General features: G+C 39.7%; 3 protein-coding genes across 3 annotated transcripts; 1 reads left to right on the top strand and 2 right to left on the bottom strand.

The window, feature by feature from the left end:
- Positions 1-9,041: 9,041 nt before the first annotated feature.
- Positions 9,042-10,200, bottom strand: LOC131685127 (S-formylglutathione hydrolase). The gene is made up of 2 exons (XM_058968590.1): positions 10,049-10,200; positions 9,042-9,996 (listed from the first exon to the last, which is right to left on the bottom strand). The coding sequence occupies exon 2, from the start codon at positions 9,992-9,994 to the stop codon at positions 9,143-9,145; it is 852 nt and encodes a 283-aa protein (XP_058824573.1). The 5' UTR covers positions 9,995-9,996; positions 10,049-10,200; the 3' UTR covers positions 9,042-9,142.
- Positions 10,201-13,821: 3,621 nt separating this feature from the next.
- LOC131685129 (presenilins-associated rhomboid-like protein, mitochondrial) lies at positions 13,822-15,320 on the bottom strand. Its single transcript, XM_058968593.1, has 4 exons — positions 15,132-15,320; positions 14,557-15,074; positions 14,177-14,499; positions 13,822-14,121 (listed from the first exon to the last, which is right to left on the bottom strand). Exons 1-4 carry the CDS (start codon positions 15,179-15,181, stop codon positions 13,930-13,932), a joined length of 1,083 nt encoding a protein of 360 aa, XP_058824576.1. The 5' UTR covers positions 15,182-15,320; the 3' UTR covers positions 13,822-13,929.
- A 7,190-nt stretch (positions 15,321-22,510) lies between these two features.
- LOC131685130 (uncharacterized) lies at positions 22,511-58,922 on the top strand. Its single transcript, XM_058968594.1, is given in 6 exon segments — positions 22,511-23,556; positions 34,312-34,421; positions 34,492-34,624; positions 34,685-35,165; positions 36,197-38,636; positions 58,235-58,922. Coding segments are annotated over 5 exon segments (3,651 nt in total). The 5' UTR covers positions 22,511-23,053; the 3' UTR covers positions 38,621-38,636; positions 58,235-58,922.
- Positions 58,923-60,948: the final 2,026 nt, after the last annotated feature.

Below are 60,948 nucleotides of genomic sequence, written 5' to 3' on the forward strand. Positions count from 1 at the left end.
GGTTTTGTTCCGTACCGAAGACTTAATCTGGGCGGACCTTAAGGTTTTCCATATTACCCTCTTTCCAGTCTGTATTTAGTGAATCACTGACATATACCTTTTCTGATTCGCCTTTCTTGATTGTGTACCAACGTTTTAAGTTTCTTCTGGCGGTTGTATATTAGCCGTAAATGACGAAATCTAATTCTACACTAAGTAACAGAATATATTAATATACCGGCACTTCCACGCCAAGGTTTAACTTCCAAAGCTTTGGCTTAAAAACCGTTTTTAAAAAATGGAAACTTTCATGCAGGAAATTTATTGAATTGGCCTAAGATGGAGCTGTCGAATTTCACAAAAAGCTTTTTATGTTGCAAGTGATCTGTAGTTGTGTTAAATTAGATATTTTTCTATTATATTTGGAACCGTCTACCGACAAATCTACATTTACGAATTCCTCCAAAAGTGACTTCTTGAGGTCTCATGAAGGCCTGACACTAGCTTTATGATACTTTTGCTTTTCTAAACAGTAATAAAAATCTCAACATTCAAGAACTTCACTTTGTCAGAAAATGTAGGGCCATCGGAAGCTAAAACTTCGTAAAATCGCACTCCTGGTCCTTTTTTCAGTGCAGTACTCTACGTCACTCGTTCAAATTTGCACCGCTCTTATGGTAGTCGGTATTTGCTAGTATTACTGTTCTCCCATCCATTCTGGTAGTCAAACGGTGGGATAGCAAAATTCTTACAAGTTTCCTATCTCATGCCTCCACGCGATTCTAAGTCTATTGATGACATTTGGTCCTTAGACCGCAGAATGAGAGGGTACGAACAGAATGAGAGGGTGCGAACAGATCTAGTCGAGAAAACATTGCCGTAAAAATGAATAGTTGATCGGAAATTAGCCCCAATACGACTAATCTGACTAGTATCTATGAACACGGCTCAATACGTATTGAAAATTCGCCGCGTCTGTTTTTATGAACCTAATTTAAAGCTCCGTTATTGCTAACAAGCCCGTGCATCAGATTAACAATCCTTTATATTTCCCTTCAGTGTTCGGTATTATCGCTCGTATACTTGTATTCCACAAACAATCCGATATGGAAAATAAGAAATACTTTCCTTGATTTATAACATCTCGCGCTATTTTTCCCAGTATAATATGCTGTCACTTGGTAGTTTTCAAGCCAATAAATATATCGTAGAGAAGAAGTAGCGAGTTCTGTCCAAATACTGTTGCAATAAATAGTGATCCGGCCTATTACGCAGATAAGATTAGCTTTTCCAGGCAATACTCCCACGATCGGCTGTGTGGAGTTCAAATTGTTTTTGTTTAGGGAACATAGTATACTCTCGGTAGCCGGCTGCCCAGAGTTTAAAAATAACCAAAAACTAAACAAGATCATCTCTTTTTCGAGTGATCGTGCACTCGAAGACTAACTAAACAACTACCTAATAAAATATGCTTTACAGGTCGCATCGTTTGCTTGGAGCGAATCCTAGACCTGATACCCTTCCAAACCACCAACTCCGCGACACCTATGGAAGAGTCTGATGAATCGTCGTCCTTCCGTTAAGTAGGTGGAGCATCAACACTTCCTGTCTACCTTATCCTTTATCCTTCCCCGTGAACGATGGAGATGGGGGCGGCCGGCAATGATGGCTATCATGCTGTTGAGGTTTTAATATGGGTCGGATTGGTATGAATTCCTACTTACCACTTCCTAAGCAACTCTTATTAGATAATCAGCAGTCAAACATGATGAAGTCAGTGTGCAATCCGCCAAAATCATCGTCACAACGCAACGCAACGCAACGCAACGCGCGGTAAATGCGGTAAAATTCATATATTTTTAAAAAATAGTGTTGGAAAATTGTTCATTTGTGTAACAGTATATAATAAAATGTTATTTTTATTCACACGAAATTTAACTTTAAGAGACTCCTCAGAATGTAATGTTTATGAAAAAATCAACTTTAGCATTTTCTATAAATAAAAGGGGAATAAAAATGTAATAAGAAATGAAGTTGCATATTTTTTTCTTTAAATTTTCATATTTTCAATGCTTTTGACATATGAAAATAAAATGTATGATTTTTGCATTTACGTAGTAAAACCACCTTTCATTTTTAAAGAAACTTCACCAACAAAATTTAAAGTCGAAATACCAGTACTTCTATATAGTAGCGCGTATATTCCAATACAGTGAAATAAAAACATATTGTATTTCATCAATAAGAGCGACGCCATATTTGACGAAAAAATTGCTCTATACATTACATCTAATCAGGTGTCCGGTCTCAACCGGTACAGAATTATTGAACATTAGAAAAACTGCAAAAATGTATGATTTGTAGCAAACAGCAGAAATGATTAGGGGGAGGGGGGGGGGGGGGTTACGGACAAAATATCTCAAAACTCTAACTTCTGCATTCTTCAAAAAACAGATGTATTCTCATTCAAAAACTAAGATTGCTCTCTTTAAAAATGTATGAAGTGTAATTTTCCTAAGGCTAGTTCGAAAGTTCTAGCATTTAATGTATTTTCCTCTAATATTTTCGCAATAAGCCAATGGCAAAAACTTCAATTGCAGTGAACGGGAGTCAAACTATGTGGTATTTGGCAAAAAAAAGCTTCAAAAAAGCTACAAAATAGTCTTAATTGAAAAATATTAGGACTTAATTTGGTAGAAAATTATAGTAAATTTGAATGGAAGTACGCGAAAAAAAGTTATGTAGCATACTTTTTGAGAAAGAGTCCATTAAAATTGACTGTAGAAAAAAATCACATTGAATTTACACAGCAATCAAAGAAGATAGAAATACGATGTTGATGAACGAATGATAGAATAATCATCCTAATTTGGACCCCTCCTTATTTTGGACGCTTTCATACATTTGTATCCTTTACTGCCAATTATTGCAAATTCATTTGGTTTGATGAAGATAATTATATTATTTGGGTTGTGTTGTGTTCCAGCATAATTAGTTCATCTCTAATTCCTTTAAATTAGTCAAAATTTGCAATTGAAAAATTGATATCGAAAACGATTTATTATTCCACGATTTCCAACAGGAATCGGGAGAAGTGATGCACTTTTAAATTGGATTTAAGAGTACAAATTTATTGTTTTTAAATGATCTAATAATTTTGTCTCTATTTGTATCTTGCATTTTATGTATTTGAAATGGTTAGTTTGTGAATTTTTACTTAGAAGTATCAAATAACTAGTCCAAAATATGTCGTAAAAATAATAGCGTCAAAATATTTCGGACACAGCTAGATTTTCTTTCGTAATAGCAGTCTGTTTATCAATTTAGAATAATCAAAATTATCACTTTATCAATTATTTTTTTGCGGTGCGGTTGCGGTAAAACCGCGCGGTAAAAGCTCTTTCCCGCACCGCATCTGCGGGAAAAAGTGTCTCACCGCACCGCAGATTTTGCGGTGCGGGTGCGGTAAATACCGCGCGGTTGCGGTAATTACCGCAACCGCGACGAACCCTAGTCTCCGGTAGTTCGCAACTTCCAGGACTGCCAAATTATGGTAAATACCAAAAGGCCCTGTGGTGAAGTGAAGGCAATTCCTTAATTGGAGCTTAGTAGCGATGGTTCACTTCGGCACCAAGAAGGCCTCTCAATGTAGTTACCTGAATGTCTGGTACACTTTTACTTCACCTTTCTATTTTATAAAACTGTATATAATCTTCCGACACGATAGCGAATTTCAGATGGCGGCTCTTGCCTAGTTTCCGAGGATTCGACCTGGGTATGGCCACTGACGATCCCCTTTCCAATCGGGCCCTTTTAACAGCTAGTCCCACTGGTGTTGTTTTGTGTATTTGAGCTGTACTTTGTTTTGAATATGTTTTGAGTATATCTTAAGCAGCTTGAATGCTTCTTTTCATTGAATGTAAATCGCTACAAAAATGTAGTTTGATTCCTGTAACGTTCGGTTACAACCAGTTAAACAGTTCGAAACAAAACTGTTCGATATGATAAATCAAAAAGCTCTGCCCAACAAACATTTCGTGGTTTTATAAACGTTTTAACAGTTGCTTTATTCAGCTGAACATTGGAAGTATACGTGTAATCATATATCGTTTGTTCCACCCTTAAACATCCGGGATTTGGAGAAAGAGAACAATTCTTCAGCACGTATACAGCCTGAAGAAAACCACAGCTCAGCTTTATCAATAAACCTTTTCGTTACGGCTATTCAGCTGAGAGAATTATCATAGGAAAATTGTTAAAAAGACATTTATTAGAAGTTACACACGCCATCAATCTCTTTGGAAGCCAAATTCTTTTATTAGTATTACGTTACAGTTAGAGAAAAATTGTATTACCTTGTTTGGATATCATATCACGTACCTGGATCCGAACCAGCAACCTGTTGAATACTAAGCACTTACCTTACTGTCTGCACCAATCTTGCATACATCGAATGCTTAAGATTTCACCGATGTACCGACAAGTCTAGGCTACTGAATAGAGTCTGTACAAAGGCTACAGTAGCCTTCCATAGATTTGAGTGAACCTAGTTGGCTTGGGTTCGAATCCCAACCTACGATAATTTTTTTATTTCAATTTTTTTTAATTAATAATTTTTAGAACATTCGGGAATTTTAAAATAGATAATTTATTTATTTCAAAAATGTGGATTATAGTCGTTTTTGTTTCCATAGTGAGGATTTATGGTTGTCACAAAACATTTAGATAAGTAAAAATGGGTGTTATATGAAAGTGGTGGTAACTGAATGATGGGTTGAAGTCATTTATAATTCTAAGGTGGCAATCTCAATTACCACTCCCTGCCAAATGATTTTCTTTCCATTGTGATTTTTTTTGGTAAGCGGAAGTCGCTGTTCGAATTCAATAGTTTATTTATTTATATCAACTAAGTTCGCCAGCGTGAATAATCATTTCATTATACCTTTGTTTGCATGTCGATGGATAGAAAAAAATCATGGTAACAATGCTGGTGTCAAAAATTTATAGCGACGTTGGAACAAAAAGTTTCTCTTGTGTTCAATATGAGAATATTCATGTTTCACAAGTAAACAGGCCGTTTCGAATTAAAAGGTACATTTAATAAAACGAGGGCGCGTGTAATTTGGTAAGCTTGTACATTGAAAAACTGTAAATCGTGTATTTCCCGTGGTGAGAACTCAGTAGATATAAAAAAACTAAATAAACTTTCTTTATTTCTTTATTCATTTATTGATCTATTGCTCCTTAACTGTAATATATGCAAAACATCTCAATTGGAATATACCGAAATAATAAAAAAAAATCCTTCACTTAATAGTAAAAAAAATATTGTGTGTGTATTGGGACTCGAACCCAGGTCGGTTGCCATTCCTCATGATTTGCTAATCGCGCCAATTTTTGTAGTAGTTACAATTACCTTTGTTAAACACATAATTCAGCTAAAAGTCGAAGGAGGTATAACGGCAAATGTAAAGGTAGAAACAACCTTTTGAAGACTTGTAGTGCAGCTTGATGATTAAAGGTAATACTATTGGTAACAGCATCGTTTATTCAACTCGTAATTCAGTCTAATTAAGATGGTTGAATAAAAGCTTTAATATTGTCGCTATTACATTTATTAGCAGTATAGTTCAGCCTAGTTGGAACTGGCGAATACTGGATTTTAAATAGGCTGAATAAACTGTTAATGTTTAAATAGTTCAGCGAAAGTTTTATTCAGCTTACATAACCTTTAATCTGCTTTAAATCAACACGTAGTCTTATAGTTCAGCTCCTAATGTTTGTTGGGTGCTGGGAATGTGATTTTGGGTATGTAATGCATTTTTGGTCGGATTTGCAATGTTTGGCTCTGCAAAAAGCTGTGCAATGTTTGGCTCTGCAAAAAGCCATATAAATCGGAAAGCAGCTTTATTGAAGCGAGTCGGTGCCGCTTCCGCTAAGATTTTAGCGTAAAGCACCCTAACTCAACTAGAGTTCCAACCGGCACATTAGGATCGATACCAGTGTGACCCTAATTATGACATACTGGTAGAACCTTGTGCGAATAAGAGTTTCATCGAAATTGAACCACGGACCGACAGCTACGCCATTCCACCACCCTAGTACGGGTGACACTTACCCGAAACGGTGAGTGTGCTCATGGTGCTGGCTACCCCCCGTGCCGTTGAATCTTTGGTAGGTCTGTAAGTACGTTCGAAAAACCGGCACCTAGGCCAGTGGAAGTAAGCTCAGTTGAACGTTCCAGACCTCACTGCTTGCAAGGGTAACCAGAGATAGAGGCGACTATTTACTACGCGCGTAGATAGCGGCTTGGAGTTATGACGCAAACAGCATGGAAGAAGACAAAAACAACAAAAATAAAAACAATTCTAACGGAGCAAGTGTGGTGAACCCGTTCGCCAAAGGTGAGCTAGCGAGGTCGTCGACCCAGCAAAACCACCAAGTGCAACCGCAACTACAGCATCAGCGAGAGCAGCCCAAGGAGGTCATACCGAGCAAGAGCGGCGATAAACCAATAGGACACCAAGGAAAGCTAGGGTTTTGGGTGTGCACGCCAAAATTAAGCATTACCCAAGAGGACCAGCAGCCTGGGTTGCCCAAAACGTCAAAGCTGAGACAACATGTCGAAGAGTTCTACGAATTCGTGAAAAGTAAGGGCAACGTGTACGGGCAGAACAAGGATCTCTTGATTAGCATCAAATCTGCCGTAGCACAAGCCGAATGCGAATAGATGGCGTTACTGAAGAGGGCTGATAACGCCGAAAGACACTGAAGACCACAGGGATAGCGAAAGCAGAAGCCTATGAGACACCGAACTGATTCCGGTATTCCCGTTCCGTGAAAAGAGTAAGGGAAACACGATGAGAGGAGGAGAATCCGAACAAGTTCAAGAAGATCGATGAAGAAGAACGAAACAAATGGAGAGTGCAAGGCGAACCGTAGAAGAGAGGAGAAAAAACAGAAAGAAGAGGAAGAAGAAAGAACACCTTCGGCCGCGTTAGTAATAGTATAAGGGAGACGCTCAAAGCAAACGACGGCGTGACGCTGCAATCCCAAAAGGATGAGAGAGGATCCCAAGCTGAAGGAGCTGTTGGAGGAGAACGTAGTTCGAACCAGACGCCCCCAGCAAGGCGAGATGCTGTTCGAGCTGAAGAAGTATCCATGGATCAAGAGCTCGACCCATCGTGGCAGAAGTGATATGAAGAGAAGCGATCGTAAGAGCTTCAGTTAAGGAAGCACTGATCGAGTGTAGAAATCTGGACGACATCACAACGCTAATAGGGCAATGTAACCTGGAGGAAAAGCAGATGTAAATCAGGTTGAGGAAGGCGTATAGTGGCGCTCAGACATCAGCGATACGCTTATCGCCAGCCGCAACCGAACAGTAAGGTATTTCAGGTGCCTGGGTTTCGGCCATCAGATAAGAAACTGTAGATGCTCGGACAGATCTGATCTGTGCGGAAAATGAAAAGTTACGAAGAGACCTACAAATTAGCGCTGTCTACTAGAATACCGCCGAGAAACCACAAACCGAGTTTCGGGAGAAATTCCGCCGCCGGCGGACTCTCCGCCGGTGTAGATCAGGAGGCCAGTTCAGTAGTACACAACGTAGCATCGGGTTCGGGACGCCAGTGAACCGGAACCGAGAATTAGAGCGAGTAGATCGTGTCGAATAGCTAGCAGTGAGTCGGGGCGCCAGTGAACTAGAAGCTACGCTCCACCCAGACCCCAGCACCTACTGGCTGACCCGTTAAGCAGGCTAGGTTCACCGCCAAGGACTAGATCGAGTAGATTGAGACGAAGCGGGAAGCTAAATGGTTAACAGAAACTAACATCGGTATCAGGAGAAATCTTCCGCCCGGGAATTCATAGTAGGATAGATTCACCGCTGTGGGCTATTCTACTATATTGCAACAAAATTGGGAGCTGATTCGGCCACAAAACAAACATCGGTACCGAGAGAAATGCCGCAACGAACTCTCAGTCGAAGTAATGTAGTTCACCACCGGATAATATTTAAGTAGATCTCCATAAAGCTGAAAGCTAAATGGCTCAAGGAAGCGGGTATCGGTGTCGAGAGAAATTCGTCCGTCGGGGAACTCTCAGTCAAAGTAAGGTGAGTTCACCACCGAGAACTATGCAGTAGGTACTGATAAGGTTCGACATCATCCTAGGGGAAGATAACGAATGCTATAAGCTGACGGGGACCAGGAGAAAACGGAAAACACTAAGAGCTGAATCGATGGCCAAATGGCAGCAAGGTTGGGATTCGTTAGAAAAAGGAAGGTGCCTTAGGTGCCACTTCTGCACTCCTTTCCTGAAAGGGCCTCATACCCAAGGTCGACAGAGTTGACGACTAGCAGGATCCACATATACCCCCATCCAAGTGAATTGATCTATCCACTTGTGAGTAACATAAAGGCATCGGAACCAATGTGAATGGACCAAGCCAGTCGAAGACCATAGGCCTAGTGCCATCTAAGTGCAGTGGATATATACAATATATTAGATATATGTGTTAGTGCTACTTACAGATTTCAGTTCAGTGGTAGAAAGTGTATCATTCCCTCTTTTAAAACTCGAGCTGATACCTACAAAATTGCAGCTTACCACTACTCATATATGCCGGCATTTTGACACCGTTGGTCGATCCGCTCATAGAATCGAAAGCTCTGTCATCGAATCTACCATTTCCTTCGAAACTCGTATTGTCGCGCTTATAATAAAATCTCACATTGCGGGCGTCTGAAAGGCGCATCAAATATAGCCGCAGTTGCTCCGCAAGCAGATTTCAGTGGAGCTTTATTTTTCTGCCAGCTGTGTGCTTTTCGAAAGCTTCAAGGAAAAAGCTGCCTATAAGTTTATATAGGCGGCTGGCATGCGCCTATCTCAATTGAGCTTTCATATAATCGCATATCGAGCGATTATCCTGCAAAGCACAATATATGAGACACTCAAGGAGCTTTACTAGTGCGAATAGCAACTATCTGCAGCAAAAAAGACTTTATATATCAATATATTCCTTTATAGCAAATTTCGGAATGCAGTAAAACAAAAAAATATTACTTTTATAAAAATAGCTTCTAGCTTACAATTTTCCATCTTTTCAATACATACATACAAATATCATTTCAATTAGGCACATAATGTGACCATCGGAAATCTACTTCAAATGATCAGCGTGATAAGCAATATGTTCACCAATAAATGAAGCTACATAGAAATAGCTGTGGTCGTATCCATCTCTCATGCTCAACACGCAAGGAAACTGAGCAGCCTTACAAGCATCGACCAAATTGTACGGCAGTAACTGACCATCCTTGAGAAAACTGTCCTCCGCCCCTTGATCGATGTACAGCTCCAACGGAGGCCCATTATAGCCTCCGACAAGTTCAGTCGCGTCCCAGTTTTTCCATTCTTCTTTATCGTCCTCTCCAAAGTATCCGCCGAATGCTTTCGTCCCCCAAGGACACTTGATCGGATTGCAGATGGGAGCAAAAGCCGAAACCGATTTGTAAAGACCTGGATTCTTCAATGCACATATCAAGGCACCGTGCCCACCCATGCTGTGCCCAGCGATGCTCTGTTTCTCCGGAACGGTCGGAAAGTTGTTGTTTATTACGTCGATCAGCTCCTGGGTGACATAGCTAAACATTTTATAGTGCTTGCTCCACGGATCCTTACTTGCGTCGACGTAGAATCCGGCACCGCTCCCGAAATCCCACGAATCCTCCTCCCCAGGCAGATTGACTCCCCGAGGGGATGTGTCCGGGCAGACCACAATCAATCCGTGATCCGCGGCGTAACGCTGAGCACCGGATTTCTGGATAAAGTTGGTCTCGTTACACGTCAGCCCGCTCAGCCAGTAGAGCACCGGGCGTTTGCCGTCTTCAACGGCTGCCGGCAGAAAGATGGCAAATTTCATCTCGCAGTCCAACTCTTTGGACTGGTGCGAGTAGATCTTCTGCAGACCACCGAAGCATTTGTTGGACGAGATAAGCGTTATCACCGTCATCGCTGCAATGGCAAAGGATTAACAAAATTATTCTCCGACTTAGTATTAACGTACCTTTTAATTTGTTTATAGATTGAATACAATTTCTAATGAACACCAGTTTGACTGTTTAAATAAAATTAAAAGTTGATACAAAATGGTTCAAATATTTTTTTGGGAGTTGTAACGTACGGCAGACCGGCGATTAAAAAACAAAAGCAGTTGGGGACCCCTATTATTGCCTCGAATCAAAACTCGTCGAAATGTCAATTGACAATAAATGGTCGGCAGGATGTTGTTCCGTCGAATAAAAACTCGTCGAATTCGGTGCTATACTAACATACTTCTCGACAAACATGTCAAATGGTCCTAAGTACAAATGAGAGCCTCTCTTTGTTTACTTTCTCTTTCGATTATTACGGCGTCATCTTAACTCTTTTCAATATTGTTTCAGGATATATCGAAAAACTCTGATTTCGACTAGCTTATTCTGCTAAGAGTTGAGTAACAAACGTATAAACTGCCGAGTTATTAGCGAAGAGAAAGTAAACAAAGAGAAACTGTCTTCTGCACTTAGGGCCATTTGACATTTTTGGCTAGTTATGTCGTTTTCGATTGAGAACCTATGGACACTAACCCAGGTTAGCTGCTTCAAACAAACGTTTTTGATGGAACTGAGTTGGGTTCTCGCAAAACAGCGGTGGTGTGAGCGAACTAGAAATCTATTTCAGGTTGGAACCCAACTCGGCTTTCAGTTCAGTGGCGTATAACCTAGGTTCGAAACTGGCTTCAAACAAACGGCTTGACTGCAGTTAGGTCCGAAACGGAGTTGTTTCTGCTTCAAGCGAAAATGGCATTAACCTCACTTTTCTTCACAGTTCACTAGTACTGTTCACACGAACTTAGAAAAATAGGGAAGAGCCGCTGTCATTTGACGGGTTGAGAAAAAGCAGAAAAATGTAAATAAAAACGCAATATTTTGAGCAGTTTTTCATTTTTCAGCCAAATTTTCGTTCAATATGAATGAAGTTTATCATTTTCAGTGTTAAGTATACTTTGTTTCTATAAATACAACCTAAATCGATGCTTGAAATGAGAAGCAATGTATTTGCGTTTATGTAAACCAGCGCAGTAATTGTTCCACAGCATTTGTTGATTCTCACCACTTTTTACAGGCACTTTTCTGAATTAAAAGTATGTTCCTATAAGCACAGACTAACAGACATAACACTATGAGGGAATTCCCCAAAAAATATCGATCCAACAATTTTCCCAGACCACTAGCTCCACCTTTTATTCACGGTCCCAAACACTCATTTGCTGGTGGGTTACCCCTCAGGTTTGGGAACAATTTTCAGTAGTGGCATATCCCCCATATGCTTCTTCATATATCAGTGGCGCCATAATTTCAAATGTGGCCACAGTCCCAACTACAAATATATTTAAAATGACCATTAAAGCGGACGAAGCTTTGTTTTGTGAGTGTTATGTCTGTTAGTCTGTGCTATAAGCTCCACTCATAATTTTAAGAAAGTTCATGCCGGGGGATTATTAGAAAAAAACACCCAGTACGTTGCAATAATCGCAATAATTAGGGATTGAAGAACTGCAAAATCCAACATATTCCCTGCAATAGGGATCTTTAGGGGTGTGCGGGTTAAGGCATATTATGATGCAGATTAGTACCGTGAGTTAATATCTCAGTCCTTTTCCAATTTTTAGGCCCGAAACTATTAAAAAAAACATTTTTTAGTTTGTTTCCTTTTAGGACAATAACACATCCAAACCCGTGCGACTTGCATGACTCTATCGCCTTATCAGATCTACCATAGTTTGCAGATGAAACTTGAGATGGCAGGTTGCTAGCGGATTGACAAAGTACCAGATCATGCTGTGTGGGGTGCTGTCCCGGTTAACAATGAGGCGAACGAGATATTTGCAGATACGTCATTTAGTAGGACAACTGTCAGTTTGTTGGTTGAATTTAATTGGTTTTTTTAATTTTAAAATCAGAAAAGAATGATTAAGGTTTAAGAATGCTATCAATAAATACGAAAAACTGGCACAATTTTTCCAAATTAAAGATCCCTATTTTGTTCACTTGTTCTTCTACAGCTTTGTTCCTACGGCAAAAAGAGATAGATAAAACACGAGGGAGAGAATGAAACAGTTGCATTCGAAGATCTTTTGAGAGCGAAAAGCGCATAACTGCAGCTGCCGGTGTTTCTCGACATGAAGCAAGTGGAAAATTATCTTATCAAACACACACGAAATCTATCTAATAAATTAATGTCGTATATTCTGATTATACGAGGGTTATAGGGATGTCTTCGGACATCATAACTTGCTAGCGTTGGACCTAACTAGACCACGTTTTTATTCATAACAATTAATTTCAATAATATAAACAAAGAGCAATTTCACAAAGTGAGGTAGGAATTTATAGCTGCTAAGCGCTCAGTTCTTTATTCAAATTTGCAACACTATAAAAAAAAAAGCTTAAACAGTACCCAACCAGCAACCTGTTAAAGAAAATGTAAACATTTGACCAAAAACGTACCGAGAAAATCTATTTCAAAATCACTAGTCTGATGCATGCTGTTTACACTTTTCTGCTTTTTCTCTAAACTTTTTGAGGTGGCGCTAGTATAAACGGAAAGGTCCCAATTTGGTGGACAACTAGATTCGCTCGAAGCAAATCGCAAAGAATTATTCTAAGTACAAGCGAACTGTCAAAAACAAACATCGAGTTCATTTGTGACGTTAGCGTAAAGTATTCAATTTTGATTTCCCAGATTGTGTTTAAGGAAACTTCCAGTAATTATTCGATGACCTTCAGGAACTTCTTATTTAAGGGGTACCAGTGCGATGCGGCTTAGCCGCATAACCGAGGAATAAAGCGGCGCAAATCGGCGGTGATCCGCCGGGTGAAGTGGCGGAAGCAATGAAACCTGTGATCCACGCGTTTTCCGATTTACTTAAACGTAAGGGCTATCCCTATATAGTTTAAGTTGGACTGAGTGGTAGTGAAGTCGGAGAGCAGGTATAAAAAAGCGATGTTGCGTAGCCATATTGATGTCGTTTTCGCTTGAACCCGAAACTGAGTCAGGTTCTAACCCCAACCGCTGTCAGTTCATACATTTTGACAGCAGTTGGGGTTAGAAACTGACTCAGTTTCGCTTCAAGCAAAAACGACATAAGTGATAGAATCAACATACAATTGGCAACTATAGCAACATGTAAACCCAAATAAATACTCCAGATGAACCAATTGTCAATTGATATTTCGACGAGTTTTTATTCGAACCAAGAATTGGGGTCCTTAACTCGTCGAAATTTCAATTGACAATTGGTTCGTGTATTTGCTATAATGAAACGTCATTTGATTCCTTTCAGCACGCTTAATTGCATTTACTTAAAATTTTGGGTAATGATATTTTTATTGGACTAAAAATTGGGTTAACTAATTAATGTCCTTATAAAACACACATAACATTCTGAACAACATTTTTCCTCATGCGTTACTTATTGTTAGCGTTCGGTAACAAAAGACAGCTGGATATTTTTTTTAATAAATTATCGTAATTTGGTCCGGACTGATATAGGAAATTCACACATGTCGCCAACAAAAAGATTTGACCCTAGCTGTAGTGAAAGAATCTGTTTGTTCCATGCCGACAAAAGAAATTTGGTAGATCGAGAACATTTGCAACGCTCCTAAAAAATCTTAGACGATTTTGATGGGTCTGATCGCGCAAGCTTTTGCTGTTACCCAAATTATCCCAGTTAGTTTGGCCTAGTGTTTCAATTTTATTACAAGGAATGCTTCAACATATAACAGCAAAACAAATGAAATATGACCAAAAATTACCACGGTCATATATTTGCATTAACTTCAAGTCGATTCAGTTAAAAAATATAATCCTAGTCGCTCAACAAATCGCTATAGATTTGGGTCACTTTTTCGGAGGCCCCCTTAGCTCGTGCCAATAGCCAACGAAGTGTTCTCTCAGAGGCCACACCCGCTGACTTCCGTGGTATGCCCAAAACAATCCAAACAGTGCTCCACCCAGATGCGCTGCGTGGTCGAAAATCTTCCAACCGAGCAGTACTCCGGCCAAATCGATCCCCATTATAACTTTGATGGCCTAAAATGAACAACAATATTAACACTTCTAAAAGGTCGGCAACTAAACCACTTACCGCTCCCGCCGAAAACGTGTACATTGGTAAAAACAGAATGCTAAGCTGTGTGTCCGGATACTGGAAGCAAACATAGGCTAAAATGGCCATTATAGCACCAGATGCTCCCAACGATAACCCCGGTTGCCGCATTACCGTTTTGAACACGTGACTAGCGAATGAGGCAATCACTCCGGCGCTCAGGTACAAACCGAGGAACTGTTCCCGTCCAAGAGCGGCCACTGCACCGTGGCTGAAACTGTGCAACACGTACATGTTAGCGGCAATATGGAATAGCGAATAGTGGCTGAAGGTAGAAAGAACCATTGGCCAACAAACTGCCTCTACAATAAAAATGGTTACAGAAAGTCCAAAAGATAAAACAGTTTAAGCACTCTTACTTGCCGCCGGATTCGATGCAAAATATTTGACCATTGTCGGCTGCAGCACGGGTATCCTCCAAAGTCCGTAAACCAGCACATTTAATGCACAGATCGGTATAAATACTCGCTCCCCAGGCGACAGCGTATACCACCAATTATCAACATCTTTACGCCACTGGTTTACCTCCTGCCGACCAGCCTTCACCCGATCTTTGAACCAATGGAGATTTAATTTGTTTCGCAATGCATTCATTGCTCGCGATCGGATCGTTTCGTACTCCCATATCGTTACACCGATGAAACTTCCGGTACTGAATGCAACCGTAAATACGAACGACTTCCATATCTTCGAGGGATCGATGTGGCCGGAACCGATAACGAGTCCTTGCACCTCGGTAGGAACGATCGTTTGACGGGGAGCAAACGATTCAGTACGAGTATTCCGTCCAAGACGATTGTAACGAACAGTGTTTGTCTGCTGACTAAACTTGGAAGGATTAAGCAACTGGCGCTGACTGGTCGAGAGTAAAGAGGATCTAGAAATGAAATTCAAAGATATGAACAGGTTCTACGAAATATTTGAACTAAAGTACCTTAATAAGGCAGGAATTTCTCTGCAATTCATCGCCAATCGTAGCGCCATGATGAATGTGAAGTCTATAATAGCTGCCTTAGTCTCATTTCACTATGAAAATATAAAGGTAAATTAATAATTAAGCAATTTATTACACAAGAAACCACAATGTTTTCGTTTCTATAAATTATTATTCGAAGCTGACATTTGAAGCGAGTTTTCGCGTGACAGTGATCAGGGTTGGGATTAATTCTCGTCATAGATAAACAGAGTTCATTCTCAACTGCCAAACTGTTGCCCAAGTGGCAAAATCGTTGAACTTAAAAGGTGAAGAACAACGTTGCCAGAAAAACGTTTTCAAATATTTCAGATAAGAATACTGTTGCTTATTTGAAGCGGTGGCAAACATGTGATCTGCTCGTTTGCCTGGTTTACACAATAGTAACATGTAACAAAATCATCATTTTCACTGTGACAGTACAGTAATTCTACAAAAAAAAAATTAGTAAAATCTAATGTTATGCGCCATTACAAAAACAATAAACCCAAACTATGCTATATTTCTCCTTAATCAGAAAATTTGGGTGAAACCCATTTTTCCCTCTAAGGATAAAATCGAAATTAGATTACAGTGTCCGATTGACACTAGCTCCAAGAACGGAGACAAATTTACATTAGTAAACAACTAGTCATTCGTGATATCCCGCAAGATCCGAAGTTTAATTAAAGATGATGCGACGAGTGCAAACGAAGCATAGTTCTCCGCATGGTCTCGGTGAAAATGAAACTGAGTTATATGTGTGTGCCCTTTTCGTGTAAACGTGGTTTCAACCAATGTTCTACTTGGGAAAAAAGTTTTTTCCATAGGGAGTAATATAGCATAGTGCATATCGCATTGGCTGATCAGATTCCACTAAACTTCTAGTCTTGTGTGTAGGGTGACCATTAGACTACTTAGAAAATTAATGAATTTTTGAAAACTCAATCGGCCCACCCCTGAGTCGAATCCCAATCCCACCAGGAGTACTTGCACCAAATTTGAAGCAAATCGAACAAGTCTAGTTACCGGACCAACGTATCTGAAGTTTGTATGGGATTTTTCGACAATTTACATGGAGAAAACCTACTAGCTCGCATTTTCGCCGCTAGGTAGCACTGTATGCATCGTATTATCACTGTAAGTGAAAATAAGAAAGACAATTTAATTGTCTACAACTTTGTCGAAGATTGTTAGTCAATCCGGCTTTGTTAAAGGAAGTTATTAAACTTTTATCGAAGTGATGTCTGAGTCAGTTTTGCATGGGGCCTAGCAGTGGATGGTTGTGTACCAGTACTCGATTTCCACGAACTATACAATTTAGAGGTAGAATATCGAGATGTTCGGAAGAATTACTGCAAAATGCCTGTCCTACAACGTTGTGGAAGACACCTAATTTCTATCTCTTTCCGTTACAAAGTTGGTGTTGGCGCCCTCTATGCGGTCACAGTTGGAACCAAAATTTTCTAACCAAAACATAACTCATGTTATTTACTATAATTCTTCTGAACATACTATTGAGCTAAACCTAACGATTATTTCACAAAAATGATTAGTTCGTGCTAATCGAGTACTGATACACAACCATGTGCTGTTAAGCCTTTAAATTATCTTTCTTATTTTCACTTACAGTGATAATACGATGCATACAGTGCCACCTAGCGTCGAAAAGGCGAACTAGTGGGTTTTCTTCATGTAAATTGTCAAAAAATCCCATGCAAACTTCAGGAACGTTGGTCCGGTAGCTAGACTTGTTCGGTTTGCTTCAAATTTAGTGCCAGTACTCCTGATGGGGCTAGGAATCGACTCAGGGGTGGGCCGATAGGGGTCATTTTTTCTTGTCACTCTAGTGACCATGCACACAGAAAAAAATATTTGTAAAAATAAGAGTTTTTTCACTCTTAGCAAAAAACAACGTAACGCAGCTTGAAAATAAAACTTTTATTTTGATTACTATTCTTCATTGGCATAAAAGGAAAACTTTTATTTTTATTATTATTCTTGATTAATTCAAAAGTTTTACTTTCAACCTGATAGTAGTCGCTGGTTGTTTTTTGCTAAGAGCGGATCACTCTTACTTTTACCAATATTTTTTCTGTGTGTACGTCCTGGTTTCCTACAACATGTCCTGGTATTTAACCGAATGCCCTGGTGTCCTGGAATGTCAAGGACAACGATTGATTTATTCTGGAGTTTTTTATAAAGGCCTAAAATATTTCGCTTTTGTTTAGTTTTATGAACTCTGGACCAGTTTGCAGTTACAATTGACTGGAACAAAGAAACAAAGCCTAAAATACTCGAATCGCAATCGTCTTGCAATCTGGGACCCAACGGGGAGAGGTTGCTTCTTAAAAGGCACATTTAAGACTTGACTTCTGAACAACTTTCAATCATCTCTTGCCAGTGGCATATTTTCCATTTTCTGGAAATCCGCAAACATGTTTTTAGTCCATAAAAAGGGAAATTAGTTGTTGAACATTAGAGAGGAAATACATGGTTGTGCGCCTGCTCCGAATTTTTCGAGATCATAATGATCTCTCTGCATCCTGCCAAACTTAAATTTCCCCTGATCAACATAGATTCATTCCAAAAGGATTAACCTCTTCGAATATCGCTCAGTTCATTTCATTCTGCTCAAGTAATATGAATGCTGGTGTTCAGATCGGCATGGTATATACCGACTTGAAATCAGCATTTGACAGAGTTGACCACGCAGTTCTAGAACGGTTGAAGTTAATAGGAGTGTCTTTTGATCTGATTCGTTGGCTAGAATCGTATCTGAGAGATCGCCAACTTGTAGTTAAAATTGGATTGTGTTCTCTGCCCCATTTTCGAAATACTCGTTTGTTCCTCAAGGAACTAATTTGGGCCACCGCTAATTCACTGTCTCTACCAATGAGCCTTGAATGACTGGTGATCTTTAAACTCGTTAACAATTAGTGTAGTGAAATATTGTATCATCGCAAGCACAAGCTATAATTTCATATGACTACTGTATTATTTTTCATATGTATTGATAGTGGGTCCTTACGAGTACACTCATATTATTTTTAAATCTTAATTATTCTTTTCTGAATTTTAAATTAAAAAATGCGAAATTAAATTCAGCCAACAAACTGACAGCTGTTTATTTCATGGACTTGTTGACTTTTCTCGGTGAAAATGAAATTATATATCTTATATAAAATCTTATAAACTGACAGCTGTCCTACTAAATGACGCATCTGCAAATATCTTGTTCGCCTTATTGTTAACCGGGACAGCACCCCACACAGCATGATCTGGTATTTTTGCAATCCGCTAGCAGCTTGCAATCCCAAGTTTCATCTGCAAACTGTAGTAGATCGGATGAGGTAACCTTATAGAGTCGTGCAAGTCGCATGGGTTCGGATGTGTTTTTGTCCTAAAAGGAAACAAACTAAAAAATGTTTTTGATAGTTTCTGTGTTAGAAATAGAAAAAGGATTGAGATATTAACTCACAGTACTAATCTGGACCAGAAAACGCCGTAGCCCGCACACCCCTAAAGATCGCTATTGGAGAACAGCATCTTGAGCGTGTACTACAAGTGCGTGACCTTGGAATTACTTTGGATTCTACACTCATTTTCTGACCTCATTTCAACTTTATTATTAACAAGGTAAATCGCCAGATGGGATTTATGTTTAAAATTTCAAATAAATTTAACGACTCTCTCTGTCTCTGCCAGGGTTGTTAATGCGATACATTTTTCACGATAATTTATCGGCGTTACTCGTTAACGATAATGTATCGTCATCGGAAACTCCGTTAACGATAATGTATCGTCGCCTTCATCGTCATCGTCGGTTCATCGGTTATCGCGATACATTTTACGTTACTTTCCCGTTTATTGGAGTTGAAGTTGATGCGGTTAACTTTCAATTGTTTAGAAACAAATACCTATTGAAGGACATGTTGTTGGCAGTTGAAAATCAATAGTTTTGGACATTTTCTATGCACAGCGGGGTCTGACGATGCGTCAAAATGAAATTATTTCAACTTTTCGGGAAAATGTATTATGTTGAAGGGAAAGTTGTTGGCAATTGAAAATCAATAATTTTGGACATTTCAATACGCAGAAGAGTCCGACGATGTGTCAAAATTGATTTTTTTCAACTTTTCGAGTAAGTTGGTGCACAGAAGAGTCCCAGGTGCACAGTGTTTCCAAGCGGCAAAAAGGTGATCAATATTGTTTTGACCATGAAGAAAACAAATTTTCAGCTATTGTGCAATTAGTAATTTTTAGCACGCAAAAACTTATATTCAAAAAACTACTAAACCACTATTATTAGGCCATTCACGAATTATACTACACATTTAAGTCGTGTGGTGATTAACAGATTTTATTATAATTTTAATTTAAACCAGAAGATTTCGGATTTTGAAAAGGAGAATATACATACATATTTCCAATGTTTGATTTCCTTTTCTAGTTAGGAAACTTTTAGCCCCCTCCTCCGTTTCTTCTCTCCACTATGTAACAAGATGCTTCATGCTTCCTTCTTTTACCCTTAAATATGTAGTGTAATTTATGTACGGCGTCATAATAGAGTTTTATTCGTTTTTTGAATTCAGTGAAGACCCGTTTTTATCAGCCCCTTGGCGAATTATAAGCTGATAAAACGATGAAACGATGACATTGACAAAATCGGCACATATTTTTTCTGGTTCTGAAGAGACGAAGTCGAAACGCAAACACCTGCACTAACATATATTTTTTCTTTTTAATAAACCGGAGCGGTTTAAATGTTCTTCTTTAGTTCCTCGACAAAGCCGACAATAACCCGTTCTGATCATTTAGTAAAAAATTCCCTTAAGGAGGTCTTACAGCACAGTATTATTATTTTTGTATATTTTGCATCTCTAAGATAAGAAAAATATGCTAAAGAAGGAATTTACTCGAATTTGACTTGAACGTAAGCTAGAACCCACCAAACGATTTTGATAGTGTTTGTTTTACAGATTCGTATTGGTAGTCGTCTGCGGAAATTTGCGGCTTCCGTACCAAAATATTGCTTTTTGGGCACTAAAACATTCGATAACTTCTAAGTTGTAAGAGATACAAATAAACTTACATTACAAAAATTCTGTATTTTCTTATGCTGAACAACATCTTGGAACATTTTGAAATTCTACAAAATTGCCAGGAAAAGTATTTTGAAAAAAGCAATTTTCAGGGGTATATCAAAAAAATCTCCACAAATGTAAATTAAAATCGACAGATAGACACATAGTCTCTTCAGCGAAGTTAATACTTAAGATATTCTCAACAACTTTGGCAAAGAGTTTTTTTTTATTTTCATAAACATAAGGAAAAACTTTCTTCTCAGCTTTAGAGGGATTAATCACCCAACTAATACTTTTAAATGCAAAAAAATATAAATAAACTTTGCTGAAGACACTATAACTAAAAATGTTTTTCGTGGTTCAAAGAATTTCTTTCACCTTTTTGCCAATTTGGATCCTCGAGTGAATTGAAAATGTCCAAAACTATCGATTTTCAACTGCCAACAACCTACCCTTCAATATAAAAAGTTCGCGAAAAGTTGAAAAAGAAATTCTATTTTGATGCACTGACGGTACATTGAAAATGCCCAAAACTATTGACAAACCATTGACAAACCAATAACTTCTTCAATATAACAAACTTTCCTCAAAAGTTGAAAAAATCCATTTTGACACATCGTCGAACCCCCTGTGTATTGAAAATGTCCAAAACTATTGATTGTCAACTGCCAACAACTTTCCCTTCAATATAAAACTCTCCCGAAAAGTTGCCAAAAAATTCCATTTTGACACATCGTCCCCCCCCCCCCCCCCCTGTGCATAGAAAATGTCCAAAACTATTGATTTTCAACTGCCAACAACATGTCCTTCAATAGTTATTTATTTCTAAACAATTGAAAGTTAACCGCATCAACTTCAACCCCAATAAACGGGAAAGTAACGCAAAATGTATCGCGATAACCGATGAACCGACGATGACGATGAAAACGACGATACAATTATCGACGATGACGATGAAGGCGACGATACATTATCGTTAACGGAGTTTCCGATGACGTTGACGGGTGGTTAACGTTATCGACGATGACGATTAATTATCGATTAACAACCCTGCTCTGCTTAATGTACTACTCATGGGTACGGTCGATATTTGAATCTAACTCCATAATATGGTATTCGTATCGAGCAACATGGATAGCAAGAACTGAAGCAATTCAAAGAAAATTCGTTCGTTATGCATTAAGACACCTTCCGTGGCAGGAGCCTCTTGATCATCTGCCATACGAACATCGCTGTAGATTATTAGGTCTACGCACGCTTGAACGAACAAGAAGAATATTCCAAGCTGTTTTCATCGCTAAGATTCTTCTAGAACAGCTAGATTCGTCGGAATTATTGGATCAACTCCACATCTGTGTACCAAAACGTGTGCTTCGTCAACGAAGGTTTTTGCTGTTGGAGCATAGGAACTCCATGTATGGTGGTCATGATCCGATTCGCTCCATGTCTGCCATATTCAACGAACTGTTGGCGGATTTCGATTTCATTTCGATTGTTAAGTATTGTATTGTACATGTAATTGGGGTTTTTATGCCAATTTGAGAAGAGTTGAAGTTTCGCACAAATTGGCTTTCCCCAAATACAAATATTTGCTTTCCCCATCCCCATACCATTTCATTTAGACCAACTGGTCAGATGACGAATGATTAAATAAAATTAAATTTAAAAAAATGGGACAATTCTCGGATGGATGGAGAAAAAAAACAAAATAAATTTTCATTGATTCTTGTATTAATTCAAGATTTCGCTAAAATGACAGTCGCTTGAAAAGAATATAAATATCCATCTGTGTTAAATTTCACACCATCAAAGAACCATAAAATGTTCTCAATGACCGCCTGACCAGTCGCACCAACCTCCCGGATCAAGACGCGGAAGGATTTCTGATGTGGTCACTCTAGGCTTGCGGGACATCACGAATGACTAAGGACAAAATTTTTGGTGGAACCTTTTAAAAAGGAGAAAAATAAGATGAAATGCATAAAAAAATTAATGCACATTTGTATTGGTTTGCAAAGAGTTCAAGGTATAAACATGATCGTTGCTTTCAATAAGATAAGAGGGTTCACATCAAATATTTTAGACATTTTTACAAATTCCACGAGATTTTAATGTAGTTTGATGATACAAATAATGTCTGGCATTCCTGCCCCAATCGCACTTTCCTCTTTTTCTTTCTTCGACTTATCTCGTACACATTCATCCGCTCGTGTTCATTCATTTTTTGACGCATCAGACATTTTCATTCATGATTCAAATCGCCATCCACTCTGTTGGCTGTCAGTCGGTTCAGTGCGTGTGTTCTTCAATAATTATTATTCTCGATTCTGATTCTCGTTGTCCCTTCCCGTATCGAGTTTTTGCTACGCGATTCCTGCTGATAACTGCTGTCCTCGTCGGTATCGCTCGTAGATCCATCGGATGTTATTATTTATTGATAAATATTCATTCACTGGCGTAATCATATTTGGATTTTCGGGTGGTGAGATATTTTGCTCGCAAAAAATGTGACGTTGCCGTGTTTTGTACAAAAAGTGGAAGATATTTTTGAAAAAAATTATCTCGCCATCACGACCAGCGAAGTGCGATGTAACTTGTGGCCTCGGTGATTCTGTTGTACAGTGTCTCGTCAATATTTGTGCAACCAGCAGTTTGACGGAGGGAATCCTGTTCAAATCACAGAAAAAGAGTATCAAATTTTGATGTTAGTTCAGAATGTGATTGTGCAAATCTAGTTGGAGTAATCTAAAACCAAATAAGATAGTGTGAATAGTTTAGTGCTACTCCCTACCTAAAGAGTGAAGTGGATTATTAGAAATGTCTCAGCCGAACCATTTCCAGCCATGGAAACAGAATCGTCCTCCCGGAATGTCTTTACCGAGTCCAGTCGCCAGCAACAGTCATGGAAAATTACCTGCAGTAGTCCATCAGGCTATGCAATCAATCCAGCAGCAGCAACAACAACAGCAACCATCTGCAATTCTACACAATCATCGTGGCCCCATCGGTCTTCCATCCCCGGTGGTCCAAACGGCAGCAGCATCCTCTTCGTCGTCAGCGGTTTCATCGTCCACGACCGGTTCAGGTGGAATCGGTGATTTTCTCTCCCAGCTGGGGGCTGATAAGATGATGCTTAGCAAGCTGAGCGCCAGCTACGGGCTGGCGAATTTTACGACCGGAATGATGTTGAACCAGGATCAGTCGTCAGCCGGGCAGCAACATATGCAGCTGCAAGGGCAGCATCTCTCGACGGGGGACGAGTGTACCAGTGACAAGGAGCGGGACTTTCGGATTCAACAGATTTTTGAAAATGCTATCGGGTGAGTTTCGAAAATCGAGGTAGATTTAACTACGTTAACAATAACACAAAATGGAACCGCGAAAGTAGCTGAGCACAAGATAAATTGTACACGACCTTCGATGCACTTTTAAGCTGTTTAATTAATTAGTTTATATGAGTGTTTATCGTGTGGAAATCAGTCTCGAATTTGCTTATTACAACGAATGCGCGATACTCATTCGGTTGGTATTTTTATTTAGGGTGGTACCCTAGTTTCGTTCGTATTTTTAATTTCATTATTTTAGGAGCCGTGTATGAATGTCCCACATTTGTGATAGAGGAGCGATATTATTTTCAAAAAATACTTCTAGTTCGATCTCCCCTCCCTAAATTGATGGGTTTGCCGGTAATGCAAACACGCCTAAGCATATTGCGTGCATTATTGCTAAAGAAACTGACAGACAAGATGGTTATTGCATTACGCCTCGATAGTGATGTATCGAGGAGACCGATAGGGCTTATGGGCCTTTCTTATGTTCTGTTTTTTTCATACTTTGCGCCAGCTTTAACTAAAAGATCAACCATTAGCCTGTGCGCGCTGGCGTGGCCGACTGGCGGCTCGACCTGAATTTACTTTTGCTGTGAGTCGTATTTGCAGCTATTGTGCCACAGTTTAATGTCAGTGTTGATGGACAAGGCTCACAGTTCGTGTCCGCGCGAAATTCCGCAATTTCTCACAAAGTTTCGCACGACATTTCGTACGGAATTTCGCACAAAGTTTCGCACGGAATTTCAAACGGACTTTTGCACGGAATTCCGCGCGAAATTTCGGACCGAATTTCACACGAAATTTCGCATGGAATTTCGCACCGAATTTCTTGTGGAATTTCGCACAGAATTTCGAACGCAATTTCGCACAAAGTTTCGTAACGAATTTTGTACGAATTTTCGAACGCAATTTCGCACGAAATTTCGTACGGTATTTCGAGCGGAAAATCGCACGCAATCTCGTGCGAAATTTCATGCAGGATTTCATAGGGAATTTCACGCAAAATTTCGTATGGAATTTCGAACAATATTTCGTACTGAATTTCGCGTGAAATTTCGCACTAAATTTCACGCGGAATTTGGCACGAAATTTCGCACGGAATTTCGTTTGGAATTTCGCATGGAATCTCGCTCGGAATTTCTTGGGAAGTTTAGCACGGAATTTCGCACGGAATCTTGCTCGAATTTTTGCATGGAATATCGCACTGAATTTCGCGCGGAATTTCTTGTGGAATTTCGCACAGAATTACGAACACAATTTCGCACAAAGTTTCGCACGAAACTTCGTAGGAAATTTCGCATGGAATTTAGCATGGAATCTCCCGCGGAATTTCTTGCGGGATTTCGCGCGGAATTTCGAACGCCATTTCGCACGGAATTTCGCATAAAGTTTCGCACGTAATTTCGCACACAATTCCGTAGGGAATTTTGCGCGGAATTTCATACGGAATTTCGCGTGGCATTTTGTGTGAAATTTCGCACTAAATTTCACACGGAATTTCGCACGAAATTTCGCGCGGAGTCTCGCTCGGAATTTCGCGCGGAGTCTCGCTCGGAATTTCAAACTTAATTTCCCGCGGAATTTCACACGAACTTTCGCACGAAATTTCGCACGGAATTTTGAGCAGAATTTTGCACGGAATTTGCGAAATTCCGCATGGAATTTCGCGCGAAATTTCGCATGGAATTTCGTGCGAAATTTCGCACGGAATTTCACACCGAATTTCGCATCGAATTTTGAACGTAATTTCGAACGGAATTTCAAACGCAATTTCGCACAAAGTTTCGCAAGGAATTTCGTACGGAATTTCGAACACAATTTCGCACGAAATTTCGAGCGGAATTTCGCACGAAATTTCGAGCGGAAATTCGCACGGAATTTCATACGGGATTTCACACGGAATTTCACGCGGAATTTTGTACGGAATTTCGTGCGGAATTTCGTTTGGAATTTCGTTTGGAATTTCGCACGGAATTTCGAGTGGAATTTCGCACGGAATTTCGAGCGGAGTTTCGCGCGGAGTCTCGAACCTAATTTCTCGCGGAATTTAACACGAAGTTTCGCACGAAAATTCGCGCGCGATTTTGCACGGAATTTCGCATAGAATTTGGAATGCAATTTAGCACAAAATTTCGCACGGAATTTCGTAGGGAATTTCGAACGCAATTTCGCATAAAGTTTTGCACGAAATTTCGCACCCAATTTCGTATGGAATTTCGTAACGAATTCAACACGAAATTTCATACGGAATTTTGAACGTTTTCGCACGGAATTTCGTAGGGAATTTCGCGCGGAATTTCAAACTCTGTTTCTAGCGGAATTTCGTACGGAAATTCGTGTGAAACTTTGCACGAAATTTCGTGCAGAATTTCGCACAAAATTTTGCAATTGGAATTTGCAATGGAAAAATTTCGCAAGGAAACTTGCACGAAATTTCGCACCGAATTTCGCATGGAATTTCGCACGGAATCTCATGCGAAATTTCTTGTGGAATTTCGTACGGAATTTCACACGGAATCTCGAGCTTTTTTTTGCAAGGAATTTGCGAATTTCCGTAAGAAATTCCGCATGGAATTTCGCGTGAAATTTCGCACGGAATCTCGCACGAAATTTCGCACCGAATTTCGCATGGAATTTCGAACACAATTTCGCATGGAAATTCCATGCGAAATTGTGTTCGAAATTCCATGCGAAATTCGGTGCGAAATTTTGCACCGAATTTCGCATGGAATTTCATGCGGAATTTCGAACGCAATGTCGTACGGAATTTCGCACAGAGTTTCGCACTCAAATTGCGGTGCGGAATTTCGCACGGAAATTCGAACGGAATTTTTCACGAAATTTTGCGCGGAATTTCGCACGGAGTTTCGTACGGAATTTCGCACGAAATTTGGTACGGAATTTCGCACGGAAATTCGAACGGAATTTCGCACAGAATTTCGCGCGGAATTTCGAACTCAATTTCGCGTTGAATTTCGCAAGAAGTTTCGCACGGAAATTTTCGCGAAATTTTGCACTGAATTTTCACTCGGCATGATACTGTACCTTGATGTGGTCCGGGGGCTTTTCCACCATAGCAGTATTACATTGATAATATCACAGAAGCTTGGGATATGATTATTTTCTTTTTAGTTGAGCTGCATTGTGATCTATTGTAGTACTTAACTTGGCGATCTATCCAACATTCAAACACCCCGGTAATTAAGTGAACGTTTGCCCCTAAAAATCTACTAACGTGGTCAACCCATCCCAACCCACCGCTCGCGTAGTTATGAATTGGTCATGCCTTCAGTCGGACTAATAGAAATAAAAACTAGACAAGACGTCCTCGCGCGATCATTGAAGAATACGCGAACATGCGAATGGCTACACGCTTATAAAAATACATGTGAAGGTACATAATACTAGCACACGCGTCAAAAACATCAACATACAGACGCGCGATGCCTTCGCGATCATCCACAATCTCGCAAACAGGATAACACCCCAGTAACTAAGTGAACAGTTTGGCACTTATAGATTAACAAACGTGGTCTTAAAAGTGAACCTCCAAAGGCCGATGTTCGCGCGATCATGAATCGGTTTCGTCCGGAAACCCCTATTCTCGGCCCTAGTAACATAAGTCCAATGCCTTCAGGAGGACCAATACAAAAGATGATGCTCACATCCACTAAACTACACTTTCCATGGCGACATAAAAATCGAATTTATACACACGAAGTCACATAAATACATACAAATACTTGAGTCCTTTGCGACCGTCCACGCAATGTACACCCGCGCTGTCGCAGACATGATAACATCCCGGTGATAATATGAACGTCTCAGCACTTATAAACATTCAAACGCAGTATCAACCGTGAACCTACAGTCCCACGCACTCGCGCGATCATGAATCGGTCACGTCCGGAAGTCTCTATCCTCGATTCCAGAAGTCTAGGCCCATGCCTTCAATTGAATCAATTAAAAAGAAAGCTCTCATATCCACTGAACAACACATTCCATGGCGACATGACCGGGAACTCTAGTGATATGGAAGAATTCACTTTGTTCTAGAATCCGAACCGTCCATGAAAAATTAAGTATCAGATTCACGGTCCGCGCGCTAGAACACACGCGAATATGCGAAAGGCACACTATAAAATAGAATTTATACACGCGAAGTTACACGTTAGCGCACGCGACATACAAACGCACACGCGATCGAAAACGTTAACGTACAAATGCTCGAGTCGTGCGCGATGATACACGTGATCGCGAGTCCCTACGCCCGCACATACCTGAACCGTACAATGAATATCACATTTAGAATCACGGCCCGCTACAATTGGTCTTAAGCAGTGTTTTATTGGGCGCCATTGCCTGTCTCGTCTGCAAATTGTAGTATGTGATTCTGACGGGGAGCCCTTCCGAGAACCTAGCTCTACAGCTCCAGTAGGACATAATTCCGTGCGAAATTCCGCTTGAAATTTCGTGCGAAATTCCGAGCGCAAAATTCCGCGCGAAATTCCGTGCGAAATTCCGTGTGAAATTCCGCGCGAAGTTCCGTTTGAAATTCCGCGCGAAATTGCGTGCGAAATTCCACTCTAAATTCCGTGCGAAATTCCGCGCGCTAATTTCTGCGCGAAATTTTATGTGAAATTTCGTACGAAATTCCATGCAAAATACCGCGCGAAATTCCGCTCGAAATTCTGTTTGAATTTCGCGCGGAATTTCACACAGAATTTCACACGGAATTTCGGGTGGAATTTCGAGCGGAATTTCGCACCGAATTTCGCGCGGAATTTCGCACGGAATTTCGCGCAAATTTTCGCGTGAACTTCCGCGCGAAATTCCTCTAAATTTCGTGTGAAATTCCGCGCACTAAATTCTGTGCGAAATTTTGTGCGAAATTCTGCGCAAGATTCCGTGCGAAATCCCGCGCGAAATTCCGTTTGAAATTCCGTGCGAAATTCCGTTTGAAATTCCGTGCGAAATTTCGTTTGAAATTCCGTGGGAAACTCGCGCGAAATTCTGTGTGAAGTTCTGCGCGAATTTTCGTGCCAAATTCTATGTGAAATTCCGAGGCGAAATTGCGCTCGAAATTTCGTACGAAATTCTGTGCGAAATTCCGCTCGAAATTCAGGGCGAAATTTCGTGTGAAATTCCGTGCAAAATTCCGAACGCGAAATTCCGCTCGAAATTCCATGGGAAACTCGTGCCAAATTCTGTGTGAAGTTCTGCGCTAAATTCCGTGCCAAATTCTATGTGAAATTCCGAGGCGAAATTCCGTGCGAAATTGCGCTTGAAATTTCGTACGAAATTCTGTGCGAAATTCCGCTCGAAATTCCTTGCGAAATTCAGGGCGAAATTTCGTGTGAAATTCCGTGCGAAATTCCGCGCTAAACTCCATGCGAAATTCGTGCGAAATTCCGCGCGAAATTTCGTGCGAAATTCCGTGTGAAATTCTGTGCGAAATGCCGCTCGAAATTTCAAGCGAAATTGCGCTTGAAATTCCGAGCAATATGTCGCACGGAGTTTCGAACGAATTTCGCACTGAATCTCGCGTGGAATTTCACACAGAAGTCCGTACGGAGCTTCCTGCTGAATTTTGCACATTCGCGTTGAATTTCGCACGAAATTCCGAGCGGAATTTTGCGCGGAATTTCTAACGAAATTTTGCGCGGAATTTCTCACGGAATTTCGCCTCGGAATTTTTAGTGCGCGTAATTTCGAACGGGATTTCGCACAGAATTTTGCCTCGGAATTTGGCACGGATTTTCGCACAAGTTTCGCGCGGAATTTCGCGCGGAATTTCGAGCGGAATTTCGCACGGAATTTCACGCAAATTTTTGCACGGAATTTCGGACGGAATTTTGTGTGAAATTTCGCACGCACTAACGCGCGGGATTTCGTACGGAATTTTGCACGCAATTTCGGGAGGGGAATATCGAAACAAAGAAGATCGAGATATGGAAAGTTAACTGTATCTAATTTTGTTTGTTTGTTTTGTTTTTACGCATATTTTTTTAATTAAGAAGATTCTCTGGAACATTTCGTTGTGCATGTAAAATGGCACCATTTTGCCGTTATTTTCAACAGCTTAGCTTAGTTAATCGCCTGTGAGTTTCTCGTGATTGATCAAAGCGGTGTTGGGTCATTAGGCCGAAAGCCAGTAGGCCGAATGTCGTTCGGCCGAATGCCGTTAGACCGACTCCCATTAGGCTGAAAAGGTCATTGGGCCGAAGGCCATTTGGCCGAACGTGCCATTAGGCCGAATGGGTCATTAGGCCGAATGGGTCATTAGGCCGAATGGGTCATTAGGCCGAATGGGTCATTAGGCCGAATGGGTCATTAGGTCGAATGGGTCATTAGGTCGAATGGGTTATTAGGCCGAATTGGTCATTAGGCCGAATGGGTCAGTAGGCCGAATGGGTCATTAGGCCGAATGAGTCATTAGGCCGAACGGGTCATTAGGCCGAATGGACCAAAGAGAATGATAAATATGTATTGCGGTTGTAACTGAAAACTTTCAATGAAGGGTGACTTTTTACGATTTTTTAAAACTTACAATAATAATGTTTAGAATTTATACAACACCTTTCTCGTTGCTGTAATGGAACAAATAAATGACGCTTTATGTCAAGTGCTGTCCGACATCGCTCCGCTCCATCGGACTTAAACTAAAAAAAAGCCCCTATGTTTGAGTAATCCGGGCAAACGAGTGGATCACAGGTTTGCTTGCGAGAGGCCGCCGCTTCCGACGGCGGGTCGGCGGCCACCTCGTCCGGCGGATCCTCAGCGGCTTTACGCCGCTTCGGATCCTTGTCCTCGGTCATGCGGCTAGGCCGCATGCGCTAGAGCAGTGTAACAACCGAAAAATAGTTATGGCTAGTGGTTATATTAAGTTAAACTGATTTTTTTTATTTTAATTTTCTTTATTACCTATGCTTTTTATAAATGGGATTTTATTTTGAAATGTCAATCATTGGCAATAAATTTTGGGGTTGATTTTCTGGTGAACGGTACATTCTGAGAAATGTTTTCTGGATATTGATATTATAATCAGAATGGTTTTGTTTGGTAATTGTATTTTCTAGGGAAAACTCTTCAACCTTATATTTTCTAGAGAATTTTTAGCTAAAACTTATAGAACCACGTTGGACTCCATCTGATTGCAGTTAACGTCGTATATTTTATTTCGGGAATGATTGCTACAAAAGCAATAATATATTCATTAATTGCATAGATATTAAAAATTTTAACGACTTTGCGGAGTCGTTCATTCTTCTGAGCGTATTCATTCCTCTATGCGATTCTTCCTCCAACTAGGAACACATTCGCCCACACACTACCAGCTTTCTGTCCAAACGAAGTTCGTCAATCGTCTTCCATGTTCCCACATGCAGTGCTCCAACAAGTTTCGACTGGCTATGCCACGTTTCGACCTGGTTTGTTGTTCTTGATAATTCAATACATTGGAATATACAGATCAAAAAGACGGAGGGTATATAGGAAGACAGCGCTGCGGAGACTAACTAGCTAACGATCAGAGGTTAATCGAGACTACCAACTCACAAAGAAGTACTCCCAATTCCATGGTACATCGTATACTAGATCTTTTGAAGTAAAGAAGAAAGAACGGTCCCTACAGTTTTTGCGACCTTGACAAACAAATTTGATGATCGAATTTTCCATCTGGCTCGTAAAGCTGGTAGCAATTGTTTATTGTTCGTTGCTAAGTTCGTTTCAAGGATCGTTGCTACATGCATCTGTTATTTTTATGAGCAAAAATGCGTAAAGATTTTTAAATCATGCAACTCCACCGAGATTGGGAGAAAGTAGCTCGTTAAATGGACTAGGAAAATCGTCAAAAGATTGGTGAAGCGTGAGGGAATTAAGTACTCAAAGGGAAGTTCCACTTGTACTCGTAAAGAAATTTTATGACGAGATGTTTTGAGGCGCTTGCTAACATTAAAACTGATAGCGAATATGCGTCATTTTGCCAGAGAGACCTTATGACGCACTAGGGGTACGTTGCAAACATCGGGAACAATTTGGGTTGAAACTTTACATACACTCAATTTTTGATCTTATGACATACGGCTTGTGTATCTTAATGTTCCGGATGATACATGCAATGCTAATGAATACGTATTGGTATCCGCAATCAGCAAATTTTAAAAAAAAGTTTCTAACATAATAAATAAACCATATAAATAAACCCATCACAACCGATGTTAAGGAATATACAGCACTCTCCAAAGAAAAGCCAAGCACCTTCGATTATTAACGCGTTTTCTGTTTGACATTTCGTGGGACCCTCTAGTACAACATGATTTTTTAGCCATGGGAAACTCGTGAACCCGTCATCTCAATTAGTCTCTGAAACGATGCTTTTAATCAAATGACATTCAGCGCAATGGTACATACGGCCTAATGAGCCATTCGGCCCTACTGCCTCATTCGGCCTAACGACCCATTCGGCCTAATGACCCATTCGGCCTAATGACCCATTCGGCTTAATGACCCATTCGGCGTAATGACCCATTCGGCCTAATGACCCATTCGGCTTAATGGCCCATGGGGCCGAATGGCGTTCGGCCTAATGACCCATTCGGCCTAATGACCCATTCGGCGTAATGACCCATTCGGCCTAATGACCCATTCGGCTTATTGGCCCATTCGGCCGAATGGCGTTCGACTTAATGACCCATTCGGCCTAATGACATTCGGCTTTATGACCCATTCGGCCTAATGGCGTTCGGCTTTGCAGCATTCTGCCTAACGGCTTTCGGCCTAATGGACCGACACCATCAAAGCCTATTGAAATTGCATATTGAACCAATTGTATGATACTTGGGAGCAGTACATCATACTCAACGTGCAACCTAAAGAGACTAAGATTATAGTATGTTCAATAACGTAGATGGCCACGCCCTGCAGGTCAATTTTGGGATTCTGTGGGAAGGAATGTTAGTTGAACACTCGTGACTATTATGATCGAGAAAGGGACCATCCATAAATGACGTAGCATTTTTTGAGTGATTTTTAACGCCCCCTCCCCCATTGCAGCATTTTGTCACAAACTTCTAAATACCCCTGGTAATTACGTAGCTTGACGGTAACCCTTCACTCTTATCAGCACAAAAAAAAAATAAAGAACAATGTTAGTTAGAAGATTATGTAAGATTGTCGTGACATCATGTCAACCCCCGTTTCCCTTTGAAAATGCTACGTAGCATTACATGACCCCCTACCCCCTGTCGTCACACATCATCACAAAATACAAAACTCCCCCCTCCCCTATACAATGCTACGTCATTTATGGATGGTCCCATAGAAAATTCCACATGAATAATGTAAAAATGACAGCATTTCAGTGAATTGTAGCCGAGTGTAGAAGTGACGGCAGTAAATTTGGTAGTATAATATTTCTAACGTTTCAAATATTTTGGCCATATAATTGGGTTAGCTAGGCCATATAGTTAGGTTACCGTCAAGCTACGTAATTACCAGGGGGTATTTAGAGGTTTGTGACGAAATGCTACAATGGAGGAGGGGGCGTTAAAAATCACTCGAAAAATGCTACGTCATTTATGGATGGTCCCTATGTGGAATTGCAAATTGATAGAGGTAAACCTAAACTGTAAAATGAGGTCTGCAAAATATCGTAATGAAACTTCTCATGTACTGTATTGAATGAAGCGGAAGCGGACTAGTGTGATAGGTTGTTCAAAAGACAGCAAAAGTTAGTTCGAGCTTGTATATTTGATTAATTCCGAAACGGCATATTTGGTCACCTCTCCCGCCAACAACAAGCGAACGATGATCTGTGCCTCGTAGAACTTTATTGCCAGTTACATTACCTACCTAATTACTCGAAACAATCAAACTAGAACTTCTGACCGTGAACACCATGAAAGCAGCAGAGATGGTGACATGTACGAGCACGATAACACGAGAGAAAGCAGACTGAATGATCAGACGTCTAGCTACTGTTGACAACGCCCCTAATACTTCACCACCAAAAAAACGATCTTGGCATGGTGCATCAACAAGACCCGACGGAAAGACTATGATTTAGTGTTATTTTTCCATATTGTAAGAACATAAAAAAAAACTACGGCTCAATCAAGCTAACGCATTGAACGGCTCAAATAAACTAACGATGGAAAAAGTTCACGAACATACCATGATCCGAGCACGAATGTACATAGTAATCTTACCAACATTGTTGAATCTGCATTAATGCTTGACTATTGGCTGCTCTCGGGTTCCCGAGTTCGAGTTTCTTCAATATTTTCTGATATGGGTATACAATGTTAAAATTAGTGCAATGACTTCCAAAAACCCCAAAAATACACGCGAGACATCTTCGTTGGAAGTTAACGTGCACTACTCATAGTGCTTGATAAGAAATAGAAAACCCCGCAGAGACAATTGAAATCGAATGGCAGCCAATACCTTGAACCCAAATCTTTCGGAGTTAACATGCATCGCTATAGGAACTCTTCTCTTCCTTGTTTTTTTTATTGCCTTTGTTCATTTACAGCTGATTTGGTCCCATGCTTTCGTTTCTTATCATGTTTCGATGTTTTATCGTTCGATTTGGATGCTCGCTGCATGGCTTTGAACCTGTAGTATTGTTTACTGATACGAGTATATTGGCTAGGGTGGTGCTCCTTTCGCGAATCTTTTCAAATTTGCTTTATAACCTATTGGTTTCACACAAATCGCACTGAAAGATTCTTGTTTTTTTTACAGTGACAACTCCAAAAAACAAATTGTTGATATACTAGAGAAGATTTCTGTTCTTCGACCACCAGAACGTTTACTCCTGTACCTGCGTATGCCCGGCGGCTATCCTGAAACAGGTACACGTCACGTTACTGCATCTACTCTTAGCATTATGACTGATTGTATTTCACATCTCTTACAACACAGATCCCCTAAGACAGTCTCAGAACCCGCTGGGAACCCGTTCCGAGATTAACCACACCATCAATTGGGTCCGCTCGCACCTGGAACATGATCCAAATGTGTCTATCCCGAAGCAGGAAGTGTATGAAGATTACACGTAAGTCATCAATTATTGATATGATTGCCAAACTTAAAATCATTATTGCATTTGCTCTAGATCTTACTGCGAGCGAATCGACATCAAACCACTGTCGACGGCAGATTTCGGCAAAGTAATGAAGCAAGTGTTCCCCGGGATACGTCCCCGGAGACTGGGAACACGCGGTCACTCCCGATACTGTTATGCGGCAATGCGTAAAGCGACCAAACTGGCAGCACCAAAACTGCCCGATCTCATCACCGGTAGCATTGGAGAGGTACGTTAGTTGTTCGGAAATCCATTTGCACTATAAATATCTTACATTTTCAATTAATCGCAGAAAATCGAACCGGATAATCAGGTACCCAGTGACGAAGAAGCATGGAAAGTGATAAAGATATGGGCCGAAGCTATGCTTCCCAGCTCGTTTGGATCGATCAACGAGCTGGCCGGATTCATCACAAAGAACAATCTCAACTCACCGGCCAGCATCGCCAGTCGACAGTTGCTGCAGAAGAAACTCCTGCAGCGTGAGATTAAGGAGAGGAAGAAGCTCAACGTAAGTATATTTTTTACCGTAACTGAAGCACCTACTGTTTTTAAAGATATTTGTGAGCGTGATGCAACTGGTGTTGTCTTACTTTTCGCTTAGCACTATACAAAGGTGTAGAGAAAACGTGATCTTGTGAAATTGCCACCACCGAAGCAACGATCATGTTGTATTTGCAGTTGTAGGTGGTCATCAAATCCAACGTGCTTCGTCCAGTGGCGCTCGGTTTCGCTTGATTATTAATCCAGTCCAGCAGGGCGGGATTTGAGGCGCTTTGCTGAAATTGATTAGTCTAATGGCTTCACACAGCTATCAGCAGCGGGTGCGCTGTGTGCTGCGCTGATAAGAGCAAGAGTGCAGCTGATTTCACTTTTTATTTTCCCCGTTTTTGGGACCGCACTTTGAGATGGACATTGTCCACTGGGATGGTATTTAGGACGATGGTTTTTGTTTGCGTCCAATTGATTAGATCTTTATTCGTTTCACTTCGGGATGGGTTAAGGGAAATTTAATTGCAAAGTAAACATCATGCCTGATTTCCAAACACGGCTGATGGTGTTTGTAATAGTTGAATGTGCTTTTAGTTGTGTATCAGTTCCCTCACTTTTATAGGGCTTGTGGTTTTTGAGTTTCCCGAATATGTGTTACATTTATGGCTAGTAAATGGGACATATCACGCAGGGAGGGATAACTACTAGGGCCTAAAAGCCAATTGGCAAATTACACTTAGATAATACCGGAGAAATCGTGCACATCGTTTGGCTTTAACGCCCCAATCATATTTTACTAATAAATAAAAGCAATAAATTCAACAATTTTGTTTTTGCATTGCGACGTATCGCTTTGTAGAGTGATTGCGATTGCTTTCTCCGCAGCGACAGCGAAGTCAAGAGAAATCGAATTCGATTGAACGACACTCATTCGAAGAATCAATTCTTCGTGAGGCAGAAGAAGACTAAACATGTGGGAGAATGCAAAACACTTATAAATAATTCTTGCCATATCTATTATTCCCATATTCATCGATTCTTTTATTCCAGGCTGCAGCTCTCAAGAAACGCCGAAGGAAACGCCGCAAGACTCTTTCGACCAGCATCGACTCTGAAGTTGGTCCACCCGAACCAATGCCGAAGACGTTTTCTCAGTCATCTAAGCTCCCAGCATCACACGTTAGCAGCAACACACCGCAAACCTCGAGTACAAATACCTCCTCTGCTGCAAGTGCCACTGTTCCGCTGCCACCCGCAGCACCACCCACAGCGGATTTACTCCAGCAAATTATTAAACGTGAGCGGCAGGAATTTACCGATGAAGATAACAACAACACGTCCATCGGTAAACCCTGCGAACTGCAGACCCAACAGCTAGAACCGCTTCACTTGCAGCAACAGCCGCTCCATCAAAGTACAAATCTCAACTGTGATACTAGCAACAGTGTCTTAACTACCACAACGAACAGTGCAGCAGTCGCTGCGGGGCGGGAGATGCGAAGTCCCGCCGAAGAGTACACCATCTTCTGCAAGAAGGTACGTCAGGCGCAGCAGCTAAAGGCGGCAGCTCAGAATCAAGCACTGCAAGTGCTTCCGAGTCCGCTCAGACCACCGAGTGCAGCGGCAAAACGTGCCGCCTCAATAGCGCATTTAACGCGACAGAAACGTTTCCGGATGCTGCAACAACAGCAGCAGCGAGCGATCGAAGCGCAGAACAATTCTGCCCCGCGGTACGATGAGTTGGGTAATTTGATATTGATCGAGTCGCAGGATTTGGTAACAAGCAGCAAGGAGGATTTTATTATTCCGAGAGAACGGGTCATTAGCATTTGCAACATGGACAAGAATGCGTTGGACGATTATTTGAACTGCGAGGAGGAGAATTCGCAGGATCAAGATCAGGAGTTGTTGCAGTACTTTCCAGAGGAAAGTCAGGCTGGTTCGATAGGCGCTTTGGCAGCCTCTGCGGGGAATAATCCTGGCTCTGGCGGGTACGGCGGAATATTTGAGGATAGCGACACGAACATGAAATTGTCGCAGCTCAGGAGCATGTTAGAGCAGAATATGGGCGGCCAAAGTGGAATGGACAAACCACAGGTAGGTGGACAGCTTGAAGGTTTCGATGGAACGGTTATTGGTCAGCAGATTGGTTTACAACCTGGATCCGCAGCAGCATCCCTTGCGTTGCTATCCCAGCGGCACCATGGAACTGGTATTAATAATTTAGACGCTACCACTTGTAGTAGTACAGATGGAAAGAAGAATCCTAATTCTGGCATGAAAATGACGCTCGAAAACTGTTTTAGCAATTTGGGAAACGCATCGGTTGGGTCGATAAACAACAACGGAGTCCCTCTGCAAAGTCCTAACGGTCGTCGAAAGAACTACAATTTCGTCCCCATTTCCGCAGGTCCCCCGTCACCACGAATACCGTTGACAAAGTCAACCATTCGGAACGGTACTCCCAATGCTAGTCCCTTCGTTAGTCCTCGAAACACACCAATACACCGCAAAAACAAAGCAGCCAACAATGGGCTTACCTTGAACATTTTACAACAGAACCAACCGTCCGGACAGCTACCCGGATTCCAACAGCGTCCTCCTTTTGTAAAAAATGAACTGTCAGCATCCGCTCCTCCGAGCCCATCCCTGGCGCAGAACTACAGATTCGGGATAAACTCCAATTCATTGAATTGTCCAAATACCATGCCTTCCTTTCAACCAATCTGCGGGCCTTCCTCACACATGCAAACTCATCAAAGTATAACTGGATCGGTGGAATCGCGCTCCAGCAGTGTTCCCTTGATTCCCAATTATGACGGGTACAATCATTCCAATTATACTTCCGTATCTCAAACCCCTGTTCCCTCAGAATGCGACGATTTCTCCGATCCCAACAATATTCTGGACATGTTAAATGAACCAACCTCATCCTCAAACAATCTCCAGCAATCGATTAAGCTCGAAGAATCCGAACCGATAATGTCCGACATACTGGACAACGATATGTTCCAGAAAGCATCAGTTTCCTACAACAACATCTCGCGCTCAGTCCCATCGACACCACAACCGCATCAAATGTCATTCACTCACGGCAACACGAACTGTGGTTCTAGGCTTGGCTCCAATGGTCTCTCCTCCAAATCGCTATTCGAACTTCCCAAATCGGTACCCTCAACTCCCATCACCCTAAACAACGGTCGCGAAGCTCTGTTCCAATACAGTCCGGAAGCACCCCGCGATTGTCTAATCAATGGCAACTCGGTAGAGCGAGGTGGCCAGATGTCATCGTTCTATCAGAACCCATCCGCCACTGCAAGCGGATCAGGGGATCAAACCGGAAGTGCCAACGAAAATGCTGCTACCGCCCCACCCCCATCGGCCGGCTCGGGGTCCGACATGTCCGTACTGGGTGAAGGAATTGAAAGCCTTACCGATGCCCTAATCGGATCCGATACGTTGCGATACCTATAAAGAAGCAGACTGGTAGGTAGGTAGTAGTCATTTGTGTAAACGCAACCACGCATGCGTGCGACCCGAACCTGTTCACTCATTCACTCGGCAGAAGCAGCGTACAATGTAGCTCTACAATGTGTACTTATTTTATTACTAATTTATTCGCCACGTGCCTGCCGGCCGGTCTGGTTTTGCTAGCGAGGCACCACTAGCTCCCTTGGTTGTGCTAGACGGCGCGTCGAGGTGTTAATTATTGTTGGTTTACTGAAGATTTTTCAAGTCAGGTAAAGTCGTCTTCGTTTAATATCTATCAGGAAACTAATAAGGTATCATGTGTTATTACCATACCAGTTCCTTGGGCTGGGCTGAATATAGCAAAAAATTTTTATAAAAATACTAATTCGAAGCAACGTATTGCAAAATTGTTTCTCTTCCGACGGCTCAATGCCTTGAAAACTATGATGGCTCCGGTTTTCCGTCGGTTTCTTTTTCCTCGCTAAAAGTCAATAAAATGAGGAAGAAATGGGTAATAAATACTTTTGAAATGCCACTGCACGTGTTGCTGGAATGTGAAATTAATCACACACTCAACGATTTTGTCCGAGTGTGACAGTTGAGCTCACGACAAGAATCTAGTTAAATGATAAATTTATTGCTCTCAGCAAAAGAAATTTTATCACAACTGTCTGAAAACAGTAGTTATGTTTTACTGTTATAAACGATGGTTTGTGCAGCAAAACTTAGTAAAATATGACAAACAGTTGGAAATCTGCAAAGTATTCACTTATATTACCTTGGATTAATAGCATTTTCGTTTTCACCTAGAGCTACACCGGTGTAGTACAAAAACGGGATAGACTGATTACATCCAAGTTTGAATAAGTGTAGGACCGACTACACTGGTGTAGTTCTCTGTTAAAAAAAATGCCATAAGTTTAAACAATTGAGTGCGTATGTCGTAACTCGCTAAATCCCGACGGTGCTCGATTAAAAACAACTGTTGAATTGTTCATGAACTTGTTATGAACGAAACGACACAGATAGGATAACTGTGCCCTTATTCGTCTTCATCCCATTTGAAAACGTTAGGTACAGAAGTATCTGCTATGTATATTCAACGCATTAGCTTAAGTGTTAGGATGAGTAAGGTTTCGTTGTACCCGACTTTCCACTTCGCTCAGACGTGAGTATTTTACATTTTCCATGCCAGATTTTTCATTTTATTACTTCTTAGGAACGAAGCAATTTATTTAATTAATTTAATTAATTTTTAACGAAATAGTGTGACATTCTGACTCATGAGATGAATAAGAGCTCCGCTACCCTACCTACGACAAAACCGGCAAATTCTAAAGCGGACCCTACACGTGTAGAAATATTGTCAATAAATTGAATATTGATCAATATATTGATCGTGTAAGGGTATCTTTAAAATATTGATCATGTAGAAATCAAATGGGATTGACGTATTGAAGCAGTCTTGACAATATTTTTATTGACAATATTCCCGTCCCGTGTAGGGTCCGCTTAAGAGAAGCGAACGTTGCTGATCGCTTTAGTTATCTTCATCTTGGTATTCATATAATCTGGACTCAATTAATCTGAATTTTAAGATTTGATAAGTTCGTATAATATCTGCATTAATTTGGAACTAGTGCCATATTTTTCGATTAGAACGTAGCTACTTTTTCATACAAACGTTTATACATGGAGCGGGCCAGTTGTCATAAAGTCATTTGGCACAGTCATTTGGCATAAGGTCATTTGGTATATTGGACGTTTAACATAATGAACATTTGGCAAAATTTTGAGAAGTTATTCTGTAGGTTATTTGGCATAACGGACAACTGGCGTTCCGGAAAACAATGCTTCTAAATCGCTAAGAAATATCAACCTACTATCGTGACTCCAGAAGGTCGATGATCGATCTCCGTTTAAGCGTGTATCCGCGTCAGAATATTGCTCTCGCTCGATCTACCGCGATTCTTATACGTAGTGATATACACTTGCAAGTAGGAAGGTTGTTCTTATTATTGATTTCAAGACGGAGTACTGGCATCAATCCAGGTTAGGAAGTCTTTGAAACCAGCCGTAAAATTTCACTAAATATGACTGTATAAGACTTATAAGAAGAGTCATAAAGGGGACGTCATTTGATGTATCATATGTCAACCATATTACGAAAAGAATCTTCAGTTCAGAATAATACAAAATTAGTCCAAAAACCTGGCCGGAATTCCCGAAAACGGTCGCATAGTGTTCACATGTACCTGATGTAATCGGATAAGATTACATTTAATGTTTTTTTTGTTGTATAGCACGACATGAAACCTTAGAAAATATTCGCCCAGAGAACCAGAACGCTTGCAATGGCAAGCAAATTCTTGGGTATCATTCATAAATTACATGGCTCACCTGTTACATGTTGTGATGTATGGGGGAAGGGGAGTAAGTTAGAATGATAGGTATAATGTTATAACCGTTTTTAAAGGTTAAATCAAGAAGTGCAGAATGCCACAAAGAAAGGATAAATTTATAATCGAACACCCAAAACAAATCCTCCGGAGCACAAATGTACCTGTGTTTCCGCTCTCGAACTAAAAAAATTGTTTTTGTTGATGTAGCTGCGTCTTTTTGCATATTACTTATTTTATAGGGTCTTTTACTTCTCACCGAATTAAGGTGCGTTACAACGATGATTTTGGCGGATTACACACTGACTTCATCATATTTGACTGCTGATTATCTAATAGGAGTTGCTTAAGAAATGTTATATAGGAATTCATACCAATCCGACCCATATTATAATCTCAACAGCATGATAGCCACCATTGCTGGCCGCCTCCATCTCCTTCGTTCACTGGGAAGGATAAAGGATAAGGTGGACGGAAAGTTTTGATGCCTACTTAATGGAAGAATGATGATTCATCAGACTCTTCCATGGGTGTCGCGGAGTTGGAGATTTAGAAGCATTAAGGTCTAGGATTCGCTCCAAGCAAGCGATGCGACCTGTAAAGCGTAGTTTATTATGTAGATTAGTTAGTCCTCGAGTACACGATCACTCGAAAAAGCAAAGTTCTTTTTTTTTTGAGGCTCTTTTTTTGGGGTTTTTCTAAACTTTGGGTAACCTGCTATCGAGAGTATCCTGTTTTCTAAACAAACGCAATTTTAATTCCACACAGCCGGCTGTAGAAGTATTGCGTAGTAAAACTAATCTTATCTGCGTAACCGGCCGGATCACTATTTATTGCAACAGTATTTAGACAGATTTAGGTATCTCTTCTCTAAGATATATTTATTGGGTGGAAAACTACCAAGTGATCGTTATACAACTATGATAGCGCGAAATGTTATAAATCAAGGAAAATATTTCCTATTTTTCATAACGATTCTGGAATACGCATATACGAACGATAATAATGACAAATTGAAGGAAAATACAAAGGATTGATAACTTGATGCACGGGCTTGTTAGCAATAACGGAACTTGAAATTAGATTCATAAATACGACGCGGCAAATTTTCAGTACGTTTTGACCCGTGACTGACTGGGACTGATATGCGATAAACTATTCATTTTTACGGTAGAGTTCTCACGCCTTGGTCCGTTCGGACCCTCTACTTTCGGCAGAAGGTTGATAACACCCATTTGTCGCCGGTCTAAGGATCAAATGTCATCAATAGACTTAGACTCGCGAGGAGGAATGAGATGCGACACTTGTGACAACTATTTTATCTCACCGTTTGACGACCTTTACTTTTCACCGAATTAAGTAGGTATTTACTCAATTTTGCGTGAATACTTACCTAATTGCGTTAAAAGTGGAACTACTCATAGAATGAGCAACAAGCAGGATAAAAGCATTGATAATTGTCCAATGTTCCAAATCATGTCCTCAAACATTATTCTGATTATTCTGATTTTCACTACTCAGAGTAACTATGACTATTGTTCGCGTTGAGCCTCATAAATTCGATAAAACAAAAAAAACCTGTTTCGGCTTGGTAAAAATTATTTGGGAGAAAATCCGGTTTAAACCAAAAAATAAAAACCCGCGAAGATGGAATTTTTCCCAGCGGTACATCACTGGGTACACGTCGTTGGCTGCACAGTTCAGAGATAACTTGAATAACACACCATCGTCCCCTTGTTATCCCACTCGGTAAGCTTGTGATCCCTACTACAATGATGAGGATCTTGAATGAGCGACCGAAAATAAAAGTCGCAAGGACAAAACATGTTTCGTAGCACCCACTTTACATATCGTCGCTGCTTTTCTATCTTATGACAAACGCACTGCCCCATAAAAAATCCTCCCGATTTTCCCTACGACGAAATCGGTTTTCGTCGGCTGAATCTTTAAAACCGACGAATTTATAGAGTACTTGACAATCTGTAACTGTATTAGTGTGTTAAACGGTTTGCTTTCCTCCACCTGTCATAGATGGAGGAAAACAAATCGAAAATAACTTTTCGGTCAGATTATTTTCATGATGGAATATGACCAACCGGAATTGTACGTCCGCCGAATAAGTTTTACAGCGACATAGAGCATTTCAACACTATTATAAATACTTTACGAGAGCTAATTCAAATGTTTAAATTGGCTGACAGTTTTATATATGATAGCTGGAGGAAAACAAACCCCCAAGTAGTGTGGGTGAAATCGTTTGCATAGAACTCTATAGATTGTTGCACCGACTCTTATGAGTGTTCAACATGGGCGTATGTCAACGAAACAACCGACGAAATCAGTCGACGTAACACGACTATATCGGTGGATGCAAAACAACTAAATGGGTCGATTTATCGATACTTATAACTAAAGGAAACCTAGTTTGCTTCGGGAATTTCTGTAAATAAGCACAAAACAATATTAGAATAGAAGAATTTATTGGTGAATTTTTTTCTCGCTAGCTATTATGAAGGGAGGTCAATACATATTTTGAACTAGCACTCGCAATTGGCACCAGCATTCACTGCAGAAGCTATTCACTGGAAAACATAAAACAAAAATTAGCTCCACCAGTCTTAAATAGGCAACGTCAAAACACTTACGCTTGAATGCATAACCGATAGACAGTCTAGTATTTGTTCCGCTGTTAGAGGAAATCACAAAATCTCGACGGCTGCTAATACGAATACGGAATATTATAAAAATACAAACGGAAACAATGCAACTGAAACTTACCCAAAACTAGACGATTACCGAATAATTTTCGTATTCCGAAATTATAATCGGAATATTTTCCATTGCGCGTGCAATTCAAGTGATATTTGAAATAAAAAACTTCAGACCACTGGATTTGTCAATCTCGCTGTCAACAAGCAAACCGATTTCGTCTGTTGAATAATATGTCAATAAAATCATGTTTCTATGTTTTCAACCGATGTCTCAGTCGATTAAATCGAGCACCAGATTTACACAGATTAAATCTGCCGATTAATATGTTAATTCACAAATACATCCGACGTAATCCGATTTAGTCGGTAAATTAATAGGTCGATCTCGAAGACCCCCGATTTCGTCGGTCGAGTGTGCAATTTCGCAGCTGTCAAATTTTCTATGGGGTGGCGACTCGCCCGGACGTGTTGCGTTAACGTTCAATATTTTTCAAAGTTTTTCAGTGACATCCCAGTCAAAAAGGGCAAGTTGCTGGCTAACGGGGGACTATTTGCCGACTCGGATGCGCTAATTGCCCTTCAATTTGCCAGCAAATTATTTAACTTTTATTAAGAGTTTAGGTCAGATATCCTGTTCCACTATATTTACACACGATTCCACAATTTCCCACATTCGTTGGCTAAATGAAGTGCACTAGACAAACAAAATACAAGCGAGAACATGCCAATCGTTGAAATAAACTATTTTAAGCTTAAGCCAAACATGAACCGCCATGTTTGAAAAACGCAAATACAACCAAGTCCTTTTCAGCCGCCAGAAAATTTGTCTAAGTGTTGAAATTTCCTTTAAATAGAATTCGCAAATTGCATTTGTTCCTACACTGAGAAACAAAAATATGCATGGTTAGCATACTTTCTATTCCCGTCTCTTTTCTTCTGCTGTGATTTTTATGCATTTTCATGCATATACTTCTAGTAAGCATTCAATAAGTGGATAGACCGAATATGTCCAATGCATAAAATTTACAGCAGAAGAAACGAGAGGCAGATAGAAAAGTATGCTATCGATGCATAAATAAAATTCTGCGTGTAGGGGCAATTAGCACAGGCGAGTTGAGTTAAACGCCAAACTGTTTAAATCGCCTGACCATGATCGTCCGTATTTTTTTTTTGACAGGGATACAGTATATGTATTCAACAGGAAAATGAAGTAAATCGTTTAGTAGGTAGTTTTTCCTGTTGAGTTACGTGTTAGTAGGTTGAAATATCGCGAGAAAAGTGTGATTTTGCATAGTGATTTACCGTCACAACTTTGCCATTGAAGTATGTGAAGCAAAATCGCGAAAAAATACACCCGCTCGTTCCGCTTAGCGCCTGCAGCGCCGTCTGGACCTGAGTAACTGAGGCAACAATTTCACGGATGAAGGAGAATTCTTCACAGAAATCTCATGAATTTAATAATTCAGAGCTGGTGAGATCGTTTCATGTCATTTTTCAATGCTTCATAAATATTTTCCGTTTTTGTAAATTCGTGCCAGAATCAAAAATATTTTTCATTCTGGAAGTGCGAATATATTGCAAATATGTATGTACGTGTAGGAACAGGCATTCTTGAAATGGGTCGTTGAATGTACAGTAGAGAGTACTTGACAATCTTAACTGTATTAGTGTGTTCGACGATTTGTTTTCCTTGTCATAGGTGGAGATAAACAAATCGAAAATAACTTTTCAGTCGGATGATTCTCATGATGGAATCTGACCAACCGGCATTGTACGTCTTTGGAATGACTTTTACAGCGACAAAGAGAATTTCAGCACCATTATAAATACTTTATGCGAACTATTTCAAATGTTTAAATTGGCTGACTGTTTTACATATGACAGCTGGAGGAAAACAAACCACCCAAGTGGTGTGAGTGAAATGATTTGCATAGAACTCTAGAGCTATCGCCTTTCATTTCAAGGGCTAAACATGTGTACATCTATTGTTGAAAACAAATATATCATTACATAGATGCAGACAAGTTTCTTCCATAAAAGCACTGCCGGTCAGTGGGAAATGGATTGTATACACACACACAAACTTAGTTAGACAAGCTACGTTACTTGTCTGAAAAATCTGTACAATGTGGCGCTCGTGGATTTTTTAAATTCTGCTTAGTTACTCAGATATAGTGAAAACCGTAATGAAAAATTGTCTGAAACTGGAAATTTTCTATATTTGGTGTCACTGTACCCAAAAATTACTACTTTTCTAGATTCCTTGATCAATTGTCTTTAAAATACCAAAATGCATCTTACCGATTGCTTCTAGATCAAGGATATGAATAAAAGTTAATAATTGATGCTTTCTTTCTATGAAAAAATTTCCATGCTTGATTATGACACGCCATACAAATTACATTTACAATGTTTACATTTTTAGCAAAAATCCAATATAGTAAAACGATCTTCGCCTTTATTGGGATATTTATACTGAATGGGTAGAAGCATCACTTGTATTCTCTAAATTGTTCCTACCTTTTATAAGTTTCAAAATATTGAATCTCAAACTTTAAAAATCGTTTTTTTGAAATGTGAAATAACAGTGACGATATATTAAAGTGTGAACTTTGTCACAAAAAGCCACTTTGCATACTTTGTTTTTCCAAAAATGATCTAGACTGTCTTTTGAAAAGAGCCAAACTTTTTTAACCATTTTTTTCAAATGGCTATAGTCTAAAAATGACAAATCCTACAAAAAAATGTTTCAGGAGTGATTTCCACAAAATTAGTCAAATTTTTAAATAAAAATATTGAAAAAAAATTTATCCACTTCTACACTGAAAAAAAAATCGATTTAAAAGATTTACAAACCCATCTTCGATTTGGATGAAATTTTGTTCCAAGATGTTCCCTACCTACCGTCAAAAAGTAAAGTTGGGCACTTTCAAGGAAAAAAGTTATTTGAAAAAAACTTTTCCTTGTCCAAACTTTTTTTTCCAGTGTATTTTTGTCGAAAACTGAACCAATGAATGTCATAATCATCTCAGAATCCAATTTCCCAACTGGTAGTTGCCTGATACATGCAAAAAGTCTTAGTAACGAATTTGGTATAGCATCTCGGACTGGAACTGGAACGAGGCCGAAGGGATTCATGTTTAATATCGCGATAATCGCCACCACAAGCGCAGAGACCGCACTCCACAACCTCAATACGCCGGAAATAGGCCTTCTACGTATAATGATTGTACATGACCCGAGATATCACCTGAATGAAGTCATGACCCTCATCCATTCTCTTGGACCAAGGTTTGTTGATACCTTTGGGATTCCTAAACTTCCATTGTATATTATACTCCTTGATTTTTCCTGAACGCAATAGACCTTTCTCGTCAAAAAATTTTATATGATAGGATGCTTCCTTTTTTATCCCCAATTCGTTACTGCTGATTGCCGCGATGATTTGGTACCTCTAACTATTGAAAAAATCAAAAATAGTGCAAGCTGCTCATTTAACCCCATATTCTGAATACCTATCTTGCCTTGTTTCCCCGTATTTTTACACCATTTGGATGAATTTCCTGTGGGGAATACTAAAAGGATGCCAGATCTGCAGATTTTGCATTTTCACTGCAGATGTTTTGCAGATTACAAATATTTAGCAGAACAAAGCCTATGCCAGCCAATTTATACACAAGCCTTCAACATTTTTGATCATTTAAAATATATACATACTACATTTCTATGTCAAATTTATTGAAGATTTTTGTAGCAATCTGCAGACTTATATTTTCACTGCAGGCTATTGTTTAAATAGACCTGGTATCACTGATGCTGAAATGATTCATTCATATACCTGTCAAAAACATAGAGCATTGCATGAAAATGTATAACCTCACTTTTCTGACAGTTCAGTGTGCTTGTTTACCTAAGACTTGTTTACATGGACTTTTAAAATTTACATTACTTGAATACTTTCGATGCTCTTTGAAAGACTATCAACTCAAGAGGGATGAGGATTGGAACAATGGGAACCTGGTGCCACATTATGCAACCAATTCGAATCGACCTTTTCACACAAGCTTGAATACAATAAACCTTTCGTTTCGAGATGCGTAATGTCACCCCTGGTTCATACATTGGCCAATCGGCGCTGGATGCAAAACCCGGTGGCATATGCTGAATCGTAAGATCAAGCATTGGGCTATAAAACGATTACTTTCTGGATGATGGATAAGGATTTGTACACATTTGTTTGTTTGCTCGTGGGTTAAGTCCTAACAAGATGATCCGATTTATTACTCATTTTTAGGTGGTGAAGTTTACCTGAACTTTATAGGTAACGAATTCGGTCGATGATAAGTTGTTGAAATGATCGTTCAATGCCCATACCGAAAAACGTTTCCATTGGTCAGAATGCCTACCAGCGTATGATAGCTGCAAACATGAGGACAACAAGGTTATCGCTTTCGAATGGAACAATTATTAATTATTCGTGTTCAGTTTTACAGTTACAGCAAAAGTTTCGTCGATTGACGATTGTCGCATTGTCGTTGATTTAGCCGGCAAATGCAAAACAGTGCTCGGCGCTGACGATAAGGAGTAAGAATGATTTGATAGGAGTGATAAGAATGCAGAGCATTATACATTCTGGAAGAATATCAGTGAGGAGAAATTATATGTAAATTTATATTATATCCCGAGTTGCCATCATTTTTGCACCGCAATAAAGCTTTCTGCAACTGCTGTCTTGTTCAAATTGGCAGGAAATAACTAGGCAGCGAATGATAAATTGAACAGTCAATTTATTTACTTTTTCGGAAGGATAAGTAATTAGTATGTTGTGAATATATATGTGTCACCGGTGCCGTGTGTTATGGTGGTACCAGACGGAACCGTTGGTCAGCAAACCGTCCTTGTCGTACTGGTCATAGATGCGATGTTTTTTTTCTCATCTGATAGCACTTGACATGTTTCGGAGATCTGTCTTAACGCTCTCTACTTAGCGCAGGATACGCGAAACCGCTGCTAGCTTTCGAAAGAAAATTCCTAGCTGCTGCTACTCTATCAGTCTTTCTCTCGACTGACGACTACAATTTCGGTCGACTAAATTGTGCTATGAAAATTGTACTTCCTGGAATTTCACCTAACGAGATCAATTCATTGTGAGGAATTTCGCTGCGTTCCAATATTGCTTGCCTCTGTAGGTGATGATGTGTGTGTGTATTCACTTCGGCAGCCAGGTCTTATGTTTTGGGTAATTTTGCTATCTTATTCTGCTGAATAAATCATCTGGCTAAAGCCTCTACGTTATACTATGGTCACTTTAAAAACGCATTGCTATTTAATCTTGTAGCTTTGGCAAGTCCTGGCACTGTTCTCGACTAATCCTGGCACTATACCGCTGACGTCGCACTTATTACGGTGATCAAACTTGGCGAGAGCGGCAGTGGTTTCGTCGGAATTGTTCACTCGACAAGCAGGAAGTGCAAGAACTCTGCTACTTATGCCTGAGCCCCTCGTTGAAACCTTCGTCCTGTCGGAGTGTTTGCTTCGCCCGATACCGGAGCGTATTGCTGAACCGAAGCAGTCTGCTACTCGCGCTTCGAATCGGAATCGCTGAATGTTCCCGTTAGCCGAATGTCCAACGTGGCCGAAGGCAAACCGATTGCAGCAATACCACCAACCGTAGCTGAAATTTTGGCCTTTAATCCAAGTCCCTGCCATTGACATAGCGACAGACGAGTGCGGCGCAGGTTGGACCATCGGTTGACTCGGTGCCGGACAGGGCGAAACAGCTGCAACAGGAGCTGACCTAGTGTGGGGTGTAAAGGTCATCAATTGCCATAGATCACCAAAATGCTCTGCGACTAACATTGTGAACAAAACAAACCAAACGAAATTGATCGCAACAACGATAAAATAATCTAAATTCTACCCAAACATTTGAAAATGAGAAAAAGGCAAAAGAAGTTAAAAATTGAATACTGTTTTATTTAGTTTGATTGCGCATATTGTTTACATCAGACACACCCCTTAATTCATTGAGTACGTATTTCATTGCCTTTATAATCCTTTTGGAATCAGTTACAATAATCCTTTATAATCATTTTATAATAAGTGTATTGCTAGTTAGGACTTTTATATCATCCGGGCTCTTTTATAATTTGTTATAAAATCATTATCAAAATTCTTCATAATCCATTGTTGCGTTATGTTTATGTACATGGCCAGATAGATAGTTTTTAACTGGGACGGAACGTGTGGATACGAAAAAACCTAATGTCAATTGTAGCCAGGGGGAGCTGTCAAATGCAGCCAAAGGGAACCGTCAAATGCAGTCAGGGGGGACTGTCAAATGTAAACAGTCCATTTAAAATATGTGAGGAAGAAAGAGTGGCTATGCAAGACAATAGATAAAATGAACAGAAAAAAGAAAAAGAAAACATCTATCCACAGGTTCTGTCCCAGGATTTTAATAGAGAACATCAAAATTCGATTTGTTTGCATTTGGTAGTAGGCCTTTTTCAAATGTTTGCCTAGAAATTCCTTGCTTCTTCAATGAATCATGTACAAGAAAAGTAAAAATGTTAAATTTAACGGAACAATGTATGATGCCGACATCAATTTAAAAATACAGCTGAGCGACCTTTTTGGGAAAGTGTTAACATTTGGCAGCGAACCAAACCAAGTTTATCATACTATGACCGAATCAACAAAAATTCCAAGATCATGTAAACAATCTCTTTGAACTGTCAAAAAAGTGAGGTTAAACATTACCATGCAACGTTCTCCACCGAGAGGTTCACTTTAGTTTGTTTACATAACCAATGAACTTTGTACCGCGACTCACCACTTCATTTGCCGCATTGCCAGGAAGCCAAGCAAAAATATACAAAACAATGCTGCCCAAACACATATTTTGAGTCCCACCATTCTTGCAAAGGTGAAAAAAATACTCAACATTCTTGCATTTTTCAAATTTAAAAAAATCATTAAAAAATCACGATAGCTCTAAAAAGTCTCATTTCAGCGGAAATATTCTTAAAAATGTGTAGTCTTTTGAATAAAAATAAGAAAAAAGGGAGTTAGGTCGGACGAGAAAGGTCTATTTCGGTCGACTAAATTGTGCTATGAAAATTGTACTTCCTGGAATTTCACCTAACGAGATCAATTCATTGTGAGGAATTTCGCTGCGTTCCAATATTGCTTGCCTCTGTAGGTGATGATGTGTGTGGATTCACTTCGGCAGCCAGGTCTTATGTTTTGGGTAATTTTGCTATCTTATTCTGCTGAATAAATCATCTGGCTAAAGCCTCTACGTTATACTATGGTCACTTTAAAAACGCATTGCTATTTAATCTTGTAGCTCTGTGCAAGTCAGTCCTGGTACTGTTCTCGACTAATCCTGGCACTATACCGCTGACGTCGCACTTATTACGGTGATCAAACTTGGCGAGAGCGGCAGTGGTTTCGTCGGAATTGTTCACTCGACAAGCAGGAAGTGCAAGGACTCTTCTACTTATGCCTGAGCCCCTCGTTGAAACCTTCGTCCTGTCGGAGTGTTAGCTTCGTCCGATACCAGAGCGTATTGCTGAACCGAAGCAGTCTGCTACTGGCTCTGCTTCCTTCGAATCGGAATCGCTGAATATTCCCGTTAGCCGAATGTCCAACGTGGCCGAAGGCAAACCGATTGCAGCAACACCACCAACCGTAGCTGAAATTTTGGCCTTTAATCCAAGTCCCTGCCATTGACATAGCGACAGACGAGTGCGGCGCAGGTTGGACCATCGGTTGACTCGGTGCCGGACAGGGCGAAACAGCTGCAACAGGAGCTGACCTAGTGTGGGGTGTAAAGGTCATCAATTGCCATAGATCACCAAAATGCTCTGCGACTAACATTGTGAACAAAACAAACCAAACGAAATTGATCGCAACAACGATAAAATAATCTAAATTCTACCCAAACATTTGAAAATGAGAAAAAGGCAAAAGAAGTTTTGGTCGAATTCATTATAATTCTATTTAAAAATTGAATACTGTTTTATTTAGTTTGATTGCGCATATTGTTTACATCAGACACACCCCTTAATTCATTGAGTACGTATTTCACTGCCTTTATAATCCTTTTGGAATCAGTTACAATAATCCTTTATAATCATTTTATAATAAGTGTATTGCTAGTTAGGACTTTTATATCAGCCGGGCTATTTTATAATTTGTTATAAAATCATTATCAAAATTCTTCATAATCCATTGTTGCGTTATGTTTATGTACATGGCCAGATAGATAGTTTTTAACTGGGACGGAACGTGTGGATACGAAAAAACCTAATGTCAATTGTAGCCAGGGGGAGCTGTCAAATACAGCCAAAGGGAACCGTCAAATGCAGTCAGGGGGGACTGTCAAATGTAGCCAGTCCATTTAAAATATGTGAGGATGAAAGAGTGGCTATGCAAGACAAGAGATAAAATGAACAGAAAAAAGAAAAAGAAAACATCTACCCACAGGTTCTGTCCCAGGATTTTAATAGAGAACATCAAAATTCGATTTTTTTGCATTTGGCAGTAGGCCTTTTTCAAATGTTTGCCTAAAAATTCCTTGCTTCTTCAATGAATCATGTACAAGAAAAGTAAAAATGTTAAATTTAACGGAACAATGTATGATGCCGACATTAATTAAAAAATACAGCTGAGCGACCTTTTTGGGAAAGTGTTAACATTTGGCAGCGAACCAAACCAAGTTTCTCATACTATGATCGAATCAACGAAAATTCCAAGATCATGTAAACAATCTCTTTGAACTGTCAAAAAAGTGAGGTTAAGCATTACCATGCAACGTTCTCCACCGAGAGGTTCACTTTAGTTTGTTTACATAACCAATGAACTTTGTACCGCAACTCACCACTTCATTTGCCGCGTTGCCAGGAAGCCAAGCAAAAATATACAAAACAGTGCTGCCCAAACACATATTTTGAGTCCCACCATTCTTGCAAAGGTGAAAAAAATACTCAACATTCTTGCATTTTTCAAATTTAAAAAAATCATTAAAAAATCACGATAGCTCTAAAAAGTCTCATTTCAGCGGAAATATTCTTAAAAATGTGTAGTCTTTTGAATAAAAATAAGAAAAAAGGGGGTTAGGTCGGACGAGAAAGGTCTATTGTGTGCGAACCAGAATTATCGCTGGTTGAAGCAAAGGGTTCTTGAAGGAGTACTCCCCACACTTCGCAATTAAGGACCCTGTTGGAGACTACACCATCAATTTCTTCTTCCCGGGCGGGTACATAGACAAGATACTTCTTCGTACACGGCCAAGCGGTATTTAGTTAATACTCGCATATATCGATGATGTTAAATGGTTTATCGTTGTCATCATTCAAATTTGTTATGAACATATACCAAATTCGTTACTGATACATTTTGCATGTATCAGGTAACTAGCAGTTGGGAAAGTTGATTCTAAGATGATTATGACTTTCATTGGTTTAGTTTTCGATAAAAATACACTGAAAAAATAAATTGAGTTTAGACAAGGAAAAGTTTTTTTTTTCAAATAACTTTTCTTCCTTAAAAGTGCCCAACTTCAATTATTGACGGTAGGGAGGGAACATAATTACCTATCTTGGAATAAAATTTCATCCAAATCAAAGATACGGTTTTTTTGTAAATCGACTTTAAATTTTTAAAATCGATTTTTTACAGTGTAGGAGTCGAAGATTTTTTTCAATATTTTTATTCAAAAATTTAACTTTTTAAATTTTGTGAAAATCACTCCTATAACATTTTTTGCAGGATTTGTCATTTTTAGACTATAGCCATTTGAATAAAATTGTTAAAAAAGTTTGGCCCTATTAAAAAGACAGTCTAGATCATTTTTGGAAAAACAAAGTATGCAAATTGGCTTTTTATGGCAAAGTTTTTATGTACAGAAAGATTCATTAAAATCTGAGATGGTGCTGCAAACTCTGAATACGATTTAGTGCGAAATTTGTCCATCCTAATATTTAAAAAAAATGTTTTACGAAGCACATTCTTTATTTTCGGTCGCTTATATTGTACATTCGAAGAGCTAGGCGTTATGTATTATGACAAGCTTAATTCCCAACATATACATACAAGCGAGTTATTTATAACAATGGTTATTTATTACAAAATAAAATGCGTTTATGTCGATACTGAACGGCCGGTGGCTGTAAGGCAAATGACATTGTCACACCCATTATGCGCGTGAAGCTCTGTGCTATTTTACGACCCAGCGAACTATGACACACGTGGTTATAAAGGGCGAACACGAAATTATTGCGACACCGAAAATGTCATGCCAATTTTCTTATAATGTTTAAAATCAAACCAAACGAAGGCGAACTTCGACATTTCCTTCTTCTTAAATTTGTCGTCCCCATAGAACTTGCTCTTGCCGGTGAAAAACTCAAACCCCGGAATTTGCTTAAAATCGGCTTTTATATACGTTTCGTCGTCCATCACACAGCAGCCATATTTTGTCAGCATGTTCTCGTAGAGCTTCCGTGCCCGAGTTTTAGCCGTCGATTGTTGCCGCGCATCGCGGTTTGGAAAGTTCTGTACCTTGTATGTATGTAGTCCAGCTCTCTTCTTTGCATTCTGGACGTAGCTCTGCGACATGCCGATCTTTTTAGCCAAATCACGGCTTGAGACGTTGGGATTTGCTTTAATCATCCACTTCACCTTTCCCTCCGTCTTTTTGTTCTCCGGTCCCGGTTTTCCTCCAGCTCCTTTGCTGTGGTCCAACGTCAACCGCTCCTGGAACTGCTTCAACACTCTGGAGACGGTTGAATGGTGAATGTTCAACATTTTTCCCAACTGCCGGTGCGACAGGTCAGGAAATTCCAGGTGTTTGGAAAGAATTTGTTCTCTCGACTCGCGTTGGTTCACCTCCATTTTCGTTGAATTGAAAAACACGACTTCGAGTTTGACGGCATGTAAACAATACACATCAATGAGAAAGTGTGCAAAATTTGGTTGATTTTTACCCAATGGTAAAAAAGTTATGCCCTGTTGAATGTGTCGCAATAATTTCAAGTTCACCCACACGGGTAGTAAAAAGGTTTTGTGGCAAATATATGTTTGTTGACTCTTGTCTAAGTATATGGCAGCCAAAGTTATTTATAGCTGCGCACATAATATGAGTCCACAGGACATATGGTCGGTGTTAGGTCAGACCGGACTAAGTGACAGTGTATTGATTTCGAGAAAAACGCGTTTAAAGTTTGAATCGCAGCATTCTTTACATTATAATTGGAAAATAATTTTTACCATAATTCTTGTTTATGGTTTCATATTTCAAATCTGGTAAATGTGGAATGTAGATGAAAAAATTCTTTATCCAGTGCTATCATGAACTCATTTTTTGATGTTTTGCAACTTCGTCCGGTCTGACTTAACACCGACCATATAAGGGTGTCCCTGAGCTTTTCCTCTACGAGCAATAACTTGCTATTTATTGAACGGGAGGAGCATTGCTCTACCAGCTTAAAAAGATAATTTTTGAAAATTCTCGTTCATCTTTTTCAATATCTGAAAATACAAATTTAATGTTTTCTGACCGGTGTTTAAGAAAAACAACAATCTAGAAAATTCGAAAAACATAATTTAGTCTTCTAAACATCAAAACTACCCAAATCTTGAAAGCGTGAGGATGCGTGATTATTTTCTTTTTGGATATGATTTGAGAATCCCTGAGCTTTCCATATTACATTTTTTGCTTTGCTTTTTTCCAAAATCGATGAGCGAAAAAACCTCAAAAAGAAGCCATTTATTAAGCCTCTTTATGACTTCTATTTGCATGTATCTAGTTGAATCAGTGATTCAAGTTACTTTACATACCTGCGATATTGACTCCCATATCGAGTTGTAGTTGAGAACACTTCTAACCTTCATAAACGGCCACGAAACATTTTTTTTTTTCATCGAACCCCTTACGAAAAAATACAGTTGGCAGAAAACGGTAAAGTTTTAACAGCTAGTTTTGATCATACATATTCAAGATATTTTCAAAATGGCCGACACTTTATGCTACAAGTATCTAAGAATGTACAAACAATTAAATATACGGGATTCATTAAAAAAAATTTGAATTTGGCCTTAGCTTTTAGATCGAAATACTCTTATGTGCAGCGGGCTAATGACCGCCCGAATAAAGCCCTCAATAAACAATTACAATTACATTATTTATAGCAGCTGTGAAGAGAATGAAATAAATTTCCTTGGGGCTGAGATTATGAACGCAAACATAGAAAAAGCATGAGTGCTGTTTTGCATTCTTCGCACGGATGCCAATAAAACGTTATGTGAAGCCATACTTGATTTGCTCCGGCATTTGAGATGTTCAATTCGCCCCCAACCACCACCTATTTATGAATATAAGGACTGTAATGTCATCGGGTTTCGTTATTTGGAATTTGGAATGTACACTTATATCATTGTATATCAGATTAAAGAAGAACACATTCAACGCATCCAAGATGGTAAAGGGTGCCCCATTCTTCTATTTGTGAGTGTGGTTGTCATTTTTTCGAACTAACAGGAAGATGTGAAAAAGAAAACAAAAAAGCGTGATGCCTTAATTATTTGAACCCGGTACCTTAGAGATTACTTGCCTATTTGACGGTTAATAACACGTTATAACAAATTTCAGATCGTACCATAAATGACCGGATAAAACTAAAATAATCCAATTACTATCAATTGCAATAATCATTCAAATATCTCCAATTCATTCACTCTAATTAAAGTACCGCGCTTTGTTTATATTAAGGAAACATGCAATTTGGCTAAAGTTGCAAGACAACTTGTCGTCGCGTGCACTCACCCATGTGCACCGCGCACGAGTTTACATTGTTGAATAAACACTGCGCCGACGTGTTTACAATGTTTGTCTGGCCATATCATCCATCGCTGTCTACGAGTCGTCTGGGTTGTTGTTGTTGTTGTTGCTGTTGTTGTTTTATATTGTAGCATGAAGAAATGCACTGTGAATTCCAATTTAACAGATTAAAAATTGGTCAAGGGTGAAATTGACCTTCACGTGAGGTAATTTTCCATTATCTAACCGCATCAGGGAAAGCCACATAGATTTCAACCTTCACCGGAAATGCTGCATGCATAGTTGCATTGTTAGTGCGACACAACATCGCGAAAACCGCAGTCATGCAGTGAACGAGTTTACTTCTGGTTTATTTACTAAACTGTACTTTACGCGTGCAGTCAGTGACAGTGTAAGCTAACTTAGATAGAGGCATTGTGTACATTATGGTCTGGTATCAATTTGCAATACTAGATTAAGATCGTCGGTGGTATGATCATCATTGTTTTAATTATGGGGTATACTGCTCGGGCAAGCATATCAGTTCCATATTTGAGATATCGATAGCATTCATTTCCGAACGGTCTTGAACATATGTTGCATTGCTTAAAGGGGAAGGGGGATCCAATCGTCGTCAGATTCTCATGCGAAACTAACCTGATAATATTATGTAGGTAATAAAGGACAATAAATATTTTACAAACTGTTACTAAAATCTAGTATTTTTTCTAGATTCCTAGCACATTCTGGCGGATTGATTCTAGAACAAATCTTATCGGAGATATCATCAAAAGATAATTTGTACACATTCCTCCCCTCCATTGGATCGGAAAGTTATTCTGACACTGTTCGTGGAGATGGAGAATTGTACAATTTAAATTATTCGGCAAGGTAGTCATCTGATGGACACTCGCGTGAATGCGAATTATGAAGCCTGGTTTATATTATATATTATAGAAGTGAAAGCCCCGAGTAAACGGTTAATTCGTTGGATATTTCATCGAAAATTTGACATAATGGTAATTCCTTAAACAACCTGAATTGAAAGTACCGTGCGAAATGCTCTGAAGTCGTACAATCATTGTTACCCGCAGAGAAGATTGAGTTCCTTATTTCATCAACATAACATTAGGGGTACCTTTTTGGGAGGTTTCGGGGGAGTCATCGGTTTCGTTTTTTACGTTTGATAGAACCAGGATAATTCGCTAAGCTTGAAATAGATTGATTTGGAAAAGAAAACAATTCAATTGAACTGTTGCACTAGTCTCTTAGTCAGCTTTGAGCTGTCATGCCGTAAACTCTACATACTGGTTGACATGTTTCAAACCAACAACATAAACTGCCGAGTGGAGAGTGCCTTCGGGAAAGTGAAACGTTTACACAAAAAAAAACACTCATTAAGTAGCATTTCGTCCACCACCGTACTGCACCAATTGTGTAAACAGGTTTCGCAGCGTAACCAACTTGGACCAAAATTTTTACTAGGAAAATAAGTTTACTGAAGGTGAAATTCTGGAAATTGTTTTGTGAAAAATAATGCGCACACAACTAGGAAGCGCTTTTGCTATACCTAGGCACGATGCAAATTTTGTACTTTGACGGACAGTCCGGAAAGAAGCCCCCTAAAATATACAATCTAAACATTTAGAACTATACAATATGCTTTGACGTCACTTTGTAGGTACCCTAACAAATTATGGAATACGCAAGTACGACTGAATGTGTAATTTTTCAATCAAAGCAGCAAACGAAGAAGACATTTGGTGAGCGAGAGCTTGGCTCTTCTGTGCTTCACATCAGACAAGGATGCATTGAAACGAAGAATAGTTTTTACGATTAGGTTTCCTTCGTAAGAAATTTTGTTATTGGTGTTTCTTAGAAATTAATTCTGAATGAGAGTAGGTTTACAGTCAGAAGGAAGTAAAAAAAACATAAAAGTGCAAATTAATTTGTAAGTGTTGATTTTATATACACGATAGGCGTTTGAAAAGTACAGTGTAATGATGTTTTATTTTATTTTTTGTTCTAATCATGTTTGAAAATTGTTTACTCTATAATCAGTAATTGAAAAGCGAGAATCAACATATATAGGTTGAGCAGCAGATAAGTGCGGTGATATAAGTTTGTCTATTCCTTAACTTTAGGTTTTTGGGAATGCAGTTTTGGAGGATGTTGCAAAACTCCCTAGGGCATGAAACAAAAACTATTAACAAAAGAAATTATATTTAACTTTTAACAGACTCTTTAAGTTATTGTAAGTCATTAATAGACACAAAACTTAACAAACACGTATAGTTATTCAAAATAATCATAAAAATATTCATATAATGGATGTGCCTAATACCATATGAAAAACATGGATCTACAAATGCAGCAGTTTCTCTTTTCTTGACATATCTGAAATTCCGTGCTAAAATTCGCCAAGTCATGTATTTACACTCGTGATTATCTACATAATATTAGCGGTTTGTGAGCAAAACTGTCGGTTTGTCGGTCACGGTCACGTCACAAAACCTCGAAGAAAATCGAAATCTATCTGGTTAGAACGAAATCAAATGAGTGACTATCAGTAGAATGTCACAGTACAAGCAAATACAAATTTAATATTTGTATTTGGTACAAGTAAACAGCAAGTAAAATCGTTTATTCAGGAGGAACGTGTATTGGATATATGGAGACCAAGGATGCAAAATGCATACCTTTTCTACGGCTGTAATTTTTCTGCCTACATTCTCATTTCTCTTTTGACGCTGCTGTCGTTCGCTATTAGGCAATCCATGAGACGTTTTTGATCAGCTGATTATTTCTTGTTTACTAATTCTGACGTTACTCCGAGGGGTGCGACGTCCGACAATATCGTTGATTCGATCCAACATCAAACGAATCGGACTAACAAAGTTGTTTGTCGGACGAGTTTTTCTGTTCGCAGGAGTAGACTTGTTGACAGAACCCACCGCTGAATTGTCAAACAAACGTCTAATGGATTGCCTAATTGCAGGACGCCCAGCGCTGTTCCAATGTCGTATATACAGGTCTGGCGAAGATGGCATTTTGGTATTCGTAAAATGAATCTTACATGAGTGGTGTGAGTGATCACAGTATAAATCGACTTGCTTTCGTCATAGCGGTCGTTCCGCTCCCATTGAATCGTGTGAACGCTATGACGTCGACCCGTTGTGCTTCTGGATTGTTTACATATTTTTGGTTGCCAACACTAGCAAACCGTGTGTTCTGCCACACCTATATATACCTCATTGGCGCTGTTCGGCAGTCTGTAAGCAAAGCAGTAACATGACAAAGAAATACTTCCCCCAGTACAGCCACCAGACGCGAGCGGTACAGCTTCTCTTTCCTTATTTTAATTCAATACAGTAATGTTTCGATTATATCACTATGCGTTAATATCAATACTCGTTTATGCCACCCTCGATTATATCACGGTTTTATCTCGATTATATCACGCTTTTTAAAAAACAGACAAGGCACACTACGTTTCGATCCAATTAAGCCACAGGTTGTGTCCTGGCACTTTTAAGATATTTTTACAATTGATTTGTTGATTTACATGTAGGGTAATGAGCCTATTATTGGGTTTCGGACTATTGCGTTAAGGGTTTATATATGATGAGGTCGGTCAAAAAGTCAAACTTTTTTATTCTTTTATCTTAAGGCTCAAGTTACCTCAAGGCTTGGTAGTGTGCGTAAGAAAAATTGTGTTCAGCTTTGCCACCAGATTATTCATTTAAACCTTTTCAAAACTCTAAAAGAAGAATATCAGTCGATTTATTAGATCATCACGATTCAATTCATGCAAAATACCTGCTGGAAAAACCATCGGCTTAGCTGGATGGTGCTTTTGAAAAAGTGGCTGTGATTTTTTATCACACTACCACACCGAGCTGGGGCACGCAACACAACTGCGCAATGAAAAAACCACAGCCACTTTTTCAAAAGCACCATTTAGCTAAGCCGATGGTTTTTCCAGCAGGTATTTTGCCTGAATTGAATCGTGATGATCTAATAAATCGAATGATATTCTTATTTTAGAGTTTTAAAAAGGTTTAAATGGATAATCCGGTGGCAAAGCTGAACACAATTTTTCCTACGCACACTACCAAGCGTTCAATTCTAACACATGCTTAAAAAAGGTAACTTGAACCTTAAAGTATAGATTCTTAGGAATATATCTGAAATTTTTATAGAGGTCTAAGCAGTAGAAGCAAAGTTAGGGTGCTGTTCACCGTGGGCGGAGGGCGTGGCACGAAGCTTTAACCCTTGTGAAGGCAAGCTAAAATCCTAACATTAAAGGGCAAGCCGGGCCTCTCAGGCCCGTCTAAATTCAAGCTCCTTTTAGCCGTTCTCATATAGAAAGGTTATGCAATCGGTCGAAATTTC

This window comes from Topomyia yanbarensis, chromosome 2, assembly GCF_030247195.1.
Source record: "Topomyia yanbarensis strain Yona2022 chromosome 2, ASM3024719v1, whole genome shotgun sequence".
Classification (NCBI taxonomy): domain Eukaryota; kingdom Metazoa; phylum Arthropoda; class Insecta; order Diptera; family Culicidae; genus Topomyia; species Topomyia yanbarensis.

What these genes read in the sequence shown, in the direction of transcription:
- LOC131685127 (XM_058968590.1), bottom strand. Translation starts at nt 9,994, where the DNA reads ATGACGGTGATAACGCTTATCTCGTCCAACAAATGCTTCGGTGGTCTG.
- LOC131685129 (XM_058968593.1), bottom strand. Translation starts at nt 15,181, where the DNA reads ATGGCGCTACGATTGGCGATGAATTGCAGAGAAATTCCTGCCTTATTA. An exon ending in TGCATCGAATCCGGCGGCAA is followed by an intron (nt 14,500 to 14,556) that starts GTAAGAGTGCTT and finishes TTTTTATTGTAG; the next exon opens with AGGCAGTTTGTTGGCCAATG. An exon ending in ACACGTTTTCGGCGGGAGCG is followed by an intron (nt 14,122 to 14,176) that starts GTAAGTGGTTTA and finishes TGTTCATTTTAG; the next exon opens with GCCATCAAAGTTATAATGGG.